The sequence below is a fragment of the Durio zibethinus genome, chromosome 20, assembly GCF_047325235.1.
Source record: "Durio zibethinus cultivar Kanyao isolate XHJ-2024 chromosome 20, ASM4732523v1, whole genome shotgun sequence".
NCBI lineage: Eukaryota > Viridiplantae > Streptophyta > Magnoliopsida > Malvales > Malvaceae > Durio > Durio zibethinus.
Genome location: NC_143181.1, coordinates 11122518 through 11194606, shown reverse-complemented (window position 1 = coordinate 11194606; position 72089 = coordinate 11122518). Strand labels below are relative to the sequence as shown.

Sequence of the window (72089 nt, the reverse complement as noted above, 5' to 3'; positions counted from 1 at the left end):
AAAAGCTACAAAATATGATGGATGCCTCTCAAATCGAGTTTTATGAGAAAGTTAAAAAAAACATGGTGAATGTAGTAAAGGAAGAAGGGTGTATAAGGCTTGGGTTAAACCTTTTATAATCTACTGCAAGCCTATTCAAAACCTATGAAGCCTCCTTACCCTAAGTGGTATAATACTAATGCTACTTGTGACTATCATCATGGGATTATTGGTTATGCTTAAAAAAATTACACAGCATTAAAGTATAAAGTGCAAAGTTTGGTAAAAAATGGATTCGTGGATTTTGATCAAGAAGTATGGACATGTGTCATCAAGAACCCTTTACTTAACCACACTGGGGCATAATTTTAAAAAAGTTCTTATAAATGTCTATCACCTTAAGAACTTTAAGAAATAATGTAAGTTTGGAACATTTAAGTCTTTTATGCTAATATTTTATTTGTCTTTCATTATTTCAACAAAGTGATAGATGCATTATCATTACATTTTCTTATTTATTCCATTACTTTTATATACATGCCTTTCATATTTCACCCATTCTCATGTTCTAAATAATGAATGTTTAGACAATAATGACAATAATTTAGGATTCGATTTTCAAAGCATTATTCATATTGATGGAATTGATAAGTTGAGATTCTTAATCTGTTAGGATCATTAAAATAAAAGAAGACAAGTTTCATGAAATGAAACTAGCATGGGATTTCGCTCATTCCTATATGAAAGTGATGTAATGTGTGGGTTTTCTTTATGATGGTTCACTCACAAGTTTTGCTTTTAGTCAATAAATATTCTTCATTGAGAGTATTTATATTTGAAATAAGAAATGATCATTTTTCTTTTACCTTTCACACAATGAGTAAAATTATCCATTTGTTATCCCATTTGAGCCTATTAAATTTTCTTTGAAAGAAACACTAACCAAGGATCACCATCCACATTGGGAGGCAAAGTTTGAAATAGGCTTGATTACAAAGATAAAAACAAAGAAAAAAAAAAGTAAAGGTCCCTAATGATTTCAAGGGTAAAAGAAAGAAAAACTTTTTGGTACTCAGATCTTTCCTAAAAAAGGATGAAAGTGCAAATCAAAAAAATGTGAAAAAAAAAAAAATTGATAAGGAATAGGGCAAAAAAAACTAAGCTACTCTATATGATAATAAATGATCATCTGATTTATAACCCTTCAAATTAATTTTGGGCTTACTTTATCCATTTCTTTTATAACCCTTCACCCTAACCTATGTTACATCTTTTAAAAGTCTATTTTGATTAAATGTGAATGACTGAAGTGGAGAATAATGAATTGTACTAAAACAAACTTGCAATGGGAATGTTGGGAATTTTGATCGAGATGTCACTAATCGATTAAGGGAAAAAGTGAAATGAGAAGGAAAGGATGGGAAAAAAATGTGCAAAAAAAAAAAAAAAAAAAACAAAACAAAATTCAAAACAAAATAGAAAAAATAAAAAAAAAAGAAAGAAAACTTAAACTAAAAACCCAAGTAACAAAAAGGAAACTTGGAAAAACAACCTTAATAAGGTTCCCCAAGAAATAGGGATAATGACTGAATTGATGAAATATCAAGAATATCAATGGAATAAGCTTTTGTAAAAGAATTCAGAATTAATTTATCTAGAATTATCTGAATATTCATTATTTTAGATATTGTGTACCCTTCCCAGCATTTATCTTGATTCATTTGAAAATGATTCTTTTGCCTATTTATTATTTACTAAACTTGTTCTTATAATGAATACCCTTTCTTGATTTTTCTTGTTCTTCACCATTTATTTCTTTTCAAGATGAATTAAAGAAATGTGATGAAATACATTTGGCGTTGAATTGAAATGATGATAAATGAATAAATGACTGTTATGAAAGATTCTTGTATTATTTTGAAAAAGTTGGAAATGATTAGGGCATATTGAAATGAAATGTGAAAGATGAAAGAAGTTTAAGATGATGTTGATCCTTGTGGCTTACAAATGAAAAGAAACATTCCAAATGTTGAAATCAAATAATGAAGCTAATGAAAAGGAGTTTTGGGTCACAAATCAGTGGATACATTTACTAGCTAGCTCTAAACAAGTTGAAGGAAAACATGATGAAAAGCTGAAAAGAAGACATGAAGAAAAGTCTTCAAATCCCATTGAAAGAAGGAAACTTTGGATTTGTATAATATAATGGATGAGATTACTTGATGATGCGTGATAACTCTTGTTGAAAATCACAAGTGTTTAAGAGTTAAAGAAAGTGAGAAGATAAATCAAGAGTTTTGAGAACCCTTTGATTTACCACAATTGAAAGGATAAATAAATTGCATAGCACACATTACATTCACCACACACATTACATACATGCATCATATTGATAATATTGCACTCATTCATGGCATTCATCATGCATATTTGGAAAAGAAAAGAAAATTTAAAGCTTGAAATTGGGTAGGAATTTTGCATTCATGTGTTGTATTCACTGCATTCATTACATGTTGCATATATCATCACATTTATTGCACTCATGCACTTCCATGTTTGGAAAAGAAAGATCAAAGTTTAAGTTGTGAAATTAGGATGAAATTTTGAAAAAGCTTTAGCTCATGCATTCATTGTATGCATACATTGTGTTTATCATATTCATCCCATGCATCATGCATTTTTGAAAGGAAGAAAAATTAAAGTTTGAATTTTGAAACTGAATTTGAGAATTATGGAAAATCTTTTCATTCATTGTATATGTTTGGAAAGCAGGAAAGAAAAACTAGATGAAAAAATAATTTTGAGAAGAGACATTGGAAGGCAATCAATGATGATTCAAATAAAATACAGAACTCAATTTAAAATAAGATTTTTTTTTAAGTTTCAATGTCTCTATCAAGGAGAAACTTTTTGAAAGGTAAATATGATCTCATTTTATTTTTCAAAAGTTTAAAAGCTTTAGTTATTGGGGAGTATATTACTTTTCCAAAACCTTAGTTGTGGGGGAGCATTTTATTTTTTCAAAGTTCCAAAGCCTCAATTGTGGAGGAGTATTTTATTTTTTAAAAGTTCCAAAGCTTTAGTTGTGGGGAAGCATTTTATTTTTCTTCAAAGCCTCAGTTGTGGGAGAGCATTTTATTTTTCAAAAGTTTTAAAACCTCAATTGTAGGGAAGCATTTTTCAAAAAAAAAAAAAGTTTCAAAACTCTAAGAAGGAGCCTCTACAATTTTCTTTTTTTATTTTTCTTGATATGGACAAAATGGATGTCTTTTGTCTTTGTATAATTCCTATTTTATAGAACATGCACAAAAAGGGATAACTGTAGACACCCTATTTTATATGAGGATTTTTTTATATTCATTGGGCTTTGATTTTTTATTTTAATTGTTCGATTGGGTTTAATAGGAAAAGTGAATTTTTGACCCAAAAATTAAGCCCTAAATTTTATTTGTATTTTAATTTTTTAGTTTAATTTTTGTTTTTTTAGTCAAAAGAGTCAAATTCAATTAGTAAAAAATAAAAAATAAAAAAGATTAAAAAATAAAAAAAAGGGTAAAAAGAAAAAAGAAAAATGTGGGATTTTGCATGAAAAATCTTGGAGTCAATTCAACTCTTAGATTCTATCTCAAATTTCAACTTTAATGGTTGAATAATTTTGAAAAGATGTAGGGCTCAATCGATTGAAAAAGGGAAGATTGCACAAACAATAAAATTCGGAGAAAAATCATAGATTCGGTTGAATTAATTTTTTTCAAATCAAAAGGAATTCAATCCCTATATAAGGACCTTGAATCTAAGATTAAAAGGGAGCCTCAAACAATTGTTTTAAGATCAAATAGAGGTCATTGAAAAAAGAGCAAAATTTGGGTAAAGTTTTGAATCAACAAAGAAGAAGCAATCAAGAAAAAAAAATTTACAAGAAGATCCAATTAGAGTTTTGAGAAGGACTGCTACGATTTATAGTAAGAAATATCAGTTTTTGAAACGTGAAAAATTGTTGGAACCTGTGATCCATTAAGGTAATGCTTTTCTTCATTTTTTTTGGTGATTTTTGCATTACTTTTATAATACTTAATTGCTTACTTCTATTTTTATATTTATTACATGGTTTTTTTTTGCCTGAATTTGTTTGACTAATATCATATTTGCATGATTAATATTATATTTGCATGATAATTTATTTGCCTAATATTTTATTTACATGATTAATATATTTGTATGATTTATTAATATATTTCCATGACTATTAATATGTTTGCATGGTTATTAATTTATTTGCATGATTATCAATTTATTTATTTGTGTGATTGCATTATTATTATTATTATTATTATTATTATATATTTAATTGCATGTTTATTTGCATGATTTATATTGTTATTTGTATTATTACTTATTTAATTTGCATGATAATATATTTATTTGCATGTTTTATATTGTTAATTGCATGATACTATATTTAATTGCATGTTTTATATTGTTAATTGCATGATAGTATATTTAATTGTGTGTTTTATATTGTTAATTGCATGATAATATATATTTGCATGTTTTATATTGTTAATTACATGATAAGATATTTAATTGCATGTTTTATATTGTTAATTACATGATTATATATTTGATTGCATGATTTATATTGTTAATTGCTTGATTATATATTTTACTGCATGATTATATGTTTATTATATTGTTAGTTGCATGATTATATATTTATTTGCATGTTTATATTGTTAATTGCATGATTAGATTTTTAATTACAAGTTTTACATTGTTAATTACATGATTATATATTTAATTACATGTCTATTTGCATGCTTATTAATTTATTTATTTGTGTGATTGTATGATTATTAATATATTTATTTGTATGATTATTATTATTGCATGATTTTATATTTACTGCATGATATGATATTATATTAATTTTGAATGATATCTAATTGCATATTTTTATATTTATTGTGTGCATAATTGCACGATTATATTACTAACGTATTTATGTGATTATATTTGATTTGCATATTGACATGATTATTATTATTGCATGATAATTAATATATTTGCATAACATTCTTACATGAATATTTTAGCATGATCTAGGCATGATATTATTACATGATATTTGATATGATTTTATTATATATATGTGTGATGATTTTTGCATGATAATTATTGCATGGTATGATTTTGTTAATATTTATTGCATGATTGCATGATTATTTGATATTTTAATAGAATTTTATGTATCATCATGTAATGATTCTAATTTACATGATAAAAACCATCTTTGATTAAGGTTTAGGCAAGATAATACATAATTAATGTGGTACCAATTTTGGGCATAAAGGGGTGTTAACACCTTACTTGCATGTAACCGACTTATGAACCTTAGTTATATTGATATAGACCATAATTTATTCTTTTTAGGGATTTTTAGTTTACACTTAGGACAATCTTAAAAAGGATAAATTCACATAGGTGGCCAATCACACCTAACTAAAAAAAATTGGTGGCGATTCCATGATTTTTGTGTCTAATGGGTAGGTTCTCCCAACCTAAATGTTATGACATGTTTATTAAAAAGCTTGATTGCACCTCAGAATGTATGCAATTACTAAAATGCCCTTAATGGGTAGTTTTGTATAAAGGCATTTTAGTAATTTGAGCTTCCCCAAGTCGGTTTTTCATAAAAACTTTCAGATTATAATTCCACATTATTTTGATATTTTTGGTGCTTTAAAATCACAAAAATGAAGAAAAGAACATTGTTTTCCAAAAAAAATTGCACAAAAAGGCGAAAACTCTAACAAGGGTTATTTGGTTTTTTCACAAGGTTCCAACAGTAGTTAGAGCCTTATTTTATGTTGGATTTATCATGGACCATTGATCATTTGAAGGCCTTGATCAAAGAGTGAAAGGCGATTACATGGTGAATAAACAAGGGGGGATTCTTAGCCTTAAGATGTATCTTATATCAAGGGCCATTATTCAATTACATGATATTTATTCATCATTTAGGTTGACTATGAGGGGGGAGGTAGTTGGGAAAAGTGGCATTGGAAAAGAGAAAATAGAAAAAATTTGAAAGCTATCTTTGAGGTATAATCTCTACTAGTTTTTCTGTTGCATTCCATATCATTTTCTACAGTTTCCATATTGTTCATACTTTTTTTTGTGAGAAAATTCATAGTTGTTTATCTCTTTAAATCCAATCTTGATTCAAAAATTCTACCAACTAATTCATAGTTTGGTTTGAAAGAAAATATATCAAGATATAGTAAAAATCCACCATGAATTGGCTCTTGGAAAGTTTAGCCAAGTCTACATTCCACCATGGCCAAACCTCATTTGGGTCATTTCCTATATTTTCCTTTCTTTAAAGAATATCTGTGGATGTTTTAAGTGTTATACTACTTGTTGTTTGCATGATTTTTTATTATATTAGTAGTTTATATGATGTGTATGGCTAGTGTTCTTGTTTTTATGGTTTCTATCTTTAATAGTTTACTACATATTTGATGAAATTCCTTTTATGATGAAAATATTTTCACATGATAGTTGTTTTGATGTTTGATGCAAATCTAAGCTAAATAAAATGGTAGTATTTTGTGAAAAGCCAAATGAAACATTCGACCAAGCTTTCCCATGCTTGGCCGAACCATCATTCTTTAATTGGTGGCTAGATGCTATTGATTCTTTACTTGCTTGCATGTGTCTTTGTTTTGTTCTCAAGTTTTTTATGTGTTGGAGATTTTTTATTATTTGCATGAGTTTCAAAACAAATAGAATGGTGGAACATGTCTTTGATTGTTTAAAACCCTTTGGTGTTTGATCCATATTTACCATATTGTTGCATGCATATTTAATTTGTAATATGTTTGTAAATATATCTAAGTTTGTAATATGTTTGTTTTCATACATGTTCTATGAATTTAAGTTTGTATTTTTATTAATGGCATTTTAGTAATTTTTGTTACATGTATTCCCTATGCATCAAAATTTACATTTTTATCAATGTTATTTCAATAATTTAGTTACATGCATCAAAGTTTGCATTTTTACCAATGGAATTTCCATAATGTTGTTACATGCTTCAAATTTTACATTTTATCAATAGCATTTCCATAATTTTTCATATGCATGTCCCATCCAAACCCTAAACTGAAATCCTAAATCTTAAATCCAAACCCTAAATCTAAACCTAAACTTAAATCCTAAACCCTAAACCTAAGCCCTAAACCCAAACCCTAAATCTAAACCCTAGATCAAAGCCTAATCCTAAACCCTAAAGCCAAAACCCTAACCTAAACCTTAAATTACTCCAAACCCTACACTAACCCCTAAACCCTAAAAGCAACTTGATCACATTCATGCATTTGCATTTCATTTTATTTTGTTATCACATGCATTATTTAATTATTATGCATTCATATTTTATCATTCATATTTTATTGTCATGCATTCATTATATATTATTATACTCATGCATTCCATGCATTTGTTTTATAAATGAAGTTTTTTTTTAAGAAAAAATGTTTTTAGAAAAGATGACATCTTAAATAATTTAACTTTTGAGATCTAGCATAAATATGGAGGACTTTCAATAGCTACCATTAATGCGAGGTGTAATCTTAGTTTTTGTGGAGCTAATCAAAAACTTCTAAGTTAAGGATATTTTTTAAGCTCTACCTAAATATAGGAGAGTGAAAAAAGTGTCATGATACTTAGAACCTTTTTATTTTGATCTAAAAATAAATCATTTTATTTTTAAAAAGAATAAAAAAATGATTTGCTTTCAAAAGAAAATTAAAAAAAAATTAAGCTTTTTTCTTTTTTTTTTTTAAAAAAAGAATTAGTTTATAAACACTAAAATGGGACCATTTTTATCAAAATCTAAGAATAACATGCAATTAATTGGTACCGTCTTTGATAGGCGCTATGGGAGTGCTAATTTTTTTCTACATGTAATCAATTCTCGGGCCCACCTCTAATTTTCATAGACAATAAAATATTCTTTTAATAAACTTTAAACTCGTTTTTGAATATTTTAATAAAAAGACAAATTTTTTGAGTAGCTAATCACACCTTTAAATAAAATGGTGGCGACTCCTTATTTTGATTTATTTTGAAAATGCTTTTATAGAGAATCGTATATCATGACAACTAGACAACTCCACTATGGATACATTTTATAAAGAATCAAGTCAAAAATCAATTGCATGTTATATTATATTTTGGTTTAATGGTCCTAATTAGTGTTTAACCTTAATTCCTTGATTTTAATTTTTTTTGTTTTCTTAAAAAGTGAAAAAATTGAAAAAAAATTAAAAAAAGAAAAAAATTTGAAAAACAAATTTTGTGATGTTAATTTCCTTCTTTTAAAAGAACATAAAATTCAAAAGAAAAAATTGTGTGTGTTTTACAATTCATGTATATTTTAATTATGTCATTTATTGTAAATTGTTGATATTTATTCTATTTTTAATAATTGTGAGGCAATTAAGATAGGGTATTTTAGGAAAGTGTGAAAGGTTTGTATGCTCCTTTATTCGCACTCACATTTATATTATATGCATAAACTCTATACCTAGGCTCTAAACCTTTTTAGGAAAATATAAAGCAGTTACGTTATCATGAAGTGTAAACCTCCACATTGGCTAGTGAAATACTCACACTCAAATTGAACCATTTCCATTCGAAACCTACAATGAGAGAAGATTTATGGTGCCTCATTAGTTTATGATAGATGATAATGTGAGGAACAATTTGAAAACTTTTAGATGCGTAAATTTTCAGCCTAGCATATAATGAACTTTATAAAAGCAACTTTAGGTAAAGCCTTATTGATCTTTTTTATAGAAATTATCCGAATTAGGACATGTAAGGAACACTTTGATACAATATATATTTATGAGTAATAATGGTGTAAATAAGACTAAAATTTTTACCTAAAAAAAGAAAAATAAAAAAAGGCATTCTTTAAAAAAAAAATTTCTTGCGACATACAGTTGGATTCCATGATGAAATGTGTTAAAATAAAATTTCTTTTTACCATCCAACAAAACCAAAAAAGGAAAAAAAATCCAAAAAATAAAAACAATAATAAAAACAATTTTTTTTAAAAAAAAAAAAGATTTTTTTTAGTATTATCTAACAAACACATAAAAAAGAAACAAAAAAAAAAACAAAAAGAGTTTTTCCTAAATTTTTTCTTCAATGGCCAAATAAAAAATAAAAAAAAAGAAAAAAAATTTAATCCTAGTCATTCTTTTTTTTAATAAAAAATGTGTATCTTGAAATTTTTCCTTCTTTTAGAAAAAGAAAAGAGAGAGAGAGTCAAAGTTGTTTCATTTTTTTCATTTCATTTGTCGATCCTGTTTACATACATTATTATGTTTTTGGACTTGAAAATAAGAATATTGTATATGTATTACATCTCATGCACATTTTAATAGACAGTGCATAGATTTTATCTCATGCACATCTTAATAGATAGTATATGCATTCCATCTTAAGCATATCTTAAAAATAGTGTCAACCTCATTAGGTTTGCATAACACAAGCATTGTATTTCTTAGACATATTTATGCATATAATATGTCAATGCATCTTATATAAGTATGTTGCATCAATCATAGGTATACATCTCATTACTCATAATGTATGACATTGCATTTCATGCATAAGGATCCATGAATGGTAGGGTGTTATAAAACATGCATTGTATAAATTGCATTTCATGAGAACATATCGCCACCATCCTTATAATAGGGCATTACATTCCTTGCATACACATTCATAGGTGATGAAATTTTTATCATTTAGAGCCTTGTACATATGAAAACCCATTGTTTCAAGCATTTTTGTATTTCATGACTTTCTCTGGCATCATTATCATATTCATGCATTCATAAATATATTTTATGTGTTGGAATAGGTTTTATGGCATTCATTTAGCAAAAGTAATAACATAGACTTTTTGGTTTAAACCTCTCAAATAAAATATCTATCTTAGTGGATATCATAAGTGCATAAATGAGAGATCAATTGAAAGCAAGAATCAATGCATTATAATTGAATCAAGAGGAATTCGGGCATGACCTTTGGGATATAAAACAATAGATTGCTTAATTGATAGAAATGGTTAAAAATTATGATGGGGTTAAGTTTGTTTTTCCTCAAGGATCATCATCATTTCCAATTCAATCAAATCAAGATCAATTAGTCCTTGCTAGGTCCAACATCCCTTAGAAAGATCCCGATATATATGATGTCTTCAGTAAAGATCAAAGTTTGAATAAGCTCATGAAAGGGATGAATGACTTAACTACACAAATGAATGAACTTAAAAGTTTGATGTCCAAAATAAAGTCACAAGGTCTCATACAACCTTCACCAACAATCCCAAATCCAAACCCGCACTAAAATCTTTTTAGTGTTTGTTTTCAACCTCCTTTTCAGATATTTGGCATTAGACCTTTGAATTTTGTACAACCTCTGAATGTCTCACACCTAAATCCATCTTCTCAATCATTTACTCAGCCTCACATGCCATAACTACCTATTTAGTATGCTATTCCCTAAACACTTACTCAGTAGATATCCTAAGTTCCTATCTCTGCACCTATGGTGCTATCCTTCAAATGAAAGACAAAAATAGATAAAAGTCAACTTGATCTCATCCCTATGACATTTATAGACCTATACGTTTTTTTGGTAAAGACCTACCATATTGCATCTATTCATTTAGAACCATTGAAACCTTCATATCTCAAATGGTATGATGCCAATGTTACATGTAATTATAACAATGGAAATATGGGTCATTCCATAGAAAGCTACCTAGATTTCAGACATAAGGTTCAAAATCTCATCAAAACAGGTTAATAAGTTTTGATAAGTAATCAAGGCTAAATGTCAAATTTGAATCAAACTGCATAAGGGTATAATTTTAAAAATTAGAAGACATGCTAGAATTAATTGGAAATGACTTTATTGGATTTCATTTAAGGGTCACTTAGACTTTTTTTCATGTAGGCAATAAATATGATGCATTTTCATGATGTCTTCACTTTCATCCACTTGAATAATTTTTTTTTTTTTACATATATCCCCTTCAATATTATCTTTGTATTCATTCTCAAAAGATTAAATGCTTTGAATGATTTTTGTGAGATTTTGATTGTAAGAAATTTTTAAGAATAAAGCCCCTTAAATTAATTTTCTAAATAATAATAAAAAAAGAAAGCACATTGAAAAAAAAATAGAGAAAAAAAAAGAGAAAGAAAAAAAGAAGAAGAAGAAAGAGAATAAAAAGGAAAAAAAAGTTTTCTTTTGTAATAACATATGAAGAAAATCTCACAAGAGTTAGCGATTACTATTAAAAATAAACTCATCAAATACCTACACACATATGTTTCAAATCAATTGATTTCACTCATCAACCATATCTTTTTAAGTGACATGAACTTGAATTCACAAACTTTACCTTCGCTTGATAATATCATGATATAGAAGTATGATAATCTTTTCCTTAGCAATGAATAATGAGATAGCCAATTTTTTTTTTAAAAAAATTGAGATTCTTAGAAGATCAGGCAAACATAGCATTTTATTTTTTAAGAATTTGGTTGTGGTAATTTGATGTGTCAAGGTTATGTTCTAAAAATTACCAAAATCGAAGCCACCCAAATCCTTTTGAATAACCCTAAACATACCAGCCTCTTAGTTTTCTACCCTAAAATGGTCATTGTCTAGTGTCTGGAGGCACAATAATTAAAAAAAGAAAAGTCTCATTACCCTTTAGAAAACTTGAGTTATGGTTAACCCGTTCTTTATTGTGAAATGACATGAACTCTTTAACACCTTAAACGAGTTCATTCCACATGACCTTTTTTTTTTTTTACATTAACCTTTATTAGGGGTTCTTTGTCAATAAAGCACCTTTCTAGAATTATGGTGGGGGGCATGCAAAGAAAAAAGAAGAAAAAAAAGAATGAAAAATAAAAAATAAAAAATAAAAAAAAATGAAAAATGAAATGAAAAGAAAAAAAAGAATAAGGAAGAAATATTTGATTGTGATATCATCTACTTAAGGCATTTGAATGAATCCAATAAAAAAATATAAAGATATCAATAAAGAGAATGTGAAAAGAAAACCAAAAAGTCCAAAGAAAGTTAAAGTCCATGGAATTGTCAAAAAAAGAAAATTTTGAAAAAAAAAAAAAAAAACTTTTCTTCCAAAAAGAATTGCTTTTCAAAATTGATTAACTATGCTTGAGATGATAAATAACCATCTTTCATCATCTCTTTACAAATATAGAAATTTCTCTAATACTACCCTTTTGAGCCTTATAAAATTCTTTCAAAATAAACCCTTACCAAAGATCATCTTCCACATTGGAGGGCAAAATAGATATACTGAGAGTTTAAGTTCTAAAAATGAACCTTATAGGTTGGGAGCAAATGCTTGACAAAATATTCTTAACAGTTTTGGAATCCACTCAAAGAAAAAGAAATGAAAAAATAAGAAAAGGGAAAGAAAATAAACGAAAGAAAAAAAAAAAGAGGGGAAGAAACAAAAGAAAGTAAAGGAAGAGGAAATAAATGAATGATTTAGTAGAAAGCATGGGAAAATGAAATGAAAAGTATTTCCAAAGTGAATCGTTCAAATGAAAGAATAATCATTAATTTTAATCACCCTTAAACACTTAGTTTGAGCCTTATCTATCCCTTTCTTTGAAATCTCTAAACCTTGACCTATGTTACATCCTTAGAAAAGTCTATATTGGATCAAGCATGGATGCTTGAAATTGAATAGCTTTTCTTTAAAGAATGGACATAAAACTAATGAACCTTTCATTGTTTCTTTTTATTACATAATTATTCGTTGAGACCATTAACTCATTTTGGATAAGTTTGAGTTCTTAAGTGCATGGTGTAATAATAATAAAAAAAAAAGATAAAAAAGAAAAATGAATGTGGCTCTAGAGTGAAAATTTAGCACAAAGGTAGTTTAAAGCAAATCTTGAAGGCTTTAAAGCCACTCTTCATACTAAGTGAGATAAATGCTAACCAAATACAACCTAAACCTTATAAAAGATCTAAAGATATCAAGGTACCAAAAGTTTAACATCCATTAAAATGATTAATTTTGAAACTTTGAACCTTTTTTCTCATCCCTAAATGACCTTTCAAAATTTTAAGCCTATTATAGCTTACTTTGACATCAACCAAAATAATACATTTGAATAATAAAAAAAGTGTCGAACATGTTTGGTTTTCAAGGTATTTATGATTTTTAAGAAAAACTTACATTTTATTTGTGAGCCTGTATTGAAAAGTATATACTTCTTTTATCCTTTTTAAGTTGTAAACCCTTTTTGATTGAACTAAAACCTTCATGTGTTGAATCATTCAATCTATTTGAAAAGAAAATTTTTCCTTCTTTCATTTCTAGTAGGGAACACTAATTTTCAAAAAACTCCCAAAGTTATAGTTGGTTTAGATATTTCATTCTCTTTGACTAAGGAATTTAATTATGTGAGGCAAATTTTATTGATTATTTTGAAAATTTTTTAAATATACCAATCACGCATTTTTGTGAAAAAAATAAGGAAACCATGTTTTTTGTAAAAGAAAAATTATTGAATTGTGAGAATCTTTAGATCGGTTTGGATTCAAGAAAGAAAAATGTATGGTTTGTCTTCTTGTTTTTTCAATCAAGTCCAAAATGCATATTGCATGTCGTATGTTTGAAACTAAAAAAAAAAAAAAGAAAAATATTTTGAAAATGAAAGGAAAATCAATAAGGCTTGTTGGAAAAAGCAAAAAAAATAGAAATTGGTAAAAAAGACCATAAAAAATATAAGTGAAGGAATAAAAAAAAGATATAAGAAAATGGAAAAAGAGATCTTTTTGAGAGGAAGTTGAAAAGCTAATTTGACAAGCAAAAAGAAACTAGTAGAATTGAAATTTGAAAAATGAAAAGAAAAAGCAATCCCAGCACTTGTATCTTGATACAGACATTTATATCATGTAAAAGGAATGTACTTTTCCATTATGGTAGGGACCTTTACATCTGCTGCCTCATATTTGCATTTGCATCATAAAAAAAACATTTACACTTGCATCATTGTAAAACGTCTATAACACTATGTTAGAAATTTGCATTTTGCATAATCCATAAAACACCTGTATCAAGAAAAAAATTACATTTGCATATGGAAAGAGACATTTTCACATTTGCATAAAGCATTTACTTACATCTTTGCATAAAGTGAAAATTTGTATTGGCATAATCATTTCAATGGCCTTTTGCATCATGGTTATGTTTGTCGAATTTTAGTGACAAAACAAAGAGGGAATTTGTTCTTTGTAATTTAAAACACTTAAGAAATGATGTGGGGCACTTTTGGAAGTATAAAGAGGTTGTAACAGAAATGAAATATTAAGCATTTTCAAGTTTAAAGGATAAGATACCTTGGAATAAAGAGTGAAAAACTATTAAGATGAGAGGTGATAATTTAGAAATGAAAAATTTTCAAACTCTAAAAGAGATTTTGATTTTGAGAATGAGTACAAAAATTTTAAGACCTCCAAGTTAAATCTTAAATTTTTTAATTATTTCCAAAACCTTTAGGTGAAATCTTAAATTTTTAATATTTTCCTAGACCTTTGGGCAAAATCTTAAATTTTTAAAGACCTTTAAGCAAAATCTTAGATTTTTGGATGATTTCCAAAACCTTTGAGTGAAATCTTAAAATTTTAAAATTTTCAAAGATTTTTGGCCATAACTTTAAATTTTTAAACAAATGTCAAGTCTTCTAAGCAGAGTTTGTTTTAGCATCGAGACTTATAAAACCTTCAGACATAGTCTCTAAGTTCTCTAGCAAGACTTGTAGGTCTTCCAAGCTGAATCTCTTTTTAGTGCCAAGAGTCATAAATCTTTTGAGAGGAATCTATTCAAGTGTAGTTGTTAATAAGTCTTATGGGTAAGATTCATAAGTCTTTCAAACTGAATCTGTTTTTAGTGTCATGATTCATAAGTCTTCTAGACATAATGTTTTAAATTTCAAAATTAAGATTTTTAAAATTTCAAAAACCTCTAACAACAAAATAAATATAATAAAAAAGAAAAAAGAAAAAAAACACCAAAAAATAGAGGGGCCACCTAGTAAAAACTTTTCAAGCTTTAGTCCTAGATAAAATTGATGTCTTTATCTTTACATTATTTCTGATTCTAAAAAATATGCAAAAAAAGATAATTGTAGATACCTAATTTTATCTAAACAGAATTCAGCAAATTGTGAGGATTTTAAAATCTAACTTAGTTCGAATCCAATATTTCTTTAATTTTAACAAGCTTTCAAATTCGATTTAAGACCAATTTAATCCCAATGTCCCAAAGTCAAACTTAATTAAACTTGGTTAAACAAAATCAAACTTAGATAAAATTGGTTAAAATCAGTCAAATCATATTAAACTTGAGTCAATCTTCAAAATTCACAACTAAGTAGGATTAACAAGGCTAAGAATTGAAATTGGAGATTTTTAATGTGCTAAAAACCTTGATTGCACTTTAAGAAGAATAAAATTACTAAAACGCCCTTTTAAGGGTATTTTTGTAATTTGACCTTCTCCAAGTTGAATTTTTGTGAATAATTTTAGATCAAATTTAAATATTATTTTATGATTTTTGATACATCAAAAACCCTGATCGCACTTAAAAATTATAAAATTATGAAAATACCGTTATGAGTAATTTCATAATTTAATCTTTTTAAGGTTGAGTTTTTACAAAAAGCTCTAAATCATGATTTTATATTATTTTATTGATTTTTGGTGCATTAAAAACTTTGAATGCACCTTGAAAAGTGTGAAATTACTAAAATACCCTTGAAGGGTATTTTTGTAATTTGACCTTTCTGAGGTTATTTTTTTTTTTTTACAAAAACTTCCAAATCATAATTTCATGTTATTTTAAGATTTTTGGTGCTTTAAAATCATAAAAATGAAGGAAGGAACATTGTTTTCCAAGAAAATTGCATAAAAAGGTAGAAACTTTAACAAGGGTAATTTGGTTTTTTCACAAGGTTCCAATAGCACTTACAACATCATTTATACTAACTTTATTATGGACCATTAATCATTTAAAAGTCTTGATCCAAGGGTGAAAGGTGATTGGTTAGTGAATAAACAGCGGTAGATTTTTAGCCTTAAGATGTATCTAATAATCAAGGGACATTATTCAATTGCATGAGATATTATTCATAATTTAAGGTTGAATGAGAGGAGGGAGGTAGCTGGAAAAAAATGGTGTGAGAAAGAAAAAAAAAAGAAAAAATTTGAAAGCTTTCTTTGAGGTATAATCTCTACTAGTTTTTCCATTTCATTTCATATAATTCCATATATTATTCATACTTTTTTTTTGTGAGAAAATCCATAGTTGTTTGTCTCCTTAAATCCAAGTTTGATTCAAAAATTCAACCAACTAATCCTTAGTTTCGTTTGAAAGAAAAGAGATCAAGATATAGAAAAATCCACCATGAATGAACTCTTGGAAAGTCCGGCCAAGCCTCCATTCCACCATGGCCAAACCTCCTTTGGGTTGTTTCCTATACTTTCCCCTACTTTAAATAATATCTATGGATGTTTTAAGTGTTCCACTACTTGTTGTTTGCATGATTTTTTTATTATGTTAGTAGTTTATGTGATGTGTTTGGCTAATGTTCTTGTTTTTATGGTTTTTATCTTTAATAGTTTACTACAAGTTTGATAAAGTTCCTTTTATGATGAAAATGTTTTCACATGATAGTTGCTTTGATGTTTAATGCATGTCTAAGCTAAATAAATTCGTAGCATTTTGTGAAAGGCCAAATAAAGCATTCGGCCAAGCTTCCTCATGCTAGGTTGAACCTTCATTCTTTAATTGGTGGCTAGATGTTGTTGATTATTTACTTGCTTGCATGTGTTCTTGTTTTGTTCCTCGAGTTTTTTATGTGTTTGATCACATTTTCAAGGAATAAAAATGTTAGATTAGTACACTTTTTGGAGATTTTGTGTTATTTACATAAGTTTTAAAACAAAAGATTGGTGGAACATGTCTTTGATTTTTAAAACTCTTTAGTGTTTAATCCATTTTTATCATATTGTTGCATGTATGCTTGGTTTGTAATGTGTTTATAAATATACCTAAATTTGTAATTTTTTTTTGTTTTCATACATATTTTATGGATTAAAGTTTGCATTTTCATTAATGGCATTTTGGTAATTTTTGTTACATGCATTCTCCATGCATCAAAGTTTGCATTTTTACCAATGGCATTTTGGTAATTTTGTTACATGCAAAGTTTGCATTTTTATCAATAGTATTTTGATAATTTTGTCGTATGCATTTCCTATCCAAACATCAAATCGAAACCCTAAAACCAAACTTCAAATCCAAACCCTAAACCTAAACCCAACAACCTATAGTCCAAACCTCAAACCCTAAATTCGAACCCTAAACCTAAACCTTAAATCTAGACCCTAAATCTAAACCTTAAACCCAAGACCTTGAATTTTAACCCTAACCCTAAAACTAATTCCCTAACCTAAACCCTAAATTAACCCCAAACCATACACTAACTCCCAAATCCTAAAACCAACTTGATCCCATTCATGCATTTGCATTTCATTTTATTTTGTTATCACATGCATTCTTTAATTGTCATCGTTCATATTTTATCATTCATGTTTAATTGTCATGCATTGATAATATATTATTATGTTCATGTATTATATGCATATATTTTATAAATGAAGTTTTTTTTTTAAAAAAAATATTTTTGAATAAGATGAAATCTTAAATAAATATAACCTTTGAGGTTTAGCCTAAATATTGGGAAACTCTTAATGATTATCATTTATGCGATGTGTCATCTTAGTTTTTATAGGGCAATTCGAAACTTGCTAGGTTAAAGATATTTTAAAACTCTACCTAAATATAAAAGAGCATAAGAAATATCCTAATAGTTAGAACTTTTTCATTTTGATCCAAAAGTAAATAATTTTATTTTCAACAAAGAATTAAAAAAATGATTTGCTTTTAAAAGAAAATTAAAAAAAAAAAGAGATACAATTTTTTTTTGAAAAAAAAATAGTGTATAAACACCAAAGTGGGACTATTTTTACCAAAATTTAAGGTTAACATGTAATTAGTTGGTACTGTATTTGATGAGTATTGTGAGGGTGCTACCTCTTTCCTACACGTAACTGACTCTCGATCCAATTCTGATTTTCGTAGACCTCAAAATGTTGTTTTAATAAACTTTAAACTTGTTTTTAAATATTTTATTAAAACCACAAAATTTTTGGGTGGCCAATCGCATCTTAAAAAAGATTGATGGTAATTCTTTATTTTGATTTTTATTGAAAATGCTTTTTAGCTATGTTTTTCCATTTCCCAAATCCGATGGTTGTGTTTTCGAACCTATACATCACAACGCACATACAAAAAAGAAAGTGAAAATCTATCTAAGCTAAATATATGTAAACATACCCTTCTCTTAGTCTTGATAGCTACATGCACATATCATCGTAATGAGATCTTTAATTTAATGGATACCAAAAGTATCAAAAGATATATATATATATATATACACTTGATAAAATATTAAGGATTTAATAAAAATTAATCAATCTTATTTTACTATTGAAACCGTGTTAATTAGCATGCATGAGCTTTGAAAGATAATTCATTATAATAGAAATTTCATATAAGTTTCCACTTTTAGGTACATACACAAAAAAATCAGGGATAATGTTAAGAATGATTAATGAACTATAATGAAATATTCAATATGATACCAAAACTTTAAAAATCTCTAATGTGGTACTTGAGCTATGAATTTATTAACTAATATGGTACTTGAAGAGTTAATTGTGCATCGCGTATCATCATTTAAAGTTAGTTAAACTAAGGGTGAATACCATATTAGTTAACAAATTCATAGTTTAGGTACCTTATTAAAAATTTTTAAAATTCAGACAATATATTAAATATTTTACTATAGTTTAGGGATCATTTGTAACATTAACCCAAAGAACTAGTATTTAGGGTTTTATGTCAAATTAATATAGCTCATGGCTATCTAAATGTATTTACTTATTTAGATTTCCTTGTTAAAATAATTTTTTTTAGGTAGCACCTTCATTTAGTTAATGTAAATAATTTCTTTAATTTTTTTTATCATCGATCCCTTAAAACATGAGATTTTAATGATAGCATATGTTTTAGAAAGTACATATATAAAGAAAAGATTAAAAAACTATTTATTATTTATTTGATTTAATTTATTAAAAATAATTTATTCTTTATTTATTTCTATGTAATGATAGGTTACCACAAATAAACACAAATATTAAATGTTTTTATCTTTGTTAGTATAAATTAGTTTAAATAAAAAATCATAATATGAAATGTCATCATATTAATTTCAATATTTGCAACTATTACTTGTTTTTTTAATAAATTAACATAAAAAAAAAATACGAAGAGTTACCATATTTATCTATATATATATATATATTTCGAACAATAAATATGCTCATTAATGATGTATATATATTATATATTAAGTTGTTAATTCAGTATTTATTTGAAGTAAAAAGTAAAATATGAAAGGTTGGAATATTAATTTTTATGTTAAGCTCATTAATGATGTGTGTGCATATATATATATATTATATTAAGTTGTTAATTCAATATTTATTTGAAGTAAAAAGTAAAATATGAAAGGTTGGAATATTAATTTTTTATGTTTTTACATTTTAATAATAAATTATTTAAAAATAAATATTTAAAAAGACAAAATATATCTAAATCAACTTTTCAAACTTTTGTAATCTTCTACCACCAAGGCAAATTAAAATGATAGAAAATAATTTTATAAAATATTATCATATTAATTTCAATCTTTTCAAAATCAATTTATTTTTAAAAACTTTTCATATTCTACTAACAATTGAATTTAGGAAACATGACAAAGCTATGAAAAGTCATAAAAATATTATATTAATTTTAATAAAGGGATCAAATTGCATAAGCATAAAATTAATTTGTTTTACACCATTTTGTAACTTTATATATGATAAAAAAATTTTATAAATCGACCATTAGATTTAACAATCTATTTGTATGTATTGTTCACATAATATGTCAAGTCAATTCAATATTCTTATCATTTTGGTCAAGAATAATATCATTTCAATATATACTAATGATTAACATTTTATTATTATCGTAGAAATAGTTATATATTTTACATTGACTTGAAATTTGGCATGATTGTTTTATTTGAATACTACATAAAATTTAATGCTTGGATTATCAAATATAAATCATATAAAAAGATATGAGATGGTGTAAAACTAATTTAGTTTTACACATATCTAAGTTGATCCCTATTCATTTCGAGTTTTCATATTTCATTATTTAATGCTTTGAAAAAAAAGGAATATAAATCAACCTTATTTAAAAAAAGCTTTCATATTTTACAAATAATTTAAATTTAATTAATAATAGAGAGATGAAAAGTCACAAATCATTGTTATATTAATTTCAATTAATACATATTACATGAATTAATGATTAACAAATAAAGAATATAAAAATATTTTATTGATTTTTCAATTTTATTTCTTTTGCAAGTTTTATGATTTCATTGGTCTTTCATAATGATGTTTTTCTTTAGCTATTTTAATTTTTTTGGTTTATTTTTTAAAAATGTAGTTTTTTTATCTTAATTTTTATTTTAATAAAGAGAAATTTTTTAGAATTTAGAAAACTTATATATGTGTGTGTGCGCATGGACATACATACATACATATATATATATATATTAATGCACATATATATATTATTTAAATATTTTTAAAGAAAAAAGATTGATCATGCGAAGCAGAGTTAAAAAAACCTAATGATATGTAAAATTTATAATAGTCAATGTTACCCATTAAATATGTGAATTAAAAATTTGTTTTCTCTTAAAATTGAAATTATTTTATATTATAATTTTTTACATTTTTAAACTAATATTCATTATAACAAGTTTAAGATTGATTTTTGTGTTTTTGTATTTTTTTAATATTTGAATTTTTTATATATAAGATAGTTTTTTTATTTTTCTTTTATTATAAACTTCATTGATTAGCTTTAGTTTCTAATTCAAATGTTTTCTTTACATAATTTATATATAGAAATTAATTTATCTATCAGTAAATATATTTATTAATTTAATTATATTTTATTATAAAATAAATAAAATATTATTAATATTTTATAAATTATTATTTTTAAATAACATTAAAATCATTAACTTTTTTTAACTATTATAATATGCATAATTATTTCATTCTTTTAAATAAAATAATAATTTATTATTAATAACACCAAATACAATCATCAATTAATAAAGCGTCTTATTGTAGAAGCACAATTAGCAATGACTTGTGATATTTGTCGACTGTTTGTAATCATGTTTATCCTTGAAGCTCACATTTACAGGGCAGATAATCCGGAGGTTAAATCTGGTCAAGTATTGTGGGCATCTCGGCTTTCGCTCTGCCACTCGATCGCCAATTAAATAATTTGGGTTAATGTCCTGTTTTTTTTTTTTTTTTAATTATTATTAGTGTATTAGGGAGTGTCTTACATGCTCTTTTAAAGTTAATTAATAAATCATATTTAAGATGTAATTTATAATAATATTAATATATGAATATAATAATTGATGGTTAATGTGATCAATTTTAGGATTACAAAATATTGCTTCATATGATAATTATTAAAAATTACTCTAAAGATATTTGTTAACTAAGATTAAGTTTGGTTGATTTTTTATTATTTTTTAATAAAAAGTGAAAAACCAAAAATAAAAAATAAACTGAAACATTGAACAAAAAATATTTATACAAAAAAATAAAAGCACAAATCAAACAAAGTCAAATTTAAACAAAAAAAAAGATAGTACATTAATTATAAAATACTTTTATAAATTTTATCTTAACAAATGCTTATAAAACTCCTTTTAAAATTTCCTTATACATAATTAGCTTTACTCGCACCTAAATAATATTTCTAAGGCTATTGGTTTACACCTTAAATTAACTCCTTGACACTAAAAATACCAAATTTATGGATGCGAGTTGTCAAATGGTTTGCACAACAATCCAATTCCTTATAAATTATATAACATCATACTAAAAAAAGAGATTTCATTTGGCAATATATCTACTAATCAACCAATTTGAGGACAAATAAATATGATCAATGAAAATCAAGACTTAATTATAAGTCGATAGATTTCAATCAAGTAATTCTCTTATATATAGTAGTTTTGTTATATTAATCATTTTTATTGTTAAACTTTCAATACCAAATTAAGCAATAGTACCTCAATATATTTAATAGATGTCATCTAATAAATTTAAAATTTAAATTTCAACGAATTGTAAGTTTTTTAATCTCCTAACTGTAACCTTTTTATATAAAAACAAAATACAAGAGAAAATGCAACAGCAACGGTTGAAGCTTGGTTGTATTATAGATGAGAAAGACGACAAGAAGCAAGTGGCGAGATTCCTTATTATTTGCCATGTCTTTTGTCTTTTATTTATTTTATAAATGGACAACCAAGCAAAACCCTAATGCAACAAATTAGGCCAAACGGATATGCAAACCTAATCCTTTAATATCAAGACATGTGGTGCGCAACGGGCAGCACCTAGGCCTCCAGCCTGCCCTCTTAATTTCCTTGACAAGTTTCCTACTTTCTTGAGGTAATAATGGTTTCAGAATCACCTTGATATCTTTTCTCTCTCTCTCTCTCTCTCCTCTCTCTTTCTCTTTCTCTCTGCCCATTTTACTTATCAATAGTATTTCCTTGTTCTTGTCTTCCATCCTCCTTCCTTTATTGGCTGCATTTCTTTTTCCTAATTGCCCACAAAAAGAGGAAACATTTCTTTTCCTACTTTCTTAATTCTATAAAACGAAGAAAGAATTTGCACCAAACAAACAAATAACCCCATTATGAAAAAAATATATTTTTTCTCTTTCAATTCTTCATATTTTCACACTTCTAGGAGTTGGGAAATGATGGCTTGTGCTAGTTTGATAGGAATTTTTGACACCCGACTGCACACGCATTACATTTCAGCATCCGAGGAACAGAGTTACTAACAATCAACAATCCCAAAAAAGTAAAACAAATACATGCATTTGCACAAAGAAGAGTAAAGAAAGCAATATTGGAACCTGGCTCCAAGAAAACGGCTACTAAAAAAGCAAGAAAAACAGTTGAGAAATGTGATTTGAGTTTGGAAACTTTTTCATTGAGAATCTGTAGCAGGATTTTCATCTCCACTATCACTGCCTTGGGTTTGGTTTTCTTGATGCTGTTGCTCCGAATTCATTCCCAAACCAAATCTATTATTGTCGCTGTAAAGATTAATTCCACTGCCCAGTAACCCCATATTAGTTTCTGTCACTCCTAAACCAAGCTGCTGACCGCCGGTTTGTTGCTGTTGCAATATCATTGAACCAAGCTGAACCGGATTCACCCGACCCCCACCCGAATAATGAGCTGGAAACGTCCACATCTGGGCTTCTGGCGTAGTGGCTGATGCCATGGTACCACCACCTACCGGCAGCATCCAAAATGCATTACCTCCATTGGTGGTGGCGGGTGCAACTGCCCACATAGCTGGAGCCGGCACCAAGTTGGCTGCTCGAAACGAACCGGGTTCTTGGTCTTGCATTCCGGTTCTCTCCGGTTTAGGAGAATTTGCATCTAGACCACCCGTTTCAGCGTTGTGTTGAGATGTTTCCTTGAAAAGATCTTCTCTGAATGGCTTTTTGGTGTAATTCTCGTTAGGATTACTACTTCTCATGGGAGCATCAGGGTTCAGGATTTGAGGGTACAGCTGATGATGAAACCCTAACATGGCAGCGCCAGCAGTATTGTTGCTAAGTCTTCTACTTTCATCTCCATTACTGTTGTAAAAACCTAAAGCACTGTGGAAGGAGAGAGGTGCAGATTTTGATGAAGGAACTGAAATAGAGGAGCCACTGCTGCGAAGTGAAACGTTAAGAGTAGAGAAATTGGCCGGGATGGTGCCAGTTCCTGTGGCAGCTATGATGGCCGGCTCTGCCTGTTGAAGTAGCCATTCAATGGTTTCACCATCAGATTTATGGCCTAATTCTCTGGTTAGTTGGAAGACTCTGGCCGCGCAGAAGGCCGGCATGCGGATGCGGCGGCCGCGACCTTCGACCTTAGTGTGGCGGTCTTTGGTGGGTCTTTTGGCAGCAGGTTTAGGAATGGAAGAAGTGGAGGTTGGGGAAGAAGAGTGAACCCCAATTTGGTTGGAAATGGAGCCCATGAATGGGACATGGGCTGGGGCCTGAACCTGATTAGAGGAGGTCCCATGTGCGCCACCAGCAGCTACAAGTGATTGACTATCAGAAGAGACTAGTTGCAGTGAAGCTTCTTGTTTTTGGCCATGGTGATGGTGGTCACTGCTACTGTTGCTTTTATTGCTCTGTGACTCCATTATTTCTAACTAGGGTTTCCAAAAGATTTCTTGTCTATCAAATTAAACCATCGCAAAAATGAAAACCACACCCTCCTTTTTTTGTTTTTTTAGTTCATATATATATATATTATATATTCTTTTATTTTTGTTTTCCTCACCGTAAAATAAGAAGAAAGAAAATTACAAAAGGCTTGAGAGGTTTTGTTTTTTGGTTGGCCAAAGGTTTATCATGAGTTGTGATCCGAACAACACCACCACTGTTAGTGCGTGGGGATCTTCTTTTCTTCCTTGTGATTGACTGATGTCCTTTGAGAGAGGAGTAGGTGAGAGAAGAACCGACAAAAACAAAGCAAAGCCTAAGAGAATCAGTTAACTTTGTAGCAGTACCCCACTCGTGGGGGCCTCGGCCTAATGGCAAATGGCAATGCCAAAGAATATTGATAAAAACTTGGATCAATACACCAATGAATAACTATAACTCTCAGTGGCATCCAACTATAAATATATATATTATCGTTCACTCTAATTTAAAAGTCTCGTCATTTTATCTAAAAAATGCATTATAAATATTGATTTAAGATTTTAAATATAAAATTACTATTTAATGTAATGACAATCAACCATGCGATAATAACTCATTAACAAAGAAAAAAATAGTTACATCTATAAAAATAACTATAGATAAATTATATTATAATCTTACTTATAATTATTTTTAAAATTTTAATTATTTTTTGTTTTACAATTTTTGAAAATTTAATTACTTTTTGTTTTAAACATTATAAAATATTGTCATATAGTTAATTGATAATATATAATACTTATGTTTATAAATATTAACTATTAAATATATTATAACTAACCTTCGTAAATTTTACACTATAATTTGAGACATTCCAATAACGTTGAAATTTCTTTGTCCGAATTACATTTTTAAAAAATTTGTGTTGCAGTACATGTTGTGATTGGACTTTTGGGTGTGAAATGTTGAAAACTTGAGAAGGGATGACCTTTTTCTTGAGTCTCTCTTTTTTCTTTTTTACTGATTGAATTGTGGTTGATAATGACGACTATGATGACGCTAATGATCAAGTCTAAATATAAATCATGCATATATCTTTTTAGCCCTGTTCCTGCCCCGATAAGTTTCTTTTGTTTTTTTTTTTGGGTGACAGAAGTAACTGGCAATAAGAGACAGTCCTTAAAAGCCAATTCTGTGTACAATTTAGATTAGGTCCCAGAGTCCTTTGCCCCTCACATTTATGCAACTTTTGCAGTAAAACTGTAAAAAAAAAAAAATTCAATCGTGGCATTGAAAGAAAGAATGAAATGACAGAAAAGACAACCCTTAAATACTCTATTGCTACAAAATTCACCCCCAGGGTCCCCTACCTGCTGCTGCCTTACGTACCTCTGCCCCACTTTGTCGCTCCCTTTTCTTTTTTCTTCTTATTGTCTTAACTGTCCATCCATACGTCTTGTCGTTTATAGGAACTTACTCGTGAGTCAATCTAGTCAACACTCAAGTTTTAGTGCCTTCTAATATTTTTTTTCCCTAGTTTAGCATTCAGCAGGAGCTTATTAATCAAAGGGTAACTTTTAATTCTAAGGATCTATATTTATTTTTAAAAAAATAGTTCTTTGAGTTTTGAATTCAAGATTGATGGGTTGAATTTTTTTTCCATGTTTGAGATTTCAATTTAAAATTTATAAATTCAAATCTTTGAATGAAATATATATTATTATATAAAAGTAAATTTTATTGCATCATTCAAATTTTTTATGTAATTTAAAAAAGGAAATGAATAGAGCGATTCACTTGATTTAATTTAAAAAAAAAAACTAAAAAATTTCACTATCCAATTATTTCACACATTTAATTCATTATATCTATTTTTATTTGATAAAAAAGATTTCAAATATCTATCATCCAATTAAATATTTGGATGCTCATGATATGTATCTTTAAACACAAAAACATGAACTAAAAGCGTTTCAATGTATATTTTTGTACCTAAAAGAAGGTATAAAAATGGAAGAAAGGAAATGAGACATTTTCCTCAGTTCCAAACCATGACCATTTCCCTTGTATTTCTGCAATAAACAAGAATACTACTACTAGGTAAAATTTGAGGGAGGGGTGTAAGCTTAAAAACTTGATTTGAATTTAATTAAATTTTAATTGTTAAATTTGAATTTGATTCTAGAAAATTGATTCTTATATTCATTTCAAACTAAATTTTTGTATTCAAACTTTAGTTTGAATTATATATAAAAGTAAAATAATAATTTTTAGTTAAAATAATAAAAATATATATTAAAATATATAATTTTAATTAAATATATAAATTATTCAAATTAAATATTAAAATATTTGAATTTAACTCATTTAATAAATTAAATTATTTAAATTCAATAATATTTGAATTGAATCAGTTTAAATTTTATTTTAATTAAATTTAAATAATTTATAAATATTGGTGTATTATTTACGTTATAGAACCTTACTAGAGGGTAAAAATTGTGAGGGGTGAGCAGGAAGTCTATGGTTGATAGCAAGTACGGTGTACATTCAAGGCACAGCCCAAACAGCTCAACAATGCATCTAATGGAGTAAGACAGCTCATCCCAACCCAAAGCCCCACTACCCCTTTTTTTTCTTTTAATTTCTTTATTACTTTTTTTTGCCATTTTTTTCTAAGAAGATTTAAATAATTTTATATTTGATATATTATCAATAAATAAATTTTATATATTATTAATTAATTAAATGATATTATTTTATTAATAAATAAAATTTTTAAAAATATTAATTTTTATATATTTATTTTAAAAATTAATATTTATTTATTAATGAGATAATATTATTTGATTTATTGATAATATATAAAATTTATATATTAATAATATATCAAATATAAATTTTTTTAAATATTATATAATATCGCAATTACCAAACACCTTTCCCAACTCTTTTTTTTACTCTTAGGAATATAATTAATGTTATTAAAGAATTCACTTAAGCTTAGTTTAGTATGGTTGTTGAAATAAACTTTATGTTTAAAAACTGAGTTTTTATCAAATCACATTGTTAAACAATAAAAAAAATACAAATTTTTTTGCCAAAAAGCATGATTTTCAAGTTCAAACAAAAAATTTATTAAAAGATATTTCTTGCGTAAAAAAATATATTTAAAGTAGAAAATTATTATATTATTAATAATTTTAAATATTTTATTATTCTATGCAGTTTTTATATTTTTTAATTACTCATATTAATTTTTTATAATAATATCATATACTTAAAATTTTTAATCATATTTTTTAAATGCATAATTATTAATTTAAAATTTTTTTTCAATGCAACAATAATGTTAAATTACATAAATTAAAAAAATTCAAAACCCTCGGTCATATATTGATAATCATGTCCATCTAATATTATTAATTTAGGATATGAATGGAAAAAAAATGAGAGTATATCCATGTGCATTGTTCCACACACTCAACTTTTGGTTAATTTTATTCTGCTTTTTATTCATTTTAAATAACATTAGATATGACATAGAGCAAGATTATAAGTTAAAGGTCATATTTGACGTATAAGATAATGAATAAAATAAAATGATAATAATTTTATATTATATTTAATTTATATTTTAAAAAATATAATTATAATAAAAATTATCATCTTCTTATCTCAAAAATAAAAGGGATTATTTTTAATTTATAAGATTAAATTTATATATTTTATTATATTCTTAAAAATTATATAAATAATTTAAATTATATAAAATTTTAAAAAATAATATTAATTAATAAATAAATTTTATTCTAATTTTTATAAATATTAAACATAAAATAAAATAATATCACTTAATTTAATCTTATTTATAATACTATTTTATTTTATTTTATTCTATCCTAATTTTGAGTGAAAAGTGTTGCTTAAAGCTTTGTTCAGAGAGATTTTGCAAAGGACAAAAAAAAAAAAAAAAAAAGAAAAAAAAAGCGTTGTTGGGAGCCTCATCATAATCATGGCTGGACTTGTATCCGCCCTTTTGCAAATTTAAGCTATTGGTCAATGATAGTATCATCCATGGTATTCATTAAAATTTAAATTTAACTAGAACTTGATCTCACTAGACCGACTGTTTCTATATTTTTTTTATTTTTAATATCTTTATTATTGTTTTAATATAAAATAATAAAAATAATACACATAAAATATTAAAAAAAATTATGTTTTTTTAAAATTAAATATATTATTTTATATGTTGTGCTTGTTGTTTTTGTTATTAACTTTTATCATATTAAAACTATTATAAATTTTTTAATTATTTGATCAATTATATTATCAATTTAATTTGTTATAAATTATAATTTTTTGTGAAAACGACAAAAAATAAGAACAATACAAAAATTATAAAAATAATATATTTATTATTATATTTTTTAAGATTTTAATATTTCATTTATTATAAATATAAATGAAAATTTATATTTAAAATTTTTTCTTGCTATTAGATACTTAAATGAAGAATTGTCCCTACTTAATGATAAATCTTTTAACATTATATAATAGTTATCCATAATAGTTATCCCCAGCTTGCCAATTCCTTAATTTGCGATGCAGATCATTAATGTAAATAAAAATAATCAGAAGGGAAATTGAGAAATGTAAAGTGTAAATTAGGTCTTCAGACAGTCTAGAAGCTTCTAGGATACACCATGCTCTTTTTCCTTTCTTCTTTTTTCTCTGTAATTTTTTTTTTTTCACAATCTGTAACAATTCTCTCCATTTCTAATATGGGTTTTGTTTCTTTTCTGGAGGGAACTGTTCAGCTGGCGGGAATGAACCTACTTTCTCATCTCTAACAATTCTGTTTTCATTTCCTTTTTGTTTCAATTATATTTTCTGTAAAACCTCAAAAAAGGGTGTAAAAATCTAAAATTTTGGAAGCTTAAATTGATGGCAAAACCACCGGGGAACCATCAACAAGAAGCGAATCACGCGTCATCTTCTTTCAATGGAGCACACTTGAACCACGAGAATCCTATGCCCAAGAGTTTGGGTTCGAGTATGAGGCATAGCCCTGGTATCCTTGGGTTGGACCTTAGAAGAGCAAGCTATACTTGAAGACGGGTTAAAAAAGTAAGTCTTCTTTTGTCTTTTGGTTGTATGGAGTTTTGGTTTTTTGGTGAAATTCTATTTTGCAAGCTTTTGGACTCTTTATTTTGGATATTGAGTCCTATGAATGTGATTTTTTTTAATTGGATTATTGGTTGAGTTGTGGTGTCTTTGTATTTCTTGGAACTGGTTGGAAATTATAAATAAGGAAATACTTTACATATTACAGTGTTTAAGTTTTTTTGGAACTGATGTTTAAGTCTATAACTGACAGGGAAACAAAAGCGAAGAAATAATTTAGTAGCCAATGAGCAACATATTACAAGTGTTTAAGTTTATAAATGGCAGAGAAAATTCTTCTTGTCTTTTTGAATGTCAGTGATTCTACTTTTCTGAATTCTATTATAGTTTTGTTATAACCATGCTGTTATGAATAACCCGTTGAATTCTTTCCGTGAGGTCATTATTAGCCTAATTTCTTTTTATTTTTTCTTCCTTTTGTTGGCACTGGGATGCATCAATGGTGGTTATTCTAATTCTGTTTGTGTTTGCAAATATAAGATTTTCTATGGCAATTTCTATGGTTTCCTGTGTTATATATATATATGTATGTATGTATATTCCCAATTTACTTATCAATGCTACACCCTTCGTATCGATATGATTCGGATTGTAAATAAGGTGTTTCAAATGCTGTTTGAAAATCTTCAGCTTGTTTAATCTATAAGAATATATAAAAGCAATCCCCATCATCTATTGTAAGTACAGATCAGTAATGTACGAAAGAATAATTTAAAGGGTATTCTTAGGATAGAAAAAGAGTTCAAAAAAGAGATGAGGGGAAAGGGATATACTTGCATCCCCTGCCCCTCTATTTCTTTTTCCCTTTCCCTTTCTTTTTCCCATTGTGTCTTTATTTTTTTCCCTTTCAATCTAATCCCATCTTTGACTTCACCAGTAGCTACCTGATCAAATTTTCCACCAAAATGGGATTAGATTTAAAAATTATTTTTTTTATGCTAGCTATCTCAGCTTTAAAAATTCGGTAGATGGATGCGAGCTTTGTAACCAAGCTTCAACTTTTCACTTAAGAAAGATTTAAAAACTACAAGATTTTGAAATTCTATAGACTAAATGCTCCACCAATGATTTGTTGCTCAAATAGTCAAAACTGTTGGTAATAGTTAAAGATTCCAAGGATCAAAAGCTCACAAATTCTAACAATTTAATTAAAATATAAAATTGTATACATTAATAAATCTTAACATTTAGACTACAGTTATAATTCAAGAAATGATTGGAAATGTATTGAACATTGGTGTTTTTCAATTTCAGGTACATTAGAGTGAATGAATCTGAGCTTTTCTACCTATCCGTTGAACCAGAGGGAAAGCCTAGCCAGGATCCCTTTATGCTTTACTTGATTGGTGGCCCTGGCTGCTTCGCTTTAACTGGATTCTTTTTGCAAACAGGTTTGTCTTTCTTCCCTTCCTTTTGATTAAACTGGAAATATTGTGGATAAATTTAGCTGAATTAATCACTTCACAATAACATTTCTCTACTTGTGCCTTTTTCATTATAGTTATCAATTGCCTTTTAATGTATTTTCTTGGACCAAGGTAAGTTCTGTCATTCTTTTTTCTTTTGATAAAAGGACATTTCATGTCAAATTTTTAACAGAAGTTTAATGCGTATTGCACACAAGGATGTTATAATTTTCTGAAGAAGCTGCAAATTAGAAGAGACACATCCTCTCTGAAAAAATCAAATCTGACATTTCAAATAGTTAATGTTCATGGAACACGTGCTTAAAAATTTTGACCTTTTAAATGGGCCTTTCCATTTAAAAAAAAAAATGATTATAAGTCTTGAATTTTTTTTTCTAAAATATGCCACATGAATTCTTCCAAATATTTATTGGTGGAACTTATTTTCAAATATTATTTACATTAATTGCTTCGAAATAATTAGTTGATTGAGAAAAAACACTTTAATTTTATTCTGCTATGTTCAATATTTGTCCTCTTAACTTTTATGCTTAACAAGACATTTGCACATGTTTCAAATGTGAAAACAAAAAGGTTGTAATCTTACTTTTGGTCTCTCTTCATAATATTGTAACTTCTATTCATGCCTTTTGGTATTTTTTGGATAGGTTGATAAATTTAGTATCTAATTTTAAAATGTTTTAAATACTTGAATCTTCCAAACTATTTAGTATTAGCTTTGGTTAAGGAATAAAGCATTATATATTGTTTTTGTATAATTTAGGTAAATTTAATATTAATTTTTATTAAGTTTTAGCAATTGCTTACATTGTTATTAATTTGAGCTGCATGTTTTTTCTATTAAGCTTCACTTCACTTTTATCATGGCAGTAATTCTTTTTGTTTTTTTTTTTTTTTTGGGATAATTGAACATGACAACTGCTTTTTTATGATTGGTTAAACATATGCAATGTCACTTTCTTCCTTTGAGGTTGCTTCATTGTTATTAAGTAATTTGCATATACTTTTTCTATGACAATTACTTTTCAAATTATATAATGAAATCCCATACATGGTTATTATACTTTCATGTGTTTTAAATTATTCAAACAAAGGGAATGACATAAAAAATAGATATCACAATAAAAAAATCTTTTTTGAAAGCTTAAACAGGAGCGCAACTTAGATTTTTTTCAGTATGTATGCTCTATATCTTAAGATTTTCATTCTTGATTGTTTTTAAGTTTAGATTTTTGTTGTTTTTAATGTTTTCTGTTATTTAGACCAGCAAATAACATGCGGGCATATTTGTTTTCATAATTTGATTCTTCTTGGTTATACTTGATTTATAAGTGTTCTTTAGTTTATATATTTAACATTTTTCTGTATTTAAATTATTTTATTCTGTTTTTATTTTTGCATTGTAGATAAATTCTTTCAAGCATGATAAGGATTTTCTCATTTGTTCAAGGTAATTTCCATTTTTTTCTTTAGCCAATGTGATTTTATTTTTTGCATTCCTATATTTGATTGCCTCCATTAAGAATAAAACTATAAAATTTGAGATTTACAATAATATAATTTGCATATAAATTGTTCCTTTCGAATAACTGCATTTAATTCCCTTAATCAGGAAAATATTATAAAATTTGATATTTAATAATAATATAATTTGCTTAATATGTAAATTGATATGCAATTAAAAAATAAAAATTTTACTTTCTATCAATCATTTGATAAAAATAATGAAAAATCTCTCGCGGGCGGGTTATAATTCTAGTTATTAGTATTATTAAACACTTTGCATCCACTTTAATTCATTCATTACATCAGTTTCAGAGTATTAACTTCTTAAACATCGAAAACAACAATATGGCAAATAGATGTGGATTATTTTATTTTAAGGACGGATGGCAATCTCTCTATTTTTGGGTCAAACCGAAAAGATTATGTTTTCTGGATCCAATACCAGCCTTCATTTTAACAACAACAAATGGCCTTCAATTGCCGTATTAATAACTGTAAGTAAATTAATGACTTTGACAAAAAATTTTTTAAATTACTTACAGGCTTATCTGTAATATATGGTATATAGATACCCATATCATGTTCAGTTGATGTTAAATATTCACTTTTTGCTTTATATGATAAAAAATACATTTATATACAAAAATAAATAATAACACTTTAAAAATTTAAAAATTAAAAATTAAAATGTAATTTTTTTTAAAAAATGAGATGTATGATTAATTTTTTTTTTTTGCACTAAGGATGTTATAATTTAGGTTACATTTTAGTCATTTGTTCATTTTTAACTAATTAATGTAGTTTAATTTATAAAAATATTTAATTGTATTCTTTTAAAAGTAAAAACAAATATTAAACAGCCCAAGAGCTTTCGCGAACAAAAATAAAAGAGATAAAGGATGAAACTTTATCTTTTTGTAGCCAATTTAAGAAATCAAATAAAATCAAATAAGATCAGGTTTATGGTTGTCAAAAGTCCACTTGAATTTAAAATACCCATTTAATTTGTCCAAATCCAACTAATTCAATTTAACAAAGAAATAAATAATCCTAACTTGATTAGAATTCTCATTTAAAATAACCCTTAAGTTGTTATTAATCTTTTTCATTTAGGTGTGATTGGTCATTTGTGTGAATTAATTTCTGTTAAGGTTATCTTAAGCTTAAACTAAAGGTTTTTAAAAGAAATAAGCTTTGGTTTATATAAACAAAACTAAGTTAGGAAGTCGGTTACATGCCAAGAAGGTTTTAGTGCCCCATTACGTCAAAAATTGGTATTTCATTTAATTATATGTTATCTTACTTAAGCTTTAATCGAAGAGGATTTTTATCATACAAATCAATCAATTCCAATCTTTTATTTATTCACACAATATTGTCTTACAAAAATTCTATTAAGAATCAAATCATGCAATCATGCAATCATGCAATCATGTAATCATGCAATCATTCAATCATGTATTCATGTAATAATGTAATAATAAAAAAACCATGCCAAAAATATCATGCAATTAATATAAAATTATACCATGCAATAATATTATATATTAAGTTAAATCATGCAAATATATTAATAATTATGCAAATATAATATATAATCATGCAAATATAATATAAATTATCATACAACTAATTAATTATCATGCAAATATAATATAAATTATCATACAACTAATTAATTATCATGCAAATATATTAATAATCAAACTCATGCAAAAATATATATTATTCATGCAAAATATAAAAAATTAATATTAAAGTTTTTTTCTCATCACTTTAATTTAATCACATAATTAAAAAAAAATAATAAAAATTCAAATCGAAAAATAGAAATAAATTAAGACAAAAAATAAAACAAAAAAAGAAAGAAAGAAAAAACCTGTGATTGGGTTGGGTTTGGCATTGAGTCAGTATGCGGGTCACAAGTTTAAGCACAGGTCAAGATTGGTAAAAATGATGTCATTTCACTCGTGTATAAAGGCCCACAAATCTTTTTTTTTTTTTTTGTCAAAACACCTTTGTTCTTTCTTTCTTTAGGTTCTATTTGCTATAGCTTCTCTCTAAAATTCATTGAGAACTTTAAACGGCCTTTCACCAAATTTTAGAAGTTAGTGTCGAAAAATTCAACCAATCACCAAAAAATTTAAAGAAAACTCAAAATTGCCTGGAAACCCAGAATTCGGTCATTGTTAATACCTTTGGCCATTGTGATACCCATAAAAAAAAATTAAACTTCTACCAGAAAATTCAACTATTCAAGTAAAAAATCCAAAATTTTCCCAAAAAAGAAAACACAAACCTAGAACCCCAGAATCCAATCCAAAAAATAAAGAGCTTTTAAAAATCAAATCAAAACCAAAAATTAAATAGAATCAAGAAATTTAAACTCCCCAAATTTCAAAAACTCTAAGGATCAAATCAAAACACAAGAAAACCAATTCCTATAACCTAAAATTAAAAACCCATTAAATTTCAATGTTTTGATTGCTTTGAATTGCTAATTACTTACTGCTTTTTATTTTCATTTTTTTTGTTGTGTATGAATAGCTTGTTTATATAGGAATTAAATCTCTTTGAATTTGGAAATTTCTAACTTTTACCAAATTTAGGGCTTCTTTTGTGTTAGCTTTTTAGGTGAGATAGTAATCCAAGAAGGGATAAATTAGATTTCTTCAAATACTTTTCAAATAATGATTTCAAAACAATTGAATGAAGAGTTAAAACACTAAACTTCATAATGAAAAATATGTTGCAAATAACAACAATTAATAAGTCTAGAAACAATTATAGATAACAATAAATGTAAAGAATGTAAAGATGGAAATATCTAGAGGTTTGGTCTTTATCTTTAAGGCACTTAAGTCTTATCTCTTGGTTGTCATCACCAAGGCTTCAATCCACTAATTGAAGAAAGATTATAAACTCTAGTTTTTTTTCTTAAGGCTTAGATAGCAACCAAACATTATTTACTTTTTAGGCTAAGTAGTAATCTTTTAATCTCACAAATACTAGAAGATACCTCACCTTTTAATTACAAACTAGCACACCTCTCAAAAGCTAAGTGCTTGTCTAATGAAATACAAGGATATTGATGAATTAATACAACAAAGATGGCTTGGATACAACAAATATGAAATTTTGGCTCCAAAACTCTTGATTTATTTTAGAGAATGAAAATACGACTTGTCAGTGCTTGCTTTCTTGTTTCTTCAATCTTTCTGGTGTGTTGGAATATCCAATTTATAGAGGAATTGAGGAACTAGCCATTGGAGAAGCTTGGAAAATGAAAACACATGAGCTTTTCCTTTGAAACTAATCGTTAGAGCTTGTTTGGGACGAAGAGATCGATTGATTTTGATAGAGGTTCGATTGGTTTTTGAATTTCACTTAATTTTTGACCATTACAGTTGATAGGATTGATTGGTTTTGGAACCCAATCGATTGGGTCAGTCAGAGTTTGGATACTAAATGATTTTGGATGAATAGTGTCACTGATTGTCTTTTATTTTGCACTCTACTCACTAATTTAATTATATCTTAATTTATATAACTTCAAATCAAAACCGTTTGAAGATTTAGAAATTAGACTTAAAAGGTTTTTTATCCATTAAAATTCATCATCTAATTTATTGTATTCGAATTATAGTAAATTTTTAAAACTATTCATTGTATAGTTTCTAGACAACTGCATAAAATCTAGTAAAAATTTAAAATTTTTCTTAAAAAATTTAGATTTAGATTTTGTTTAATCCATTAGAAAGTAGATTTAAAGAGCTTTTCAAACATATAAAATTTAAATATTAAAACTTTGTGAATTAATACAAAAAATAAAACAAGTTTAATGTTGGAAAATTTTGTTTTTATAAAATATTTTTTTTAAGTTAATTTATTTCTCAAAATTATTATTATCAAAATTGTATCGAGTCTAAAATGAAAATTTTTACTTTAAAAACAACAATTCGACTTTCATTTAAGCTTAAATAGATAATGTTTAAAGATAATTTTGATTTGAAAAATAAGAAAACATAAAGAAATGTTTGTTTACACTTTGAAAATCATATTATTTATTTAGTATTAAAATAATAAAACTTAAAAACACGTATTAAATAAATATTTTTCAAAATCTTGATCAAGCTTTTTTTGCTTAATATTTTGTCATTTCAAAATAAAGATCAATTTAAGGTTAATAATCTTTTCTTTTTTGATATGATAAAATTTAAAGATAAATTTGCTTTATGAAAATTTTTTTTTAATATATTTAAGATTTTTGATAAGCATTTTGAAAAGCTCTTCTAAAACTTTGCATGGCAAAACTCTCTTTCAATCAATGCATTTTAATCTAACATAACTTAACAAACATATGTTAGTCAAATATATCAAATAAGTGCAATAAAACATATGCATGTCATGCACAAGTAAATTTATCCATATAATATTTTTTTCATATTTTTGTTATAGTAAAAAGACATGAGCATATTAATGAGCAAGTAAACATAAAGAGGCATTATTAACAAAATTATTTATGAAAGATTTTTCTCTCGTTTTATTTAAGTTCTTTATACCAAATGTGAAAAGTCTTATAGCAATTGCTATAAGCATACAAGAAGAAATATCCATAAACTTTTTTTTTTGTCATAGCAAAAGAAAGAGAGATTAATTTAAGTATGGGATGAAATGCTTGATATCAATAATATTAAGAGTATTTTAAATGCATGTAATCAAGTGTAATATACACGATGAAGTTTATATATGTATTTAAGTACAAAAGTATAAGTGTATCCAATTTAAACGTTATAGCACAAAATCATTCATTTAACTTAGCCGTATGAAATTTATTAGCAAAAAGAAAATAAATGATATGAAACTTACTTATAAATCATGTTATCATAAGATGTGTTTAGAACCTAAAATGTCAATAGCAATTAAGTATAAATTCAAACAAATACATTCAAGCTCATATCAATAGTTAAAGATATGTTATCACAAAGCATATCAATTGTTATCACAAAAAAAATCAAGCAAAATTGTATTCTAAGACTTCTCATCCTTTTTAAAATAAGAATTAATCAATTTAAGATACACACAATTTTTACAGGAAAGGTACAAGTTATATCAAGGATAGGTACATAAAGAAGTATCTATGAAAGTTAAAAATTTTTTTAATAATTTTGATTCAATTGTTAACAATTTTTAGCTATTTTGTTCACAAACTTTCAAGGGTCACTATATTTCAAGCATATGAAAAGTTCAATCCATACATGCATAATAGCATTTTTTTCATGAGCATATCTTCTCCAAAACAAATATTCAACCATTATGTTATAGCAAAGAATTATACAAGCATGATTTTTCAAACATAATGAACACATGCCGTAGCAAAAAAATAATGAAAGCATAATTATTCAAATATATTCTTATTTATTTTAATGCATAGTAATGAACTTAATCTAAATATATGCAAGTGTCTAAATATATATTTCAATCAAAATCATACAAGCATATGCAAAAATATTTCAAATAACATGTAACAATATACCAATAAGGATGTAAACATTTGAAGATATTGTGGTATATGCTATTTTAATAATCTTAATCAATGAACATATTGTTCAAAGAAATCAATAATTTTAACTCATATCTATGTTTAAGGATTCATGCATTGATCAAATATTCATGTATTAAAATTATCAATCTCATCAAAACAATTAAGAACTAGCATGAATATTAATCAAAATGAATTAATCAATCTAAGCTTTTAACAATGTTAAAACAATATCTATCAAGTGGTTTGGTGATTAATTTGTGTCATGTGTTCATATGTTTTAGCATAATATCTTATTTTTACACGCAATAAAAGCAAGCGTGTATGGATATATAGTATAAAGTCAAGACAATTACCTTCATCTTTATCAAGCTATATTGATGTACTCATTTGGTTTTAAGTTTTTCATTCCAAATGTTTTGGGTAAATTTTTGATGTATTTGGGCTTGATTGATGAAAATATTTTATTTACTATACTTGAAACTTCAAAAAGAATATTGACTTATTCATGCTCTTTTTAAGTTCTCCTAGCATAAATTTAGAAAATTTCTTGACAAAAGATTTTCATTAGAAGCATCAAGAAAATCAATTGATAAAAATTATATTAATTGTTACAAAATGAATTTCATATTCTAAGTCATTATAGGCAAAAGAAAATTTATTCACTCAGCGCAAGTTATCAATTGCAAAAGAGATATATTTCATCAAAAATAATTTATAAACTTATGCCAAAAGTCATTTATTAAATCAAACATCAAATAACTCAATATTAGCACTAAAGCAAAAGTTTTTAAGTAATGTGCAAAACATGAATCTTTTTTTGATCATTTAGAAATAATGAACATTAAGAAGATATATTCAATATTCATGTATATTTAATAAATCATCAAAGAATATGTTAAGATAAATTTTAGGCCATGTAAAAATTGAAAACTCAAGGAAGATAAATTTATGATCCAAATAAATTTAAAAAAATTTCATAAAAAAATAAATGTTAATACAAATCATAGGCCAAAATGGATAATGACTTAAGGTAAAAACAAGCATTATAAGAAAATCACTCATTTAAGTCATATTGTAATCATGCTAAGTAAAATTAAATCATATTCATATAAGCACACATTCGACAAAAATAATAGATGGATTAACAACACATCATTTAAAAAATGAGTAGTTTATCAATTTAAAAACATAAATCAAGAGAAAATATTTAAGTACAAGAGCAAGCATATCACAAAAGCATTTCATAAATTAAGAAATAAACCATTTAAACACTTTCAAATCACTAGTATTAAGGTGAAGTTGAATCAATCATCCTATGAACATATACATTGAGTAAAAACATAAATGAACAAAGAATCAATATATATTTTTTAAGTACATAAAGCTCATTAATTCATCAACACAAGAGAAAAAATAAATCTTGAATTAATAAGGATAAAGAATTAAAGTATATTTCAAGATTATTTCATAAAAAAATTAAGAGATGAATTATCAAACATCAATATATATTATTTAAGCACAAGATGATCATTAATTTCTAAAATCACAAATCAAGAGTTAAAATAATTGAAAATAAAATAATCAAGTTTAAATAATATTTCATAAGATCCAGGCATTACCAATAAGTGGAGCAATTTTAAACATCATGGTTATATAAGTATGTTCAATAATCACAAATCAATTTACATAAAAATCACAAAAATAAATTTCATCATGTCAAAATAATTCAAACAAATATATTTATGCAAAATCCAATACGATAATCCATTCAAAGTTAATATCTCTAGGATTTTGATTTTTGTACGTTAAAACTCATTTTTGCTTGAAAAATACCTTAATATATCTTAAAACTACTCAAGCTCATTTTTAATTATATTGAATCATTCTAACAAGTTTCAATTAACAAAGTGGTTCAAGTGGTGATTTGGCTTTAGAAATAAGAAAATTAAAAAGTCAATTTTTAAATCTTATATTTATTTCAAAAAGGTTATTAAGATGGGCAAAAATGTTAAAAATATATTTTTAGCTCTTGAAACCATTTAGAAAAGTTTTATATCACAATATAAAATTGTCTCAATAGTTTTTATGTGCATGTATATTTAAAAACAAGATTTGATCTTTTAAGCTGTAAAATCCTTTAAAACTTGCATGTAACAATATGAAAAAAAAAATCATTCTAAGTTAATCAAGTTTTTTTGTTTGAACAAGTTTGAATCATTGAACACAAGATATTCAAAATCTTTTTATACTTAAAAACTTGCTAAAATAAAATTTCATATTTTCAAGCTTGATTTTTAGCAAAAACTTTTTCAAGGAAAAACTTAAAATTTCAAAATCATTAAGCTTTGAGTGCTCTTTCTAAGTTTGTGCATAAATATAAAAATAATTTAGCATATAATTAATCACACTAAACATCAATAACAATTTCACAAAACATGATATCATCAATAGTCAATATTCATATATATATATATATATAATTATACATAAGCATAAGATCTCAAGAATGTCAATTTCACAAACAAAATCAAAACATTAAGATCATTCATGCAATCATAATATCAAAAGCATTCACATATAATATCACAAATTGATCAGAGCATACATGAATTCTTTTAAAAATATATCTTAAGCAGATAAGCATTAAACATGATAACAAGCATGAGGTATTATTAGAATCATACATTTAAGAGCAAAAATAAATATATACACAATCAAGCTAATATTTTTCAAAATCATGTAAATTTTAACATATTATCAATTTCAATCAAATTTGCAATATCAACATAACATAAATGGGTATATATTTTCTTCAAAACAATTTGGAATTAATTTAGATATGTCAATAAAGCATATAGCAATTAAACATTTCAACATTCAACCAAGAATGGGCAACTAATTTCAAATACTTTTCAAATAAATATTAGGCTTAGAGATTATCCATTTTCGTTGTGTCTAGAGTATCCAATTTTCAAAAATACATTGTAGCTCTTAGCTCTAACACACCTACAAGAAACATTTTTATTTCATTTTTAATACCAAAATTGTTTTGGGTCCTTGAAAGTTGGGGATCAAGTCTCTAGTTCTTTTTGAAACTCATACTTCTTTAATTCTAAATGAAACTTTCATTTTTATAGGATAAGTATGTATAGTATGATCATGAAAATAACAAAAATTACGTTTAATCATTTTAGTACTTAAACTTTTATTTAAAAGCTCTTGTTTTTCATTCATCAAAACTTTAAATTTCTTACTCAACTTTAAATTCTCTTTTTTCTAGCATTTTATTTCTCTTTTAACTAACTTCAAAATTCATTTTCAATTTAACATTTTTTTTCAAATTATTACGTGTTTATCAAGAAATCATTTTCAACATGTAATTTTGAAATCATTTTCTTGAATTTCATTCTCATGACTCAAATTTCATAACTAACTCATCAAAGGTATTTTGCAATTCATCAAAAGTATATGAATTTGAATCAATTAAGTTAAAGGTTACCTTAGATTCTTTAAGAGCTATGACACATGATACATTTTGCTTGAAAATTTATATTTCATGTAGCTCATCCAACTTTCTTCATATCTCATTTGAAGTGTAGCAATTTGAAATCAAGTTGAAGTTGTGAGAGTCAAAAGTTTCATAGAGTAAGTACTTGGCATTGGCATCATCCATCACTTGCTTTAAATAGTTTGCATCATTTGAAGAAATCTCAAGCCTTTTTTTTTTATCACATTTAAAGCACTAAAATCTTTGGACACTATGAAGACTTTCATCCTCATTCTTCATTCATAAAATTCATATTTATTAAACATGAGAGCTTTGAGGATTATTTTACCATCTTGAAACCTAGATTGAGTAATAAGATATTTATTTAAAGTGGTTAAACCTACAAAAGGAGACAAACTCTGATATGAATTGTTAGTTTTTAAGTGATATGGTGATTCAAAAAGGAGGGTGAATTAGATTTCTTCAAATGCTTCTCAAATAATGATTTCAAAATAATTGAATGAAGAATTAAAACAGTAAGCTCCTTAATGAAAAATATGTTGCAAACAACAATAATTAATAACCCTAGAAACAAATATAAATAATAAATATAAAAAATGTAAGGATAAAAATATCAAACACAAAAATTTATAGAGTTTCAATCCTTTTCTTTAAGGCATCTACGTTTTATTTCTTAGTTGTTCTCACTAAGGTTTTAATCCACTAATTGAAGAAAGATTACAATTTTTTTTTCCTAAGGCTTAGATAGCACCCTGACACTCTTTACTTTATAGGTTAAATAGCAACTTTTCAATCTCACAAATACAAGAAGATACCTCACTTCTTGATTGCAAAATAACTCAAATGAAATGAAAACTAGAACAACTTTTAAAGGCTAAGTATTTGCTAAATGAAGTACAAGGATATTGATGAATTCATACAACAAATATGGAATTTTGGCTCTAAAACTCTTGATTTCTTTGAGAGAATAAAAATATGATTTGTTGGTGCTTGTATTCTTATTTTTTAAACTTTTTTAGTGTGTGGGAATACCCAATTTATAAAGGAATTAAGGAACTAGCCAATGGAAAAGCTTAGGAAATGAAAATACATGATTTTTTTTCCTTTGAAATTAGTTATTGGAACGTGTATGGGATGAAAAGATCAATTGGTCTTGATAAGAGATTGATTGATTTTTGAATTTCACTCAATTTTTGATCGTTACTGTTGAGGGGATCGATTGGTTTTGGTACCCAATCGAATGGGTTAGCCAAATTTTAGATACTGAATGAATCTAAATGAGCAATGCTGTTGGTTGTCTCATGTTTTCATTCTATTTACTAATTTGATTATATTTTGAGTTATACAACTCTAAATAAAAAGTCGTTTGAAGATTTAGAAATAGATTTAAAGGATTTTTTATCCATATAAAATTCATCATCTAATTTATTGTATTCGAATTATAGTAAAATTTTAAAACTATTTATTGTGTAATTTTTAGATTATTGCATAGTATTTAGTAAAAATTCAAAATATTTTCTTAGAAAATTTAGAGTTAGATTTTGTTTAATCCATTAGAAAGTAAATTCAAAGAGTTTTCTTACTATACAAAAATTAAATATTAAAACTTTGTAAATTAATCAAAAAAACAAGTTCAATATTAAAAAATTTTATTTTTGTAAAACAACTTTCTTAAGTTAATTTATTTCGTAAAATCAATATTATCAAAATTGGATTGAATTCAAAATGAATAAATTTACTTTAAAAATAACAATTGAACTCTCATTTAAGCTCAAATAGATAATGTTAAAAGATAGTTTTGATTTGAAAAATAAGAAAATATAAAAAATGATTTGTTTAAACTTTGAAAATAATATTATTTTTTAGTATCAAAATAATAAAATTTTAGAACATGTACTAAATAATTTTTTTTTTAAAATCTTGATCAAGTATATTTAGTTTAATGTTTTGTCATTTCAAAATAAGGATCAATTCAAAGTTAATATTGTGAAATTCAATTTTGTGATTTTTTCCTTTTTTGTGTGAATTGGGGATTAAGTTTTTCCATGCATAATCAATCAATATATTCCAAAATGAATTATAGGATTTGGATTTATTTTTTAAACCTTTTTTTTTTCTAATTTTTTTTTTAAATTAAACCAAAAGTAAAATAAAATTAAAGTGAACATTAAAATTAAATTCAAAATTAAAATTAAAATTAAAATCAAATTAAACCAAAACAAAAAATTTTTAGGTTTTTAATTCTTGGGCCTAATTTTTTTGTATTGTGACCTAATTCTTGATCAAAACCCATTCGATCTTCAAAAAAATTTTCAAACAAAATGAGTGTCTACAAATTTTTCTTTTTGTGCATTTTTTACAAAATAAGAATTGTACAAAGATTAAAAGTTATCTATTTTGTTCGAGTTAAGAGAAATAAAAAATTCACAAAAAGCTCTTAACTTGAAATCCAAAGGTTCATAATTCAAAAATTTAAAGGTTTGTTATTAAATTCGAAAGTTCACAAATTTTCAAAAATTTGTAAAGTTTCAAAGCAAGAATTGAAAGGTTTCAAGATTACAAGATTATAAGATTTGCAAAAGATTTAAAATTCGTAAAACTCAATAATTCATAAACTACTAAAGATTTGCAAAAGTTTAAAAATTCGCAAAGTTTTCAAAATTCGCAAAGGTTCCAGAATTCAAAAAGGTTCTAAGATTTGCAATGGTATCAAAATTCGCAAATGATTCAAGATTTGCGAAGATTTCAAGATTTGCAAAAATTTTAAGATTCACAAAGATATTAAGATTTATAAAGATTTTAAGATTCGTAAAGATCTCAAAAATCGTAAAGATTTTCAAAGATTGCAAGATTTACAAAGATTTAAAATTCACAAATATCCCAAGTTTGCAAAGTTTCAAGATTCGTAAAGATTCCAAAATTCGCAGGGTCCAAGTTTTCAAAGGTTTTTGATTTGTAAAGGTCCAGATTCGCAAAGGTTTTAAATTTGCAAAGATGTTAAGATTCGTAAAGATTCTAAGAGTCACAAAGATCTTAAGTCTCACAATGGTTTCAGAATTTGCAAAAACTTGTAAAGATTTCAAGCTTCATAATTGTTAGCCTTGAATTGATTTTTATTTTAAAATGAAAAAATATTAAGGTAAATAAGCTTGATCAATATTTTGAAAAAGTTTATTTAGTACATGTTCTTAAATTTTATATTTTGGTACTAAATAAACAATATGATTTTCAAAGTTTAAACGAATTTTTTTTTTTTGTTTTCATACTTTTCAAACTAAATCTATATTTAATATTATTTATTTGAGCTTAAATGAAAGTTTAATTGTTGTTTTTAAAATGAATTTATTCATTTTGGACTTAATACAATTTTAATAATATTGGTTTTGAGTAATAGATTAACTTAAGAAAGTTATTTTATAAGAATAAAGTTTTTCAATATTGAACTTGTTTTATTTTTTTGTATTAATTCACAAACTTTAATATTTAAATTTTTTATGGTTGAAAAGCTCTTTGAGTCTATTTTTTAATGGATTAAACAAAATCTAAATCTAAATTTTTTAAGAAAAGATTTTGAATTTTTATTAGACACTTTACAATTATCTAAAAATTATACACAGGGTAGTTTTAAAAATTTACTATAATTGGTATATAATAAATTAGACAAAAAATTTTATATGAATAGAAAGTGCTTTAAGTCTAATTTTTAAATCTTTAAACGATTTTTGATTTAGAATTGTATGACACAATAAATGATCAAATTAGTAAGTAAAGTATAAGATAGGAAACAATCATGTAGCTTTGACATGATCGATTCTCTTAGGGAAGGAATTGATTGATTTTTTTACCCAAAAACAAATTTTGTTTTGCAATGATAAAAAGGAATCGATCACCTTATGTAGTGGATTGATTACTCCTTAAACCAATCGATCCTTTCAAGGAAGGATCGATCGGGTCATGCATTTTCAAGCGTAAATTGGTTTTAAAACATGAATCAATTGATCCTTTCATGGAAGGGATCGATCGGGTATACCTTGAAACAACTTCAACGGCTAGTTTATCAAGCTGTAATGGTTATTTTTTTCTTTCATGCATTCCCAATTGCTATTTCTTCAATTTCTCTATAAATTGGTCACTCTAACACACCAAGAAGATTGATGAATTAAGAGAGCAAGAGTAATAAGTTATATTTTCATTCTCTCAAAGAAATAAAGAGTTTTAGAGCTTTAAAGTCTATATATTTGTATTTATTATATCCCAATCATATTTGTTGTTCATTAATCATTTTTTTTGTACTTAAACTTAGCAAACACTTAGCCTTATAAAGGATGTTCTATTGTTTGCAAAATTACTTTTGATATACAAAGGTGGAAGAGAATAATAGATAAGGTCTCTTCTTGAGAGTTTTGTAGTGAGATTGGGTAAACTATAACAAAGGGTAGAGTTTTTATCTTAAACCTTAGAGAGAAAAATATAGGGTTGTATTTTCAATTCAAGAGTAGTGGATTGAAGCATCGGTGTGGACAACCAAGAAAAGAAGACGTGAGTACTTTATAGAGAAAGATCAAACTTTTAAAAATTATTATGTTTGATTTCTTTATCCCAATCTTCTTAAATCTATTGATGTTTATATTTGATTCTAAATTCATTAATTGTTATTGCTTGCATCATATCTTTATCAAAAGCGTTTATTGATTTAATTTCTCATTCAATTATTTTAAAATCATTGTTTATGAAGACCTTTGAGAAATTCAATTCACCCTTAACTTGGATCACCATCTCATATAAAAGCTAACAATTGGTATTTGAGCGTTGCTCTATTTTTATAGGTTTAACCACCTTAAGTAAAGATTTTATGGTTCAATTTAGGTTTCAAGATGGTGAGAAAATACTTAAAGCTTTCTTGTTCGATAAATATGAATTTTGTGAATAAAGAATGTGGATGAAGGTGTTTATGATAACCTATGATTTTAAACCTTAGAATATGATAGAGAAAAGGCTTGGAATTCTTTCAAATGATGCAAATTATATGAGACAAGTGATGGATGATACAAAGGTTAAGTGGATTTTTTATGGAGTTTTTGACTTTCACATTTTCAATTTGGTTTCAAATTACGCTATTTCAAATGAGATATGGATGAAGTTGGATGAGCTATATGAAAAATAAATTTTCAATCAACATGTATCATATCTCATCGCTATTGAGGAATAAAAGGTAACTTCTAACTTTTGTGATTTAAACTTTTATACTTTTAATGCATTACAAGATATTTACAATAATTTAGTAATTGGGTTTGAAAGTATACATTTGAAACATAAGTAAATGATTTCAAAATTAAAAGTTGAAAATGACTTTTTAATGAATGCAAAAAATGATTTGGAAAAACAAAATGAAAAGTTGACAATTAATTTGGAAACTTCTCAAAGTAGAAATAAATTTTTAGAAAAAAAAATTTTTGATTTGAAAAAGAAATTTGATGAGTTGAATAAAAAACAAAAGTTTTTAAAGAGTTTATTAAATACTAAAATAATTAAATGTAATTTTTGTCATTTTTACGATTATACTATACATATTTATCTTATTAAAAAAGTTTTATTTAGAATTAGATAAGTATGAGTTTTTAAAGAAATAAGAGACTTGATAACTAATTCTTAAAGAAACAAAGTAATTTGGATATCGAAAATCAAGTGCGATTCTCTTATAGGGGTGCTAGAGCAAGGAGTTATAATGTGAGATTGAAGATTAAACACTTTAGATACAAAATAGATGTGGGTAATCTCTAAATTTTTATTTTAAGTGAATATGAAATTGGTTGCTTATTCTTGTTGAACATTGATTGCTTAATGGATATTGGTATATGTTTTATTAATATATCTTGAATATATCAATTTTATTTTATATATGTGAGCTTGAATAGAGTATGCATTTGTATTTCTGTTGAATGTATGATTTTAATTAATTTCATATGTTTGTTGATTTTGTGTTTAATATTTAGTTGCTTGAGATACATTTTTAGGGGAATTCATTAATGCTTTAATGAATTTGAGAGATTACATATGAATGTTCTTAATATTGAGATTGCATGAATGATTTTTATATTTTGATATTATTTGTGAAATTGATATTCTTGAGAACTTATGCTTATACATGATTGTGTATATGAATGTTGGACATTGATGATATTATGCATGTTTTATGAAATTGTTATTGGTACTTAATATGATAAATTATGTGTTAAATTGTTTTTATATTTATTCACAAACTTAGGGGAAACACTCAAAGCATAATGATTTTGAAATTTTATGTTTTGCTTTGAAAATAATTTTTACTAGAGTCAAGTTTTAAAATATGAAATATTGTTTTAGCAAGTTTTTAAATGGAAATGAATTTGAATATCTTGAATTCAATGATTTAAACTTATTCAAACAAAGATAACTTGATAACTTGAAATGGTTTAAAATTTTTATAAGTGTTATATGCAAGTTTCAAAGGATTGTGAAGCTTATAATATTAAATCTTGTTTTTAAACATTTATGGGTTTAAAAAATTATTTGGACTTTTTCAAAGTATGATATAAAATTTTTTTAAATAGTTTAAAGAACTTAAATGTGTGTCTAAATATATTTGTCCATCTTAATAGTTTTTTTCAAGAAAATATGTGATTAAGAGTTGACTTTATAATTTTTTTATTTTTAATGCCAAATGACTACTTGAATAATTTTGTTTTGTCATTTGAAACTTGTTAGGATGGTTCAAGATGGTTAAAAATGAATTTAACTAGTTATGAGATTTATTAAGGTATTTTTCAAGCAAAAATAAGCTTTAAAATATCAAAAATAAAAATCTTGAAAATATTAGGTTTTAAATGATTTATCGTATAGTATTTTGCATAAATATATTTGTTTGAATAATTTTGGTATGATGGAAATGATTTTGTGATTTTTATACATATTGATTTGTGATTGTTGAACATACTTATATGATCATGATTTTTAAAATTGCTTAATTTGTTTATAATGTTTGGATCTTGTGAATTTTTTAAATTTGATTGTGTTACATATAATTGTTTTGATTTTTTTTTTTTTGTGATGTTGGTGAATTGATGAGGGTTTTTTGCTTAAAAGATATACATTGATTATTAGTTTTTTTATGATTTTGGTTAAGATATGTGCTCATATGATCATTGATTAAATTTGACCTTAATCATTGTAATTTGAAAATACTTAAATTTTTTATCTCTTGATTTTTAAAATGTTCCTAAATATACTTACTCTTATGTTAAATTGATTTATTAATTTTGTGAAATATTTTGGATCTTGTGTTTAATTGCTTTATCTTTTTTTTTTTTTTTTTGGATTTTGAATTGATGAATTATTTGTTCTTAAATGATAAATATTGTTGGCTCATCCATTGCTCTTATCAAGTATATGTGTTTATGTGACATGTTATTTAGCTTGAGTTGACATGGTTGCAACATCACTTAAGTAAATGATTTTCTTATGGTGTTTTTTTTTTAGCTTAAGTCATTGTTGATTATGGCTTATAATTTATTTTAACATATTTATGCTTTTATCTTAAAATTTTCTTGAATATATTTTTAATGATAAATATGTCTTGAGTTTTTAGTTTTTATATGACATAAAATTTATTTTAATATATTCTTTGGTGATTTTTTGAATATATATGATTATTAAATTTTTTTTGTGTTCATAAATGATCTATAAAAATTTATGTTTTGCACATTACTTAACCATTGTATTATATGATGTTTATTATGATGAATGGTCTATAGCTTTAGTTAATATTGAATGATTTGCTAGCAAATTGGTAATTTATATCTAATGAGCAAAATTTTTTTTTACCTATAATGACTTGGAATATAGAATTCATTTTTTAACAATTAGTATAATTTTTATCAATTAATTTTATTAATACTTTTAATGAAAATTTTTTGTTAAGTATACTATAGATCATTTATGAACACATACTAAAGAACCAACATTTTTGAGATTTGGATTATATTTGAATAATTATGCGGTCATTATTTATTTGCTATAGTATATGTGCTTCTCATATTTGAAAAATCATGCTTATATAATATTTGTTATAATATGATGATTGAATCTTATTACTCATTAGTATTTATAATTTATTATATATATAAGATTTGGGTTTTTGTTTGGATAAGATGGCCTTATGAAATAATGCTATTATGCATGTATTGATTAAACTTTTCATATGCTTAAAATATATTGTGATTTTCAAAAGTCTGTGAACAAAATAGCTAACAATTGATAACAATTGGTATCAAACTTGTTAAAAATTTTTTTAACTTTCATGGATATTTTTTATGTGTTTATTTTTTATATAACTTGTACTTTTCATGCAAAATTATGTGTGCTTTAAATTGATTAATCCTTATTTTGAAAAAGAGAAAAAAAATTTAGAATACAATTTTGCTTGATTTGTTTTGTGATAATAATTGATATGTTTTATGATAACATATATTTAATAATTAGTATCCATAATAATTGGTATGAGCTTATATGTATGTGCTTGAATTTATGCTTAATTGTTATTGATGTTTTAAGTTTTAAGCACATGTTATTCTAACATGATTTATAAGTAGATTACATATCATTCATTATCTTTTGCTCATAAATTTCATGTAATAAATTTGATGAGTTGTGCTAAAATACTAAAATTAAATACACTTATGCTTTTGTGCTTGAATACATGTATATGAATTTTATTGTACATATTAGACTTAATTACATGCATTCAAAATACTCTTAATAGTATTAGTATCAAGCATTTGGTCATATGTCTTGAATTGATTTTTCTTTCTTTTGAAATGACAAAAAGCGGGTGAGAGTTTAGAGATATTTTGTTATTATATGTTTATAACAATTGATATAAGAGCTTAAACATTTTGTATAAAGAGCTTAAACTAAAAGAAGAGAAATATTTCATAAATATATTTGTTAATGATGCCTCTTTGTGTTTATTTGCTTATTAATTTATTCATGCGTTTTTGCTATGATAAAAATGAGGAGAAATATCATATGAACAAATTTGCTTGTACTTGACATGCATATGATTGTGCTTATTTCATATATTTGATTAACATATATTTGTTGAGTTTTGTTAGATTAAAATGGATCAATTGAAGGGGAATTTTGCCATGCATTATTTAAGGAGGAGTTTTTCAAAATTCTAAATGTCTTAAAGAATTTTTTATTAAGCAAATTTATCTTTATGTTTTGTCATATAAAAAATGGAGAGATTGTTAGCATTGAATTGATTATTATTTTGAAATAACAAAATATTAAGCTAAATAAGCTTAATCAAGATTTTGAAAAAGATTTATTTAGTATATGTTTTTAAGTTTTATATTTTGGTGTTAAATAAATAATATGATTTTCAAAGTGTAAATAAAATTTGTTTTTTGTTTTCATATTTTTCAAACTAAATTTATATTTAAAGATTGTTTATTTGAGCTTAAATGAAAGTTTAATTATTGTTTTTAAAGTGAATTTGTTCATTTTGAATTTAATGCAATTTTAATAATATTGGTTTAAAAAAATAGATTAACTTAAAAAAGTTTTATAAGAATAAAGTTTTTAAACATTGAATTGATTTTATTTTTTTGTATTAATTCATAAAGCTTTAATATTTAAATTTATGATTGAAAAGCTTTTGAGTCTAATTTTTAATGGATCAAATAAAATCAAACTTTAAATTTTATAAGAAAAAATTTTGAAGTTTTATGAGATATTTTGTAGTTTTAAAATTACATAAGGGTTAGTTTTGAAAATTCATTATAATTCTTGCACAATAGATTAGGTGATAAATTTTATATGGATAAAAAGTTCTTTAAGTTTAGTTTCTAAATCTTGAAATGATTTTTTATTTAAAATTATATAACTCAAGATATGATCAAATTAGTGAGTAGAGTATAAAAAAAAAAAACAACCATTCAGCTTTGATAGGATCAATTTCTTCAAGGAAATGATCGATTGATTTTTTACCCAAAAGCAAATTCTGTTTTGAAATGAGAAAAATGGATTGATCACCCCTTTAAACCAATCGATCCTTTTAAGGAAGGGATCAATATGGTGATGCATTTTTCAGCGTGAATTGGTTTCAAAACATGAACCAATCGATCTCTTCATAAAAGGGATCGATATAAACATTAAGCTTTTGTTATTATGGATCAAGCTTTTCACTCATTTTATTTTTTTTCTTGCCCTTGTCATTTTGGATTTCTTTCCAAAGGAATGGAAAAATCTTTTATGAACATTATCATTGATTTATTTATCATTATTCTAGTTTATGACAAACATAATTTAATTATACATTTTTTCAATTTATTTGGGAAAGGCAAACTTGGTAAAGAATAAAAAATGGGTATTCATTATCGAAAGGAACTCTAGTCAAGAACAAACCAAAGGTAAAAGCAAATCACTATGACTATTTGAATGGGACATCAATGTCCAAATAATGACTGTTTAAATAATTTTGAACTCTAACTCAAAATTCTTTCTTAAAAACACATTCTATGGATATTCTCGATCTTGGAGCTACACATTATCCATATCCCTAGGATCCTCAAATAAAGTCGTTGTCAAGTTTTTGTTACTTAAATTGACTTTTGAGTTTTTAATTCAAGTATTCATTTTCATCATTTTTCTCTTTTTTTTTTCTTTCTGTTTTTAGCTTTATTTTTTGCTTTGTTTTTCCCTTGCAGAATTTTTTTCTCATCTTTTCTTCTGATTTTTCTTTTCCTTTAATCAATTAGTGATATTTTGATTAAAGTCTCAAATAATCTAATTGTGAACCTATCTTAGTTCAATTCATGATTCTTCAATTTGAGCATTCATATTTGATCAAAATGGATTTATTATAGTATGTAATGCAGGCTATGATAATAGGTTACGAAAGAAATTGATAAAACAAACCCAAAATATATCTGAAAGGTAATCAAATCAATGATCATTTTTTGTCATATAGAGCACATTGAATTTGCATTTCTTTTTTTTCTTTTTTATTTTTTTAATTTGTACTTTTCATCATTTTTAAAAAAAGATTTAAGTACAAAAAGACTTTGCCTTTGGAATCATTAAGAACTTTCACTTTCCTTTTTTTATGGATAACTTTTTCAAACTTTGCCCCTTAATGTAAGGGCGATCTTTGATTAGGGTTTCTTGAAAGAAATTTTTAATAAGCTCAAATGAGGAAGCAAAGGAGAATTTTACTCAGTGTGTGAAGAGTTGAAAAATGATGGTCATTTCTTCTCTCAAACATGAATACTTTCAATAAAAAACGTTTATTGACTAAAAGTAAATTTGTGAATGAACTATTACAAAGGTCATATATTACATCACTTTCATATTTCAATGAGTGAAATTCTTTGCTAGAGTTATCCTTTTTTATTCAATAATCCTAATAGAGTAATAATCTCAACTTATCAATCATATCAACATGAATGATGTTTTCAAAATCAAATCTTAAATTATTGTTATGATTGTCTGAATATTTATTATTTGAAATCTAAGAATGGGTATAAGAAAAGATATGAGAAAGTAAAAGCATATAATAGTGATTCACATGAAAGAAAAAATGTCATGAAAATACTTTTGTCGTTTTATTAAAATGATGGAAAATAAAATAAAATCTTAGTATATAGAAAAATATTATCATTGTTCTAAAGAAATTTTACAATGACAAGTAGTTCCCATGTGGTTAGGGAAATGGTTTTTACTAATGTTCGGTTTATTTGATTGATCAAGACTTACTGTGCCTGTCTTGATCAAACTTTGCACCTCATACTTGAAAACAGGATAACTTTTTGTAGAATGACCTACATTCGTATTATGATAATCACATGTGGTATTGGTATCATATCATTTGGGATAGAAAGGTTTCAGAGGTTCTAGCTTAACATGTGCTACCATTTGATTTTTAACAAGATCCGGGAATGGATAATATAAAACATAACTTCCAACCTGTCGCTCCTTATGGATTATAGCTTGAGCCTCTTTTTCTTTCTTCTTTAGTGTAGCTGCATTTTTTGCATTGAATGACTTACCCTCTTTTAGTTTCTTATTCTTAATAACATTTTCAATGATTTCTTAAGGACTCATTATATTAGCAAAATTTTTAATGGCATTTTCAATCATTTGTTCATCGTAAGAAACCTTGAGATTATTGACAAACAAGACTATAGTCTCTTTTTTAGTAAGCAATCATTGAATTTAGGCAATAACATCCCTTTATCTCTGAGTATATTATTTAAAACTTTAGTATTTTTCTTTTCCATGCTTTGTAACGATAGACAATCTAGCTTCATATCTATGATATGCTTATATTGGGTAATAAGAGCCCTTATTAATTCCTTCTAGCCACAGACATAAGACCTATCCAATTAAACATATCACTTTGTAGTAAATCCAGTGAGGCCACCTTAAAAAACATGGATGAGCAATTTTTCATTGTGCGTATATGCAGCTATTTTTTGTCAATTCATAGTTACATGTGTAACGGAGCACTTGGTCTAATCGTATTTTTCAAACTCAAGCACTTTGAACTTTGGTGGAATTACAACATCAGGAACTAGGCATAATCCACCAGCATTCATTGACCCATAAAAATCAGTCCCTTCAATAGCTCTAAGCCTTTATTCTGTTAGATCCATCTTTTGAGAATTAGAGCTTTCTTTAGCTTCTACAAGGCCTATTTTTAGTTTTTCTTGCCTCTTATCAAAATTTGAAACTTGGGTTGATCAAATGTCTTGACATCAAAAATAGGTGTAATGGAAGTAGGAGCAATAGTTGTTGGCATGCCATGCACATAGGATAGCTTATAGTGAATGGCATTTGGTGTTAGGCCCTTTGAGATGCTTGTGTCGAGTATGGGCCAAAAGCAAAAGGACATAAAAGGTTAGTTTCATCTTGGACTACCATTTCTTCCACCACTTTTTTCCTCTTGTTCATGTTTTTCAATAACTCTGTAATAGTCTCCAATTGTCCTTTCAAGTCTTCTTATGCCATTTTCAACTTTTGGAAACAAAGAGTATTTTTTTCTTCCGTGATCTTTACTTGGCGTATAGTGTTTTGGCGCTTCAAATTGTTTAAAGTTTGAGCTATCTTTGAATCTTGATTTACCACAATTAAGGTGCATATTTAAAGAGATATTCATGAATCTTTAGTTTATGCATGAATGCAATAAGGAGAATTTACCACATAACAATTGTTAATAAGAAAATTTTTTATTGAATTAAAAGTTATTTCTACCTAAATCCAATATAACATCTATGAAAAGTCTAAAATTCCTTATGGAAAGAAATCCCTAATTTGTCGATATTGACTTGGCACTTTATTAAGAAAATCTAACAGTATTTAGCCATGTGTTCCAATTTGTGGCACATTTGTCTTCCATTCTTCGACCTTCTCTACCATGTCTTTGGCTTTGAAAGTATCCATAGTGACTTGGTTAAACAAGTACTCCAACTGTTCATGCTTTCCCACATATGCCTTTTTTGTTTGCTCGCATTATTCATTTACAGCTTCCATTTGTGTTCCAATTTAAACAACCCCATTCAGGATTTGTATGTGGTTTTGTGCCTCAAAAGTGCCTTTTCACTTTCTTGCATCTTTACTTGAAAGCTGTTTATTTTCTTTTAAAAGTTGGGTCAACTTATTAGTGGTGGATGACTATGTGGTATTAATGTCAACGAATAGATTCTTCCATTTATCCCTTTTTTGTTTGAGTGCTTGAAATTTCTTTTTAAGTCTTTTGTTTGCAAGTTTCAACTTTTTAGGTTTCCTTTCCAAGCCAATAAAGGACTTTGCTAGACTCTCTGTAGAGTAATTAAGATTCTTTTTGTTAAAATGATTTTATGGCAATCACTCCTTATGATAAATATAATGATGAATGCACCTACAATAAAAGAAAAAAAGGATTAGTATGTAGATAATATATATAAGGAATAAATTTACAAGCAAAATAAATGTACCTTCATGTGTTCCATTTAGGATTTTCTAACAGAAGAGATGACATGGCTCTAATTTAGGTTCAGATTTTTAGGATTTTTTTTTTGTATATGCAGGGTTCAAAGGTCTAATAATCTAAAGGCTCCCAAATTGTTTCTTACATCATCATTAATTATAGACTAGTAAGGCACACCAATCTTCATTGATTATAGGCTACAAGCAAAAATTGTTCAATGTGAGTGGGAGTATTTAAGTGGCCCATGTGGAGATATGAATATCACAAAAGTGTAGGTACTCTATTCTTTTATATGGGATGAAACTAGAGTATAGAGCTTATGTATGAATGTAAATGTAGTGTGTATAAAGGGACGTACCAACCCAAATAATCAAATCAAAACCCATAAAATAATAAAATATTTTAGTAACAAAAAAAAAAATCATAAGTTACAAAATAAACAAAAAAGGTTAGTGCACATAATCACAAAATAAAAACCATCAAAGTAAGGTTTAAGATAACATAAAACTAACTAATGGCTTAACTTTCACATCTCCCGAGTGGAGTTATCAAACTGTCATAACGTTTAAGTTGGAAATACCTATCTATTAGACACAAAAATTATAGAGTTACCATCAATATTTTTTTTATCTAGGTATGATTGATCACTTATATAAATCTATCCCTTTTAAGGTTATCCTAAGCTTAAACTAAGTGTCTCTAAAAAGAATAAGTTTTGGTCTATATCAACAAAACTAAGTTTGAGAGTTGGTTACGTGCCAAGATGGTTTTAACACCCCATTATGCCTAAAATTTGTACCACATTTAATTATATGTTATCTTACCTAAACCTTAATGAAATTTGGTTTTTATCATACCAATCAATCAATTCCAATCCTTTTATTTATTTACACAATATTGTTTTACAAAAATTCTATCAAGAATCAAATTATACAATCATGCAATAATGCAATAATAAAAAATATCATGCCAAAAATATCATACAATAAATATAAAATCATACCATGTAATGAATCATGCAATAATATCATATATTAAGTTAAATCATGAAAATATGTTAATAATCATGCAACTAAATTATAATCATGCAAATATAATATAATTATCATGCAATTAATTAATAATAAGGCAAATATATTAATCATCAAACTCATGCAAAAGTATATATTATTCATGAAAAATAGTAAGAATTAATATCAAAGGTTTTTCTCACCAGTTTAATTCAATCACACAATTAAAAATTAAAAAAATAGAACAAAAAATAGAATGAAAATTCAAATAGAAAAAATAAAAAATAAATCAAGATAGAAAATAAAATGAAAAAAAAGAAAGAAAAAACATGGGATTAGGTTGGGTTTGGGATTGGGTCAGGTCACGGGTCACGGGTCACGGGTCGCGAGTTTAAGCGCAAGTCAGGGTTTGGTGAAAACAGTGTTGTTTTGATCGCATATAAAAACCCAAAAATCTTTCTTTTCCTTAGAATGCCTTATCGTAACGATTTTGGGTCCGCCAGATGTAAAAGATTTTAAAATTGAAAAAAAATGAGAGGAGTCGCCACCAATTTTTATTAGGGTGTGATTGGCCACCTAAAAATTTATCTTTTTAATAAAATTATAAAAAACGGGTTTAAAGTTTATAAAAAGGTAAATTTTGGTTTACAAAAATCAGTTTAGGTCCGGGAGTCGGTTACGTGTGAGTAATGATTAGCACCCCCACAATGCCCATAAATTGGTACCATTTAATTATGCGTTATTTTCGATGTTGGATAAAATGGTTTTGACTAGAAATTTAATACTAATTCCTTTCGTTTAAAAAAAAAATGTTTTTGCTAAAATTTTTTATTTAGAAATATTGAAAAAATATTTAAGTTGAAGAATTATCTTAAAATTTTTCAATATCTAGCCAGAACTTAAGATAACTCTTTTCATTTGAGATTTAATGCAATATCCCTTCAAATAAAAATAACACTTATTACAAGAAATGATTGTTGGTGACTGTCCAACATCTAGGCAGATTATCGAGAATTATTCTCTTCGAAATATTATTTTTGTTTTATTTTATAATATCACAATTTTAAAAGTAAGTAAATAAAAAGAACTTTTTATGAAAAAAAAGAAAAAAAATGATGGTATTATCGAATAGCAAGTAAAAATTAAAGACAAAGAAATGCAAGCAAGTGCAACCAATAACAAATAAATGCATTTAGGTCTATAGGTGCTATGTATGATGATAAAATGCAAATTTAAAATTGGATTCTTAAATATAATGAGATCACCTTAACTCTTTAATATCTAGGCAAAACTTAGGTGCGACTATTTATATTTAAGATTTCATTTTATTATTATTCTTATTTATTATTAAACAATTATTAACCCCATTGTTAAAGTGAATTAAGGATTAGCATGAAAACTTAATGATATAAACTTTCTTAAATACCCCATCGTCTAGGCGACATTTGAGAACAAATTATTTAAAGTGAAATCTTCATACGTATCATTAGGATTTTGGGATGGTCTTGGTTAAAGCTTAGGTCGATGTTTTAAAGGTTTGGGTTTCAAAATTTGAAGATTCATATTTTAAGGCTTTGGTTAAAGTTGTAAGGGTTTTGGGACTTGAATTTTAATGTTTGGAAAGTTTAGGGTTTTGATTTAGGGTTTAGGGATTAGATTTTTTATTTTAGGGTTTAAAGGGATTAAGGTTTTAGTTTTACGATTTAGAGGATTTAGGGTTTAGATTTTTTAATTTTTTTAAAAAACATGAATATCTCTAAAAATCTCCAACATCTAGGCGGACTTTCGGAGCAAGTTCGATTTTATAATTTTCAAAAATTAATTAAAATTTTTTTCATATATTTCTTTTTTTATGAAAATTTATTACTAGTATATTAATTTATTTAGAATTTCTCTTATGATAATTCCTTAACATTTAGGTAAAATTATTATTATTATGATTTTAGGTTTTTATTCCCTCCAACATCTAGGCAGGAAAAAAAAGAAAAAAATTTATTCTTATTATTATTATTTAGATTATTATCATTTTTTAATCATTTTAAATATTTTTTTAGTTATTATGCTATTTTATTTTTATTTTATTATTATTAAAAATAATCAAATATTTATTCTAACAAATTTAAAAATTTATCATGCATAAATATAAAAAATTACTCAAAATAACAAAAATAATAATATATAAAAAAATTTAAAAATTTAAAAAAAAATTACCTAAATCGGACCGATTAATGCTACTATAGATCGATCGATCGGTTCGATTTCAGTTAATGGTTCAAGCAATCGGTCTACAGTTCGGTCTGATTCAGATCGATTCAATTGGATTGGTCAGTAGTTGTTGAAGGAACAGGTCAACGGGTCGGGTTGCACAGATCTCGGGTCGGATCCAGGTCTATGCGCGGGTCTTCCTTGGCTAAAACGGTGTCATTTCAGGTCTTTCCCTAAATGAGGTCGTTTTGAGTCTCAGCCCTCTATATAAGACCAAAATTTTTTTTTCAGTTCATTTTACCCTTTTTGCCAAAAAAAAATTACAGAGCTCTTGAAGGAGCTCTAAGGTTCAGTCGACATTCGACCGCCGCGCCTACTCTGGCGGTGGGCTGTCGGTGGCGGTTGGAAAACACAAAACACTCCTAAACGTTCACCTCAACATGGTCTTTTTAGATTCGGTGTCCATTTTGCCAGAAATAGCCCCAATTAGCGTAGATTGGGGCTTGAAGCTTTCAATCTCTTCTTTTTTTTTTAAAACAAAACTGATGAAATTTTTTTATTGGTAGGTGGCTTGGCATTAGGTTCCTCCCTATGGGGAGGACTGTGTTTTTTTTTGTTGTTTTTTTTTGTGAATTTTTTTTGTGGTTGGTTTTCTGGTGGGTATTGTGGGAAACTGATGTCAAGGTCTCGTTAGGTGTTGGTTTGGTGGTTTCGGGCGTAGAGAGTGGATGTGTGGCACCGAGTAAGCTTAGGTTCATAGAGTGTGGATGTTTCTGGGTTTTTGATAGGTGTAATGGCTTTGATAGGGGATTGGTCCGTTCTAGAGGTCCTTTTGATTGGGAGTTCAAACTGGTTTTTGTAGAGATCTAGGATTGATAGGGCACGGGGTTGTGGCGTGGTGGTTCAGGAGTGCTAATAGGATGAACAAAGTTTGCAAGGTATGGTAGGGTAAGGGTTCTGGTGAAGGGATAAGACAGGAGTGGCAATGGTGCCGTGCATGGCACCATTGCCATAGCCCTAGCCCCCTTTGCTTTTCTGCCTTTTTTTTGTTTGTTTTATTATTATTTTTGTTTTGTTTTTGTTTTGGTTTTTATTATTATTATTATTGTTATTATTAAATAAGAACTAAATATAGTAAACCCGGACAAAATCGATGTCTATAGGTATCCCTTTTTGCACATTACTGATAATCAAAAATAGGATAAAGACAAAAACAACGATTTTGTCCGGAAGCAAATCGTGGATTTTTTGAAAAGTTTTTTTTTTCTTTTTTTTTTTAACTACAAGTCAAGTGATAAAGAAAATGACCTGGACGACACCGCAAGTCGAAAAATAAAGAATCGACCGAGACAACATCGCGAGTCAAAATTAAAGAATCGATTGGGACAACACTACGAATCAAAATTAAAGAATCGATCGGGACAGCACCGCGAATTGAAATTATGCCCGGAGGTTTTAAAGATTATGCTCGGAGGTCTTAAAAAATCATGTCGAAGGTCTTACAGAATCGATTGAGATAACACCACAAATCGGAGGTCTTACAAAATCGATCGAGACGACATTGTAAGTAAAAGAATAAAAAATCGATCGGGACAACACCACGAATTGAATTTATGCCCGGAGGTCTTACATAATTGACTGTGGCAACATCACAAGTCAAAAAATAATGAATCGATCGGGATAACACCACGAATCAAAATTATGCCTAGAGGTCTTAGAAAATCATACCCAAAGGTCTTGCAGAATTGACTAGGACAACATCGCAAGTAAAAAGAAATGAATCATCGAGACAACACCACGAATTGAAATTATAAAATCGATCAGGATAACATCGTGAATCGAAATTATGCTCGGAGGTCTTAAAGATTATACCTAGAGGTATTAGAAATGATACCCGGAGGTATTAAAAAATCATGCCTGGAGCTCTTACAAAATCAATCGGGATAACATCGCAAGTCGAGAAATAAAGAATCGATCGAGATAACACTGTAAATCAAATTTATGCCTGGAGCTCTTACAAAATTGATCGGGATAACACCGCAAGTCAAAAAATAAAGAATCGATCGAGACAACATCGTGAATCGAATTTATGCCCAGAAGTCTTACAGAATTGACTGGGGCAACACCGCAAGTCAAAAAATAAAAAATTGATTGTGGCAACACCACAAATCGAAATTATGCCCCGAAGGTCTTACAGAATTGACCGGGATAACATCGCAAGTCAAAAAATAATAAATCGATCGGGATGACACTGTGAATCAAAATTATGTCTAGAGGTCTTACAGAATCGACTGGGACAACATCGTAATTTAAAAAATAAAAAATTGATCGAGACGACACAGAGAATCAAAATTATGCTCGGAGGTCTTAAAGATTATGCCCGAATGTCTTACAAATCTCAAAATCTTTGAATGCTCCTCTTAATCAGAGGCAATGAAACTTTAAAAATTTGAGAATCTTTTTGCCTGGTGGTCTTGAAAATTTGCTCGAAAGTATTAGAGATTATGCCCTAAGCTTTTACAAATCTCAAAATCTTTGAATGCTCCTCTTAATCAGAGGCAATGAAACTTTAAAAATTTGAAAATCTTTTGCCCAGAGGTCTTGAAAGTTGTGCCCAAAAGTATTAAAGATTATACTCGAAGGTCCTATAAATCTTAAAATGTTTAAATACTCCTCTTAATCAGAGGCAATGAAACTTTAAAATTTTAAAAATTTTTTTAAACATGGCTTTCGCCTGATCAGAGATTTTTGAGACTCTAAAGGTCTTGTTTGAAGAAGATTCCTCCTAAACAAAGGCTTTGAAATCTTGAAAAAACTTGCCCCCTCATATTTTTCTTTTTTTTTTTTGTTTTTAATACTTATAAAGTTGATAAATGCAATCATGGTACAAATGTCTATTCTCATCAAATGATGCTAATGGAAATGTCGATGTGAATACAAATGTCAATACAACTGCAAGGATGTGAATGCTTGATGCAAATATATTTGATTTTTTCATAATGCAAGTGACAATGTTGTTTTCATGTAAATGCCCCTACACATACATTTTCTTAGGGTGCAAATGCCATGATGCAAATGCAGATTTTTCTTATGGTGCAAATGCAAATGTTCTATATAGGTGCAAATGCAAATGTTTTTTTTTGTGATGCAGATGCTAATGATGCAAATGCAAATGTCCCTTTAATGATGCACAGGCAAGTGATGCAACTATGAATGTCTTTTTTTGAATTTTTTTTGTTCGTAGGTCAAATGTCTTTCTAATGATGCAAGCGATGCAAATGCAAAAACTATTTTTGCCCCTTTCTTTTTGTAAAAAAAATCTTTGTCCAAATTAAAAAATGATCTCGTATTATGCATAAAATGCTTAAATAATCTCTAAAATTTTTAAAAGTGATTAAAAATTTTGCCCCATATAAAGTATCTTTGTAAATAATGAAAAATTTAAAACTCAAGACTTTCAAATCTCTTGGAAGTTAAAAATTACTATTTGAAAAGCTTATGGATGGGAGGGTAATTGACAATTCAACTCTTTTTACTAGTGGGCATATATCATGGAAAGCTCGACAAGGGTTGCAAGGACTTTTTTTAGGCTCAAAAGAGATAATTTTTTTTTAAAATACTTTTCTTTTATTGAAAACGTGATACTTTAATGTGAGTCCAACCTAGCTATAACTTTTCAAACAAGATTTGGGAAGAGGACAAGGCTGGTTTTTTTTTTTTTTTTTAAAATGAAAGGTCTTTGATGGATATTGGTATTTCAAAAGGCACGAGATTTTTTTATTTCGGATAGAACCTTGGAACTTTAAACTTCATTTTGAGGCCTCAAAAATGACTTTAGCTCTAAATTGCCCTTTTTGAGGTTTTTACCTTAGAGCTATATTTTCTATCAATGAAAAACTTGGTCAAATCTTGCCAAATACCAACAAGTATGTACAAATTTTCAAAGACATTGCTCTTCAATCCAAATGTTCACATTTGATCAAAATGAACTTTTCAAGGTACGTAATGTAGGCTGAGTTTAGGGTTATCAAAGAATGGATAAATAGACTCAAAATATGTTATTCAGGGTAAATTGGCCAAGGATTCTGAGGAGCATTCTCTGGCTTTCTTTCTTTTCTTTTCTTTTTATTTTTTTTTGAAACATCTAGCTTTAATTTCAACAATTTTATTCATCATTTTTTTTTGAATTCTCATTTTCAAAGTACATATATATATTTTTTGAATTCTAATTGGAGCTTCATATTCTTATCTCCAATTTTTGTTTGCTCTTCCTTGGAAATACCCAACTTTATCTTTAGCTGTTCGCTTTCTTAAATTCTTGAGATTCCAATTGAAGCTTTATTCACTTTTTACCCTAAACTTTCACCTTCGAGGGGCATGTTAGATGCTTTCAATATCAAACACTTCCATTGAAGTTTGTTTCTTGAAGGTATCCTTATTTTGCCCCTTAATATAAAAAAATGATCATTGGTCGAGGTTTATTTTGGAAGTAAAAACTTAATAGGCTCAAATGGATAGCAAATGAATAATTTTTATGTATGAGAAAGATAGAGAAAGATGGTCATTCATCATTTCAAACATGATCACTTGGTTAGAAGAGTAAATAATTGAAGATGTCTCTTTTTTCTTTTTTTTTTTAACTTTTTTTTTTACCTTTTTTGGCCTTTTTTTAGTTTTGTTTTGGTTTTGTGATGACCCATCTTGGTTTTTTGCTCAAGGTTCTAATGATGATCAAGTCGTATGGGATCGATCACATAATTCACAAAGGCTCTTAGGGTTCAAAAAAATTTTTTTTACCGTTTTCTTGGTGAACAAAAGAGAAAAGATATAAACGTATCAAAAAAATTATCTTAGGCAAAATGAGATTCTTTTTGTTTTGGTTAATCAATGTCCCTTAAGACATGAAACAAAGGTTACTTAAGAGAAAAGAGAAAAAAAAATTCAAGCATTTTTGTGTCCCTTGGTTAGAAGAGCAAATAATTGAAGATGTCCATTTTTCTTCTTTTTTTTTTTTTTTTTACTTTTTTTTACCTTTTTTGGCTTTTTTTTGTTTTTTTTTTTTTTGTTTTGTGATGACCCATCTTGTTTTTTTGCTCAAGGTTCTAATGATGATCAAGTCGTATGGGATCGATCGCATAATTCACAAAGGCTCTTAGGGCTCAAAAAAATTTTTTTTGGCGTTTTCTTGGAGAACAAAAGAGAAGAGATATAAAGGTATCAAAAAAATTATCTTAGGCAAAACGGGATTCTTTTCCTTTTGGTTAATCAATGTCCTTTAAGACATGAAACAAAGGTTACTTAAGAGTAAAGAGAAAAAAAAATTCAAGCATTTTTGTGTCTATGGTCATAGCAAAATTTTGACACACACTGAATTACCAATTAAAAATTTGAAAGAGCATCTAATTTTTGAAATTCAAAATGAACTTTCAAAATTAACCTCTTTTATTTTTTGCCCAAGAAAAGATTATCAGCCCTTTAAAGTATGAATTCAAGCTCACCTTCCTAAAGGGTTATGGTTGATGAGTCCAATCATTTGAGTGATTAGGGACATGAAAGTATTTGAAAAGGTGTGAAGGTATTTGATAAGCTTTTTCTTAACAGTAATCACCATTTCTCTTAAGAATTCTTCCATCTTTATTATAGTAGAAAACCTTTTTTTTTATTTTTTATTTTTTGAAATCTTGAAAGTTACTTATGTGAGACTTTTATTTAAACAAATGCATAAAGAGAAAATTTCAGAAAAGAGATCCAAAGCATTTAATTTTTCCCAAAATAAGTTAGGTAATTCTTAGGAATACCATGCACATGTCATATATAAACAGTGAAAAGATTTAAAAGAGAATCATCATATCTTGGTTTTTCATAACTCGAGCCCTCTTTCTTCATCTCAACTTCTCACATTTGGCAATTGAGTGTAGTCATCAACTTTCATTGTTCTATTACCTCCAGAGTCAAAATATCACTTTTGATAAGTTCTTTAACTTTTTCTTTCAGCTGTCTGCATTTTTCAGTTAATTGGTCAATTGCTCCTATATGATAATCACACTTGTCATTGGGATCATAACTCTTTGTTAATAGCAAAGGTAAAAGGTGAGAAATAGGGATAGATAATTTCTTTTGATCATTCCTTGGTCTCTTTCGATTCTTTGTTGGTCAAGTAGTGGATTCAAATGTAGGAACAAGACCATGAATGGCCATTTAAGGATGGGAATTTATTGGAAAGCCCAAATGCTGGCTTGGTTAGCAAAGATATGGGTTTTGAGAGATATGGCCATGGTAGGGTGATGAGGTTGATGAACAGGATAAGAATTGTACGAGATAAAGCTATTAGGTAGATGCCCCCCATTGTGACTGCTTGCACCTCTCTTTTATTCTTTTTTTATGTACTTTTTTCTTTAACATCTGTCGCATCTTTTAACTTAATCCTACCACTCTTGATTGTATTTTCTATAATTTCACCAGAAATCACCATGTTCGAAAAGTTTTTGGAGACATTCCCAATCATGGTTTCATAATAGGGAGTGTTCAAGGAATTGACAAATAGAACAACAATGTCTTTCTCTGACAAGGGTGGTTGTACTTAGGCTGCCATATCTCTCTATCTTTGTGCATATTCTTCAAAAGTTTGAGTTGACTTTTTTTTCATGTTTTGCAGAGACATCCTATCTGGTACCATATCTTTAACATGCTTATATCGTGCTAGGAAGGCCTTAGTCAAGTCATTCAAAAAGTAAATCTTATTTCGGTCTAGTTAAGCATACCATTTTGCTGCAGAGCCATCAAAACTATCTTGAAAGCAATGGATCCATAACTTATTATCATGAGTGTAACCTATCATTTTTTGACAGTACATGGTGATGTGTGTTAAAGAGCATTTCGTTCTATCATACTTCTCGAAATTTAGAGCTTTAAATTTTGATAGAATAATTATATCAGGCACTAGACTAAGCTCATTGGCATCAACATTCTCGTACACATTATGGCTTTCAATTACTTTCAATATCCCTTCTAATAGATTAAATTTATCCTTCATCATCGTATCTCTTAATGGATCTGGCATCTTTTTTAATTTTTTTTATTCTTTAGGATCATCCACATCAGGCACGGTAATGGAGTCATGAAGAGTACGCTCGAGGTTGACATTTATCTGAGCTGAGGGCAACTCGATAGAAATGTCAGTAAAAGGTTGATGAATTGTTGGAGATGCTTGTGGCATATGGGGTCCTGAACATATGTGGACCTAAATGAATACAATGGTGCCTCAGTAGTTGTTTCCTCCCCTACCTTATGTGTTTCAACAACTCTTTTTCTTTTTGTCAACTCTACTAACATCTGTTTTAATTCTGCCAGTTGTCTGTTCACGTTCTGTTGTATTCTCGTAACTATTTTCGTAATCTCTCCTTGAGCCTTTTCTACTCTGTCCATTTGACTTGCATCTTTATTTTCCATGATTCTGGTCCTGACTCAAGTGCTATAAGTGCTCAGACTTAACTGATCTCGTTTCTTAGGATAGCTATCCTTGAACTTTTTATTAATTACTAGAAGTCAGAAATGCATGATATGAATTTTATTATAAAAAATCTTTTGGCTTTGAAGGTTTAACAAAAGCATATGCATAATTGTCATCTTTTATCTTGGCTAGCATAAAGAACAATGAATTCAAACAGATGATGCATGATGTGCAAGTCAAATTTTATTATTATTAAAGAGAGAAAATTTGAGTTCCATCCTATATTCTGGCTGGATTTTCTAAAGATATTCTTTCCTCTTCAAAAGTTTGGTGAAAGTATATTTACAACCGTCACTTTTTTTCATCGGCTCCAATTATTAAAAGTGAACAAAGGCATCAATTCATAAAAAATTTAGGTAAAAAAAAAGTTTCCATTCATTCCCAAAAGTATTAAGTTTACACATCATGAACTATTTTAGGGCTGGGACAAAAAAGTGCTAGACTTATTCTTACTCCTTTTTATTTCACCTAAAAAATCCAAAAATAATTAACTATGATTGCTGGGAAGGACACCCCTTTGCTTTAAAAGCTTTTTATTCATCATCCTAGCCAACCTTACTGTTATCTATAACACTACTTGCTATCTCAACATGGATCAATGAAGGGTTCTTATGCACAATGACTTCATTTTGGTGTCAAAATTTAGATATTCGACTTTTATCAGTCTCTGTACCCTATGTTTCAAAGTCGTGCAGTCTTCAAGAAAATGGCCTGTGATGCTAAAATGGTATTCATATCGGGCATTAGGGTCGTACCATTTGAGAAAAAGTGGTTTACGAGGTTCAGCAGGGATAGAGGCAGTGAGATAGTTTTCTAGGAGCAATGGATATAACTCTGTGTAGGACATGGGTATTGGATCAATAGGGGTTTTTCCTTTAGTATTGTTAAAGTTTGCCTAAACTTTGGTCACTATTCAAATCATCCGATGCCTTAGTATACTTTGAAAAAGTGCTAGAACTAACATGAGCTGATTGATCTTGACATGATAAGAGTGAGAACGAGCCTTGAAAAGGAACAAACTCAACTCCAGCACTACTTTTAACCATTTTTATCAATTGAGTCATCTGTTATTTCATCTCCTGAAGCTCGAGCCATAATTTCTCTTGATTCAACTTCAAAGCACTAATCCTTACTTCTAATTGATCTCTCATTTTTGCCATTCTAATTTCTACCAAGATATCCATTTTATTTCGGGACTTAGACAAAAAATTTTATATTACTACCCTTATTGAATGAATGTAACAAAAACAATTTCTAACTTATATGACATACAAAGTATGTTTACGAATACATGAATATGAGAATGTCATGAAATGTATATATACTTATGACAATGGATTTTTATATGTATAAAGACCTAAATAAAAATTTTTGTCAACCATGAATGTGTATGCAAATAATGCAATGTTATGTTACAGGGATTGTGGGATATGAAATGCAATGTATGTTCCATAAAATCTGACTATTCATGAATCCATATGCATGAGATGCAATGACATATTTACATGAATGATGAGATGTACACCAATGACTAATGTAACATACTTGTATAGAATGCATGAACCTATCAAATGCAGAGTATATTTTTACATGGAATGCAATGCTTGTGTTATGCCAACCTAGTGAAACTGATACTACCTTTAAATATGTAATGAAATGGAATGTGCGCACTACTCATTAAGATGCATATGGAAGGCATGTATCATTTATCAACATGTGCATAACATGGGATACATGTACTATACATTGACGTGGATAAGATGCAATGCATGTATTATCTTATTATGATGCGCATGGGATGGGATACATTAAAAATCAAATGAAAATGCAAAAAATGAAACATCATTCAAAAAAAGAAAGAAAAAAATATTTTTTTCTTTCTTTTTTTGAATGATGTTTTTTTTTTCTAAAAGGAAATTTTTTTTTTTCACATGGAATAACTAGGACTAAAAAAAAATTAATTTTTATTTAGCCAATAAATAAAGAATTTTAAAAAAATTTTTCTTTTTGCTTGTTGGATAATGCTAAAAATAATTCAAAAATAATTTATGGAAATGCAAATTTTGGATAACTACCAAATGAATGAAATACATGTCAAAAGGGAAAAAAAAACTTCAAAAAAATGTTTTTCTCTTATTTCTACAAAAAGGCAATGCTCTATCAAAGGCTAGTCCCCTAAGGTTCACTATATGCTGAGTGAGGATTTGTTCATCTAAAGGTTCCCAAATTGTTCCTCACTGGCGTCTACGTTGGACTAATAAGGCACCCCGATCCTTACTCATTAAAGGCTACGAACGAAAAGGGTTTAATTTGAGTGAAAGTGTTTCGCTAGCAAATGCGGAGGTTATCACCTCACGAAAGCGTAGCTACTTCACTTCTTCCTAAAAGGGATAGAGCCTGGGTATAGAGTTCATGCATGTGAGTCAATATGCAAAGTATGTGCAAAGCAATGTATTAATCCAAATAAATAAATCATAAGAACAAAATCAAAATAATAACTAACATGCAATTTATTCTGTTTATTAACTTGTATATATATTTTTTTTAAAAATTAAGATAAAGGGAATTAAACTAAATATTAAATAAAACCAATTAAATCCAACCATTGCTAATAGCGCATAATTAAAATTTTGGCCTGACTCTCAAAATTTTTCAGCGAAGTTGCCAAGCTGTCGTAACGGTTTTGGTACTGTCAAACATAAAGAATTTTAAAATTGAAAAAAAATGAAAGGAGTCGCCACTAATCTTTGTTAGGGAATGATTGACCACCCAAATGTTTATCTTTTTAATAAAACTATAAAAGCGAGTTTAAAGTTTATCAAAAAGATAAATTTTGGTCTACGAAAATTAGGTTAGGTCCGGGAGTCGGTTACGTGTGGGGAAGGATTAACACCCCCACAACGCCCATAAATTGGTATCATTTAATTATGCATTATTTTTGGTGTTGGATAAAATGGTTTTGACTTGAAATTTAATACTAATTCCCTTCGTTTAAAAAAAAATTTTTGCTAAATTTTTTTATTTAGAAATATTGAAAAAATCTTTAAGTTAAAGAATTATCTTAAAATTCTTCAACATCTAAGCAGAACTTAAGATAACTCTTTTAACTTGAGATTTAATGCAATATCCCTTAAAATAAAAATAACACTCATTGCAAGAAATGATTGTTAGTGACTCTCTAACATCTAGGCAGAGCACTTGGAATTATTCTCTTTGAAATGTTATTTTTGTTTTATTTTATAATATCACAATTTTAAAAGTAAGTAAATAAAAAAAACATTTTATGCAAAAAAAAAAAGTAAATGATGGTATTATCAGATAGTAAGTAAAAATTAAAGACAAAGAAATGCAAGCAAGTGCAACCAATAACAAATAAATGCATTTAAGCCGATAGGTGTTGTGTATGATGATAAAATGCAAAATTGAAATTGGATTCTTAAATATAATGAGATCACCTTAACTCTTCAATATCTAGGCAGAGCTTAGGTACGACTATTTATATTTAAGATCCCATTTTATTATTATTCTTATTTATTATTAAACAATTATTAACCCCATTGTTAAAGCGAATTAAGGACTGGCATGAAAACTTAATAACATAAAGTTTCTTAAATACCCCATCGTCTAGGCGGCATTTGAAAACAAATTATTTCAAGTGAAATCTTCATACATATTCTTAGGATTTTGGGATGGTCTTGGTTAAAGCTTAGGTCGAGGTTTTAAAGGTTTGGGTTTCAAAATTTGAAGATTTGGATTTTAGGGCTTTGGTTTAAGTTGTAAGGGTTTTGGGACTTGAATTTTAAGGTTTGGAAAGTTTAGGGTTTTGGTTTAGGGTTTAGGGATTAGATTTTTGATTTTAGGGTTTAAAGGATTTAAGGTTTTAGTTTTACCATCTTAAGGATTTAGGGTTTTGATTTTAGGGTTTAGATTTTTTAATTTAAAAAAAAAACACGAACATCTCTAAAACTCCAACATCTAGGTGAACTTTCGGAGCAAGTTCGATTTTTATAATTTCTGAAAATTAATTAAAAATTTTTTTTCATATATTTCCTTTTTTAATGAAAATTTATTATTAGTAATATTAATTTATTTAGAATTTCTCTCATAATTATTCCCCAACATTTAGGCGAAATTATTAGTATTATGATTTTAGGTTTTTATTCCCTCTAACATCTAGGTAGAAAAAAAATATTATTATTATTATTATTATTATTTAGATTATTATCATTGTTTTGTAAGCACTTTTAATATTTTTTTAGTTATTATCCTATTTTATTTTAATTTTATTATTATTAAAAATAATCAAATATTTATTTTAACAAATTTAAAAATTTATCATGCATAATTATAAAAAATTACTCAAAATAACAAAACTAATAATATATAAAAAAAATTTCAAAAAAAAATTTACCTGAACTGGACTAGTCAATGGTCCGATCAATGCTGCTCTGGACAAGTCTGATCAGTTTGGTTTCAGTCAGTGATTCAAGCGATCGGTCTACAATTTGGTCCGGTTCGGATCGGTTCAATTGGACCAATCAACAGCTGTTGAAGGAACGGGTTAACGGGTTGGGTTGCATGAATCCCGGGTCGGATCCAGGTCCACGCGCGGATCCTTCTTGGCTTGAATAGCGTCGTTTCAGGTCTTTCCCTAAATGACGTCGTTTGAATCTCAGCCTTCTATATAAGACCAAATTTTTTTTTTAGTTCATTATGCCCTTTTTGCCAGAAAAAAAAATTACAGAGCTCCTAGGGGAGCTTTAAGGCTCAGTCGATGTTCGACCATCGGTGTCTATGTCGTCGTGCCCATCGCTGCGCCTACCACCGACGATGGGCTGCCATCGGTGGTTGAAAAGCACAAAACACTCTCAAACGTTCACCTCAATGTGATCTTTTTAGATCCAGTGTCCATTTTGCCAGAATAGCCCCAATCGACGTAGATCGGGGCTTGAAGCTTTCAGTCTCCTCTTTTTTGTTTTAAACAAAACTGACAACATTTTTTTATTTTTTTTATAGGTGGCTTGGCACTAGGTTCCTCCCTATGGGGAGGACTGTGTTTTTGTTTGTTATTTTTTTTTGTGAATTTTTTTTTTTATGGTTGGTTTTCTGGTGGGTATTGTGGGAAACTGATGGTCAAGGTCTCATTAGGTGGTTGTGTGGTGGTTTCGGTCGTAGGGAGTGGATGTGTGGCACCAAGTAAGCTTGGGTTCATGGAGTGTGGATGTTTTTGGGTTTTTGGTAGGTGTGAGGGCTTTGATAGGGGGTTGGTCCATTCTAAAGGTCCCTTTGATTGGGAGTTCAAACTGGCTTTTGTAGAAATCTAGGATTGACAGGGCATGGGGCTTTGGCATGGTGATTCAAAAATGCTGATGGGGTGAACAGAGTTTGCAAGGTATGGTAGGGTAAGGGTTTTGGTGAAGGGATAGGACAGGGGTAGCAATGGTGTCGTGCGCGACACCACTGCCACAGCCCCGGCCCCCTTTACTTTCTGCTTTTTTTTGTTTGTTTTTTTATTTTTAGTTTTGTTTTTTAATTTTTAATAATAATTATTATTATTAAATAAGAATTGAAGATAGTAAACCTGAACAAAATCAGTGTCTACA

The 72089-nt window shown here is 27.2% G+C and overlaps 1 protein-coding gene and 1 long non-coding RNA gene across 4 annotated transcripts; one reads left to right on the top strand and one right to left on the bottom strand.

The window, feature by feature from the left end:
- Positions 1-23051: 23051 nt before the first annotated feature.
- Positions 23052-24717, bottom strand: LOC111315049 (transcription factor TCP23-like). Its single transcript, XM_022916666.2, has one exon. It carries the CDS (start codon positions 24571-24573, stop codon positions 23353-23355), a length of 1221 nt encoding a protein of 406 aa, XP_022772401.2. The 5' UTR covers positions 24574-24717; the 3' UTR covers positions 23052-23352.
- A 4431-nt stretch (positions 24718-29148) lies between these two features.
- On the top strand, positions 29149-66185 carry LOC149513112 (uncharacterized). 3 transcript variants are annotated; one of them, XR_016330849.1, is made up of 4 exons: positions 29149-29710; positions 31022-31158; positions 32601-32644; positions 66063-66185. It is a non-coding gene; the product is annotated as an uncharacterized LOC149513112 (long non-coding RNA). The 3 variants fall into 3 exon arrangements; XR_016330848.1 differs by lacking the exon at positions 66063-66185 and having other exon boundaries at positions 32601-35156; XR_016330847.1 differs by lacking the exons at positions 32601-32644; positions 66063-66185 and having other exon boundaries at positions 31022-31224.
- Positions 66186-72089: the final 5904 nt, after the last annotated feature.

What these genes read in the sequence shown, in the direction of transcription:
- LOC111315049 (XM_022916666.2), bottom strand. Translation starts at nt 24,573, where the DNA reads ATGGAGTCACAGAGCAATAAAAGCAACAGTAGCAGTGACCACCATCAC.